The 60948-nt window shown below is 43.0% G+C and overlaps 4 protein-coding genes and 2 long non-coding RNA genes across 8 annotated transcripts in view; 4 read left to right on the forward strand and 2 right to left on the reverse strand.

Moving 5' to 3' along the window:
* LOC139920693 (voltage-dependent calcium channel gamma-2 subunit-like) overlaps positions 1-9350 on the reverse strand; it is a 68713-nt gene extending 59363 nt beyond the window's left edge. The window contains exons 1-3 of one of the 3 annotated variants that reach the window (XM_078291682.1): positions 9343-9350; positions 7092-7113; positions 5627-5822 (exon numbers count right to left, since the gene is read on the reverse strand). In XM_078291682.1, coding sequence (XP_078147808.1) covers positions 5627-5810 — 184 coding nt within the window. In that variant the 5' untranslated portion in view covers positions 5811-5822; positions 7092-7113; positions 9343-9350. Of the gene's footprint in view, positions 1-5626; positions 5847-6261; positions 6276-7091; positions 7114-9342 lie in introns of those variants that run through there. The other 2 variants (XM_078291677.1, XM_078291670.1) reach the window with 2 other exon arrangements.
* Positions 9351-22712: 13362 nt separating this feature from the next.
* Positions 22713-26719, forward strand: LOC139927512 (protein CutA homolog). Its single transcript, XM_071919677.2, has 7 exons — positions 22713-22774; positions 23212-23282; positions 23489-23637; positions 24467-24526; positions 25078-25123; positions 26039-26088; positions 26449-26719. Exons 2-7 carry the CDS (start codon positions 23220-23222, stop codon positions 26546-26548), a joined length of 468 nt encoding a protein of 155 aa, XP_071775778.1. The 5' UTR covers positions 22713-22774; positions 23212-23219; the 3' UTR covers positions 26549-26719.
* A 2450-nt stretch (positions 26720-29169) lies between these two features.
* sst3b (somatostatin receptor 3b) lies at positions 29170-31781 on the reverse strand. Its single transcript, XM_071919676.2, has 2 exons — positions 30996-31781; positions 29170-29904 (listed from the first exon to the last, which is right to left on the reverse strand). Exons 1-2 carry the CDS (start codon positions 31779-31781, stop codon positions 29170-29172), a joined length of 1521 nt encoding a protein of 506 aa, XP_071775777.2.
* A 5376-nt stretch (positions 31782-37157) lies between these two features.
* LOC144538517 (uncharacterized) lies at positions 37158-37740 on the forward strand. The gene is made up of 2 exons (XR_013504309.1): positions 37158-37404; positions 37499-37740. It is a non-coding gene; the product is annotated as an uncharacterized LOC144538517 (long non-coding RNA).
* Positions 37741-42176: 4436 nt separating this feature from the next.
* On the forward strand, positions 42177-42759 carry LOC144538524 (uncharacterized). The gene is made up of 2 exons (XR_013504315.1): positions 42177-42423; positions 42518-42759. It is a non-coding gene; the product is annotated as an uncharacterized LOC144538524 (long non-coding RNA).
* Positions 42760-49785: 7026 nt separating this feature from the next.
* Positions 49786-60395, forward strand: LOC139927515 (trypsin 5G1-like). The gene is given in 6 exon segments (XM_078290059.1): positions 49786-49813; positions 53987-54164; positions 54776-54955; positions 55248-55386; positions 57694-57751; positions 60346-60395. Coding segments are annotated over 6 exon segments (633 nt in total).
* Positions 60396-60948: the final 553 nt, after the last annotated feature.

The raw sequence follows: 60948 nt of genomic DNA on the forward strand, positions 1-60948 counted from the left end.
GTGTTTTAAGGGTTTTAAATTACGTTTAGTTTGACCAGTAGGCTGTAGATAAGCTCACATGGGCATATCAGCATATAAATAACATGGGTGGACATGCAATTGATGAATTCTTACATTTTGCACCTGTATGGAGCTGGTCTAGTCTTAGTATTGTGGATGTTAGAACAGTGTGGGCATCTCCCACATTTATAATTACCAAAAACTTCTGAGAGCCAATTGGTGTCACTAATGGTGTCTCTGCACATAGAAGAGAAAACATAGTGCAGGTTTTCCCTCTCTTGTAGCAAAACCTGGGTTCAGATAAAGCTAAGCTGTGTGCTGTGGGCTTGTATCACATTTGAGGATCTTCCAGTGTTTCTTGATACCTCCTTGGGCACATTACTTTGCCCAAGGAGCTTTACCTCCTTGGACACATTACTGTATTCAGACACAAATGCAACCTAGTAGTTCTCCATTATCAAAGGGATTCAGTAGCAGCTGTCTGTCAATAAGGCTCACTCCATTAATGGCTCTACTAATAACATCCATCTCATATCCCCTTACAATGGGAAAGTGTGGCCATCTCTTCTCTCTTCACCTTAAAATTATCATTGCTGCAAATGCATTTCGGGATGTTTTTAATCATTTGTGTAGGATGGCAAGTGAGCATGCAAAATAGTGTCTCTATCTGTCTCTTTTTGAAATATTGAATTGTCTTTTTTCATGAATCTAAATCAACAGGTCCAGGAAGTTTACTGTCATCGTGTCATATCATCATGGTAAATTGCAATGTCGGCTATGTCTGTATGGCTGATATAGTCTTTGTATTGAAACAGTTCATCGTTAGAGCCCATCCAAATCCCATCCAAATGTCATCAATGAATCTGGAATTTTGAAAAATAAAATATTACTATTTACAATTTCTGCTGGAGAAAATGAAGTTCTCCCGATAGACCCATAAATAATTTAGCGTAGTTAGGGGCAAGTGGGGAGCCCATACTTTCTGAGATATTTCCAGCGCAGCTACAGTGGAGTTTGATAGTAGAACATTTTTCAGCGATTTAAAACCTCAACTGTAAACGTCAGGTTTTGGTGTCAGTCCCTCAGAATCAAAGAGAAAGAGCTACTTTCTACAGCCGCCATTTTGCACCGACGTTCAACAATCATACAGGGAGAAATCCATCGTAGAAGAGGAGAGAGACCTATTTCTCCCCAGACAGCAGCCTCAATAGACCAGAACGCAATGCAGCCACAAGACATGATGCATTTTGCATAAAGGGCGAGACTCTCACTCTCACTTCCTGGCATGTTCTCTGGGGGTTTTCGAAAGGCATTCTGGGAAATGTAGGAAATCACTAACTGAAGTAGAAGTAGACCAGGGAGGTTGAGGGAAAGTGGGTACACCAAAACATAAAATTACAACACATCACAAAATAATGATATATAACCGTGTAAGAGTATCAGTGGGTGCATTTTTCCTACTCCTTTCATACTCAGTATATAGTATAATAATGAATAATTTTTGTATATAATAATTAATGTATAATTATACAGTTGATGCAGCACTTCTGAAAACAGAAGTTACAAATAAGTTACATTATTTATGTAACACAAAACAGAAGTTACAAAGGTATTAACATTTGGACAATAAAAAATAAACATAATAGAAAAATAAGTGAGAAAAAAGACAACAAAATGCAAGATAAAACATGCAAGTCAAATTATGAAAAGGCCTTTTTGTACAATGGGTTTTAAGGGGTGATTTAAAAGATAACAGTGAATTAGCCAGTCTGCAGGTCGTTCCACAGCCTAGGGGACCTGATGGCAAAAGCCTGGACGCCTATATCTTTTTCCTTTAGCCTAGACCTGGCCCTGCCTGAGGATGTAAGGCTGCACTCCGGCTCATAAGAGGTTAAAAGGTCAGAGATGTAACTAGGGGTAAGGCCTTGACAAGCCTTGAAAGTTATCAATAAAATGGTGGAATTAAATCTAAAACTGAAAGGGAACCAATGTAACTGGGTTCCCGTCTTCTAGTCCTGGTCAAAAGCCTTGCTGCAGCAATTTGAACAGTTTGGAGCTGAGCCATGGCTTGTTGTTTAAGGCAGGTAAATAAGATGTCACAGTAGTCAAGAGAAGAAGACATAAAAGCCTGTATGCCTATCTCTATGTGACTGAGACACAGGACAGATCAAATTTGGCAATATTCTTTAGTTTGAGAAAGTGTATTATTGCAAAAATCACAGTTTTTATCAGTAAATTATATACCTGAACTTTGTTGGTCTCTCTTTACACGCGCATGAAAAAACTCATGAAGACCCAGAAATGATTGAATCTGCTACATTAGCTAATAACGTTAAGAAGATAAAGTTAGCTGAGCTCAGGATGTTCTCATTGCAAAGTAGCGGCACAGTGAAGCTGGACAGTTTAACATTATGAAGTCAATTAGTAAAAACATGAGGAAGGACGCCCGCAAGAAGAGAGCATGGCGTGATGTACTAGTTTTATAAGGATCTGAAGTGATGAATTATCCAACATGGATGCTAAATTAAGACATGATATCAGTGATGGAACAACACCAGGAACTGAGCAGGCTTCATGACTAAGCAGGTTAGAGTGGGCATAAAATTACATAAATAAATAAAGAAATAAACTAGAGAATCTGACAATGTTGTGTGAATTGTGGGTTTAATTTCCATTTCAAGATGAGCCGACAGTGAATTGGCACAAACCCCTACTGATAGAGATACAGAGTTAATGACAAATCCATCTGTAAGAAGAATTGTTTGTAAAAAGCCAAGTTTTGTTCTTTTCACCTGTTGGAAATTATAATGACTGGTCTAGGAGCTACGGGTTGAAAAAGCTTTATGTTGCATTACACACTTTGGTTCTTCTGTATAATGTTCAGCAAAGAATTGTCTGCAGTACTAATGCAGGTTAGATGCAGGATAAACGCTTGAATAGAGACTTCTGCAATGGCTGCCACTGTAATCAGTACTAATGTAGAATAGATAAAAAGATAAACGCATGAGGTGGGACTTCTGCAATGGCTGCCACTGTAGCTAAATGATCACCCGCAAAGTAAGGTTCAGTTTCTCCTAGAATGGACAGTCATGTGCTGTCGAGGCTCTGCGATGTTGTGGCAGTGGAAAGAGAGAAAGAAAGAGAGGAAGAAAGAGAGGAAGAGAGAGAGGAAGCAGGGTCTCTGAGGTCACGACAAGCGAGCGTCGCGTCACAGCGTCCCCGCTCTGTCACCGAGCCGCGACAGAGCGATGTCAGACATCAGCACACGCATGAGCGCACTCACAAACACACACACACACACACACACACACACACACACACACATACACACATACAAGCACACATTACATAAATAAGAGGTAGGTACACATTATCGTGAGCAAACCTGGCCAAACAAATGCATCAAACCACCAAGATGGACTGATAGAGCAACATGTGTCGTTACACTATCTACTCCTTTTATGCTTAACTGAGATATAGGAGGCTTTTGCACACACACACACACACATATACACACACATTACATAAATGTGTGGTAGGTGCACTTTATTTTAGGCAAACCTGGCTAAAAACGCATCAAACCACAGACACACAACACAAATCCACACACAATGTCTCATGACCACAACAGAAACATATCACCACACTAACACCGACCATTTCTTTTCTCTCTGAGTCTGAAACGGGGTTTTCGGGGGTGAACACCCAAAAACGCTCCTTGAAAGTTGTGATGTTGCAGGTTTTATATGATGGGAGGAACGAAGAGGGGTATTATTGGTTGGAATTTTTATCTACAGCTACTGGTGTGGCAACAGTTTTCTGAAGGAAGATTTTTTATTTTTTTTGTTAATTAGTGTTAAATATGTGTGAGTTATGATGTGGACAATTAGCTAACAAGGTGAAAAAAGTAATTTTTAATTTCATTGTGACTTGAAATATGTCGTCTAGGCAACTGGGTCAAAGTTAGATTCTCTTTCTGTGTCTTTCTCTCTCTCTCTCCCTTCCTCCCTCCCTCTCTCTCCCTTCCTCCCTCTCCCTCTCTCTCTCTCTCTCTCTCTCTCTCAGACATCCACATACATAACGACAGACAGACAGCAGCTATTCCTGAGGCAATTGCTGAAGGAAGATCAATAAAGTCAATGGGAGAAATCATACAAGTGTACTGAATCTGTGTCATCATCACATGGCTTCGTCCTGTGAATCAGGTGAATCTGGGACAAAGTGTTGTGAGATTCAGGATGAGGACGGCTCACACAGGTGTGTTACATGTATGTATCTGTGTCTTATGCCTATGCAGGGTGTAGGTGTACTCTATGTGTGTGTATGTGTGTGTGTGTGCACTTGTTTTGCTATCCTAACTAGCTGGAGTTTTAGGGTTAGGGTTAGTTACTTTTGGAGTGAGGATATTTTTGCAAAGTGAGGATATTTTGGCCGGTCCTCTCTTATTCAATTAATAGGGTTAGGACTTGGTTTTAGGGTTAAGGTTAGAATTAGGATTAGGTTTAGTTTAGGGTAAAGGTTAAGGTTAGTCAGGTAGTGGTGAGGGTTAAAGTTAGGATTAGGGTTCGAATTTAGTCAGTGGAAGGTCCGCAACGTATAGTAACACGAACGTGTGTGTGTTTGTGTGTTGGAGAACCAAATCTTAACATCTAGTTTGTATTTTCATCAGTCAGTCTTGGCAATAGCGATGTCATGTCTTTTACAAATGTGTTTGTCTTTTAGTCTCTCTGTCTCTGTCTCTGTACAATGGTAAGAATAACATTTAGGCTTATAGCTTATAGACTAGTGGCCATATGAGTCACCTACTGTCCAATACTGGGACGGTGTGTATCTCGTGGGTCTGGTGTGTTACTTTGCTGGGCGAGCCAAGCCGCTCTCTGCTGGGACAATTAAATGGCCAATCTGCACACCAGCCATGACCGGCCAAATGACCCCCCCCACCCCCCCCCCCCACCCCGCTCCCAAACAGGAAAGCAACCAAAAACACCATTTGGTTGATGCTTTATCCAAATCACCTCATAGGACTGCAAAGAGCTTCATTAGAAAAAGCTATGAAAAAAAATATCTCATTCATCGGTCAACATTTCAAAAATATGAGCTATAAAATCATGTTAAACACTTTGTAAACAAAGGTATTTATTTAGCTACCACTTTTAGTTTCTTGCTCGCGATCGGTTTGTAAGCGAAGGCTGCCGCAATTTTAAGATGGAAGATGAACCATTTTGGAATTAAACTCTTTGGATATTTTCTCTGCAGAGGAGCAAAGGACCAGTAATACTTGAAAAATCAGGATGTGATGTCACAGGATGCTGACAAGGACCAGGAAGTGTGTGTACGCATTCAGTAGGGAAGGGTGGAAAAGATAGATAGATAGATAGATAGATAGATAGACAGCAAAGGAGAGAAGAGAGAGGTGTGTGTGTGTAGGTGAGAGAGTGAATGTACGCATGTGTGCATATGGATGTACAAGTGTGGGCGTGTGTGTGTTTGTGTAGGCATGTGTGTGCAAAGGTATGTGTGTTTGTGTGTGTGTGTGTGTGTGTGTGTGTGTATGAATCGATCTGTGAGTGCATGTGTGTGTGTGTGTGTGTGTATATATGGTTCCTCCAGTTCCTCGCCGGCTTACCTTCCAGGCAGCAGGTCCTCCAGAGGCCCGAGTGCGTCATCACCTCCTCGTTCTTCTTGCTGGTCTCGTTCTCGTTGGTGCTCTTGATCTTGCAGACGCCGCGCGAGTACAGCCAGTAGTCTGTCCCCACGGCGATGGTCATGAGGCTGAAGGCGGCGAAGGCCCCCACCGTGGTCAGCAGCATCTGAACTCCGCGGTCAAACACGCCCATGTTGCCGCATTCCACGAAAGGGGGGCCCCCTTTCCTCTTGACGTACAGGAAGTAAATATTTGTGAGTTTGCGTCGCCACGCCAGCTCGGAAAACGGGGGGTGGACGGCGTCGGGCGGACGACGGTAGCGGGGGACCGCTGGGGGGGTGGGGGAGGCAGGGGAGCTCGGGGGAAATCGTATGGTTGGTTTTGGGGCGGGGCGGCGGAGCAGGTGAGAAATGAGATGAGGGTGGAGGCTCTGCGGGGCGTCGAGGAGCGGAGGGGCGGCTGTTCGGCCCGGCGGAGGGCTCGAACGGCGGGCTTGGGCGAGGATGACAGAACCCGCAACCACAAGGGCTTTGAGTTTCTAGTCCTCAAGCGGCAATAAGTTGCCCTGCTCTGGAAAAAAAAATGTTGACCTAAAAACACAGGCTTCTAGCAGATCCCACCAGAGACTTGGTCTGGGATCGAGGCCTACTTTGTTCAGTTGGAGCACTGAAGGCCTCTGAACGTCAAACTCTGAAAAAGACGGAGGTAATGAGAAGATGGCGGGTTTTGATTGGTTGCTCTAAAGTTGTCTTAGGCCTGAATTTGCCTTTCTGAGCTAACTAAAGCAATTCTGTGTATTACAATCCTCACAGCTTCGATGGAGATGGGTGTAGTGATCTGCATGTAGCGGCTGCTTTTCCCTCTATAGGCCTTCATGTACAGCCAACTCTGTCATTCTTATGCTCACACACTCAAACACACACACACACACACACACTCGCATGCAGGCTCGCTCACTCACAGACCCAAACTTTCGCTCACACACACACACCTGTACATGGACGAGCACACGCATGCATGCAGTGTGAATCCAGATTGAATGGGGATGGAGAAGCAGGGGATGTGGTGGTGGTGGGAGGAGGAGGAGGAGGAGGAGGAGAGGAGGGGGGGGGGGTTAAGACTAACACAGCTGGCGGCCTGATTTCTTTAAAATGGCCCAAAAAAAGGCAAAGCCAGAGACCTCCAAACGACGATGACACTCAAATCAGGTCGAGATCTGACTCCCTTGTTGAAACCCTATGGATCAGTTTCAATGAATTATGGAGTCTTATCTTATGCATTTCTGAATAATCAGGCTATCAAATATATTCTGTGGGAAGAGGGTGACGGGAGACAGACAAGACAGACAGACAGACAGGCAGGCAGGGCCCAGGATATGTCAAAAAATAAAGGGATTGGATATGCTGAAAGAAATGAAAGAACAGATTCAAATGAGCAGAATCAAACGCTCCCCCCAAATCAACGACGGACTGATAAATAAAGCCAAATAATCAGCCGGTACCATGACTGCCATGAAAACCAGCCATTCCTTTGGAGGAGAAGAGAAAAGAAACCAACCAGGGACGATCAACCCCCGTCTCCAAATAAAAGAATCAAGCCAAGGGGGGGGAGAAAAATATATATATGAAGTGGTGAAAATCAAACGACAGCCCGCTTAGTTTTCCTTTTTCCTAAAATTCTGATCCCCAGTTTCCATATGTGGTCCCTAGACCTTTTTCCGGCGACAGTGGAAATCTGCTATAGGGAGATACAGGCAGAGGTACCGACGGCACACCGCGGAGAGAGGGGCGCATCCAGGCGGAGAGGCCGAGCATCACCGGTCATGGAGCCGGCCGGAGGGATGAGGAGGATGCGGAGGGATGGATGGAGCTTCCCGGAGCGTCGGAGCCTGTTCCTCCCGTATCCAAGCGATCCTAGACGGTTATATCACGGCCACAGACCCGGAGCCAACGCGCGCGCACACACACACACAGCCTTTCTGTCATCAAATATATATATATATATATAAAAACATCCAAAATCATCAAAACCAATGATTTGTGTTTTTTGCAAGGCTGCCAGGCGGGGAAATGATGTGCGCAAAAAAAATATAAAATGATCAAGTCGGGTAACACATCAATCCTATTGGTTTCCTCGTTTTTCTTCGCAGAGCTGAGATAGAAGTGGAGAGAGGAGAGGAGAGGAGAGGAGGAGGGGGTGGATGATGGTTAGAAGCAGAGGATGAAAAAAATCGACACAACCACAGAGAGAGAGAGAGAGAGAAAGAGAGAGAGAGAGAGATGCTCCGTGCGCAGCAGCACTTTACGCAAAAACAAGCGCGCTGCAAAAAATGTCCATCTTAACAAGTCATTTAATCTAGTACTGCATCTCAAAATCGTAGTTTCCTTAAAACGGGTGGGGGGAAATGGGGTGAAATAATTCCACTTGTTTCGAATAAAAATCACGTTGTTTCCAGACTTTTCTTGTATCAAGAGTCATTTTCTTGACCTGCTCTATTCTGCTTCTGTTTCAACAAATGAAGCTATACTGCAAACAGGTGTAATTACCTGACACCTATTGACAGAATAGAATATGTCACTTGTTTTAAGGAAATAAATGACTAAATGACTTGTTAAGAGGGATATTTTTTGCAGCGCGGTTGCTTTAAATTGCTTTGCGGGGGCCAAGAAGGCTGAGGACGGAGCGCTGAATCTGGGGTTAGAGGAGCACATTGTGTGTCTTCTATTTTTTGCCTGGTCCGTCTCTGGCGGGCGGGTGATGATGCGTGATTGCACCCCTCCTCCCCCCCGCTCCCTAAAAGAAGAAAGCACATTTTCCCCACGTTTTGTTTTGGTCTACTGGTTGAAGAGGTCGTCTTTCAAGCCCCCTTGTCAGCGAGCGTCCGCCCTGCTGAAGTGTCCTTGAGCAACACGCTGAATAGCAACCCACCAGCTGCAGGGTGCTGCTGTGTCGCTCAGCCTGACCTCTGACCTTCCTGAGGGGGCAAGAGAAAAGACAATTTCCTGACCGGGATCAATAAAGTGTCACGTTATTATCACCATCTGATGGTGTATTTTAATTTCCTGGTCAGAGGAAGAAATGAGAGGGTTTGGATGGGTCCAACAGAAATAGACGGGTTAGGTTGTAAAGCCCAGCGATCCATGTTTGATTCTGTCTGTTTCCTGTCCCCATGTCTCACACACAAATAGGCAATATTTCCAATAATGAAAGAAAAAAAATTGGTTTCACTTATACTTCAGATTAGTTTTAGAGACAAGTTCCAAACAGTACAAAAATATACAAATAAAGTCATTTGGAAAAATACAGTATATTTTAAGTGGCCAAAATATAATTGCTTGCAGATACATATACAGTATAGGCTATATGTCATCAACAGTACATAGAAAGAAAATGTATTTTCATTGTCCAGAATCTACCAGAAATTAATGTCATCTATATGTGCAAATGCATTTTATGTATTTTGAAATATACAGTATCTCTAAACATATTCTGTTTTTGTTTTTTTTTCCAATATAGGTTCATAAACCTCAGTCAAAAAATGCACAAGCAGCATATCACACGAAGCTACTGACTAAAGCATGTAACTGGGAGGGTTTTGTGTTGCTGCTGTCACACACTTCTCACTTCTCTCCCTCTCGCTCCTTCATGCTGCTGAAATGGACGGATCCCTCACTGTGGCCTACTGGATCCTGATGCACGGCAAGTGTCTCCCTCTTGTGATAGGCTGCTTTGTGGGCATATTGACATTTTCATGGGGATTGCCAGGGACACACACACACACACACACACACACACACACACACACTTGGTGCAGCAGGGTGGCCTAGTGGTTACAGAAACCGTCTTTCACCTGGACATGTCAGCAAACATCCACCCTGCTGAAATGTCTTTGACCAAGACACTGAATCCCCTTCAGCTCTGCACTCTGATCTCCACTAAGGTATGACTTTAACACACACACATAGCCCTCCTGCTGTGATAATGGCCAGGAACAAACCTTTGACTGTGGGGCTTGCTGCCTGTTAAGATTTTGATGTAAATGTAAATCTACCCATCTTATCAGCCTAAATCGCAAAGTGTGGCTGCAGCAGAGAAGAGCGTCCCATCTCCACTAATTGAGACGCCATAGATTTGCACTTTTTGACCAAATGAAATTCTGATGTCAGGTATATGGACACTTCTCCACCCACCGGAAGTGACACATCAAAGCTCAAGAGCAAAATCCAATATGTCTCCTAAACAGCAGTGAGCAGCGCTCCATCCAGAGAAAGCTGGACTTTTCCTCTCTCATCTCTTTGGTTTCCTTTGGTATAAAGCATCACAGACCGGCCGCTTGGTCAACATGAGCGTGCCGTGTGCAGTTTACTGACATCACATTACATGATTTCTGGATTTAAACTTCAAATCTTTCCAACAGTTACCTCTCACTGCCATTTGGAGCCGCTGACGTGCAAAGTTGCCCAGTGTAGCTTTAATGGCACAAGCTGTTGCTGCCGCTGGAATGTCGGCCTAAAACTGCAGTTCAGGAAACTGTTTGAGTAGGAGTGAATGTGCAGACTGAGAAGCGCAGTGGAAGCCATTTTGTTATAAGACCGCTTCCATGCATCTATCCTGCAGACAATGTTTTCTTGAATGTTGCACAGTATTAATAGTATAAATTATGTTATTAAAGTTTACTGATATATATATGGCTTACATCTGATAGATCTAATAGATATCAGATGTCAGCCAGTCATATCCATATCATCTCTGATATGATGGATGTTTCTCCCTGACTACAGCTACATAAAGGCAGCCTGTAAAACCTGAAATTTTGTTTTAATGTTTTATTTAGTTTTTCAATGATGTTTTCTGTGAATTTATTGTTGTTTTACAGTTTAACAGTAAAGGTGGTAATCTATCCCAGAGTTTCTCTACCATCAAATAGGAGCGGTCAGAGAAGAGAGAAGCGCTTCTAACCCTAAAGAGGTAAGTTCATGTGTGTGGTTTCTTGTTAGAGATAGGTGATGTGGCAACTATAGCCTAACAATCCTACTGAACTAACCGTGAATTAGTTCAGCTGCAACTTTATAGTTCATGTGTGAACGAAGAGTTCCTTTCCAAAATACTAAATATCCATTTTGGGGGAAAAGTCATCATCTTAAGGTTATTATTCAATATCTCTAAAATAGTGTTATAATTTTGTCAACTAAGGACTTAAGTTTCTTAAGTAATTGCAGGTTGTTATAATTTTGAACTATCAATCATTTTGAAAGAGCAGATTTGACCTCATTTTGGAATAAAAGTCTTCAGGCGACAGACAGCCATAGTGTTTTACTTGTGTCTTTGCCTATAAGTCATGAATTGAATCCTTCAGCCGAATGTCATTTCAGAAGTTGAGGGTATTACAGTTACAATGACAATACTGCATCTGAGAAGTCCCAAAAATGGACCGAATGACAAATATGAGCGGTATCAAAATGGCAGATAACGAAAAAGATCTCCAAAGAAGAGATGAAGTAGCGATAGAGAGATAGCGTGGGAGGAAGAGAGAGAGGATGAAAGAGAGGGATAGAGACAGAGCCGTAGAGAGAGGTAGAGCGAGAGAGAGAACAGTCTGCCATGTTCGCCGCCCTCCCTCCTCCTCCTCCTCTGGGGTCTAGAGGACATGTTTAACATTCTACTCTGCTCCTCCTCCTCCTCTCCTCTCATCCAGCCACAGCCTGAAGTCCCTGCTGCACTCTGCTTACTGATGGCCAGAGAGGAGAAGAGAGGCAGAGAAATCCCTTCATCATGACCAGCATGCCGTTGTTGCCGCATCTTATGTATTCGCCCCGGCACGCTCGCAATTTCCTCGCTGTTGTGACATTTTCAGCACTGAAGTATTTCATAGGCTTTTACCCAACCTATCGCCCCGTGATCTAAGGCGGCGTGTCGAGGGACATATTCAATGCAACACCGAGTATCTGTCAAGAAATGGAGAGTTCTATCCCAAAACGCTATAGGGCCATTGCGGAAAAAAAATGTATCACTTGAAGCTCTTTATTCAATAGCTCTATAATTTTGAGGATCGACTCTGTAAGTGTTATCATTTTGCCAAACAAGGATTTAAGTTACTTACTATTCTTCAAAAAGTACCATGATTTATGTTAATGTTGTGTTTGCAAGCAATTTGTAAGAGATGCTGTCACTTTTTCATCTCATTTTGGCATGACTTTTCAAATGTTCTATTGTCAATTCAGAAATGCTATTGTGACGTAGCTGACTTGAAATACAATCTGCTTGAAGTGGATTGCATGTAGGCTTTACCAGGAGAATCCTGGGTCCTGAGACACTATATCAGGCGACACATGAAGATCATAAGAAAGCTGGGGGGAAAGCAGAAGCCTAGAGGTTAGAAAATTGGGCCTGAGACCCTTGAGGCTGTCGGTTCAAATCCGGCCAGCAGGTGAAAACACTCAGCAGCTACCGTCAAGATACCCAAGAGCAAGGCACTTAACCCCCAGCTGCTCCGCTGGAGCTGCTCAGCGGCCAGCAGCAGAAGACTGCGGCCGCTCCGGCAGAGTGTGAAACAGAATAAATGAAGTTAAAAGCGTCCTCACCCCACGTTTGCTGTGCTGCAGGAGTAGCGTCATACTGTATGAGTCCTCCATCATGTATCTATTAGGCATCATGTATCATTAGTACTTATTTAAGAAGCAAAAGTTTAGAACTTATATTCAAATTCAAGTCTGAATTTTATAGTGAGACATATATCATTTGTAATTTAGAAACTAGACAAAGATCCCAGTGTGTCGATTCAAAGGTTTACCTGAAGAACAACGTTAATGTACTCTGTGCCATTTGAGTGTTATTGAGGATGAATTTCATTTTGCTTTTTATTGTACAAGGTATAGTGACCTGAGGAATTCTTTGTTTTGCAAGAGAAAAATTCTGATTTATTCTGGTCTTGTGAAGGTTAATATGCTAAAATGGCTTTTCAAAGAAGAAGTTTTTATTTTGGCTAAATTTCCAGAGCGAGCGTGGAAAGGAAGACAAAGTGTTTTTGTACCCTCAAGTATGTGTAAATATTGTAATCATATGGATACAAAGCTTCAATCAATCAAGTACAGACAACTTTTTCTCAGATGTAAACAAAACTTGTGTCTCAAAAACATTCACCAAGAAGAATAAATGCACAGGAATTTCTCTTGGTACCATTGGTGCAGAGACAGATTGGTGGCTAACACAGTAACATACGCAGTACACACTGACACACACAGGGACAGCAGGACTTCACTCTCAGGGCGAGGGGAGAGTATAAGACATGATAGACAGTAGACATATCGCTCTACATACATTCAACATGAAATCACTATGTATCACTATATAGAGCAATGAAAACATGGAATACTTTACCACTGTTACTGACTAAATTAACACAGAAATCAATGTTTAAAAAGCAAATAAGGAAACACCTAAGAACATCATATTTGTAGGATGCTATGCATATGCAGATTTGTAGTGTTTGCCGGTAACTGTTGAGAGAGTCATCAGTGTAAGTTTTACTCATACATATTAATGTTTTTTTTTTGTTTTGTTTTGTTTTTTGTGTTTTTTTTTTGTTTGTGTTTTTTTTGTTGTTGTTTTTTTTAAATATATGTCTTATGTTTATGTTTGCCATTTGTGTTGACTGTAATGTTTAATGTATGTTTTTAAATGTGGACCCCAGGAAGACTAGCTGTGCTTTAGGGCAAAGCTAATGGGGATCCTAACAAATAAACAAACAAACTATGTGCATTCAGGCAGCAGGGCATGCAGCTGCACTGGAGGAATGGCGACACGAGCCATTTGGAAGTGGATGCTTTTAACCAAAACGCCATGCAGTGCCAAGGAGGGCGCCCCCGGTGGGAACTGAACCACTAACTCTGGAAATGTTGCTCAGTGTTGGGGGTAACATGTTACAAAGTAATGCGTTCCTGTAATCGCATTGCTTTTTAAAGTAAGGCATTACTGTTCCCGCTTCAGTAATCACATTACAGCTGCCGATCTACCAGATCGCTCGTTACTTGTGTTACATTCTTTAGCCTCTTTAACCTCTTTATTGGTGTAATAACTATGAAATATTCCTCTCATCTTATCCTGCCTTCAAGTGATGTCGTAAATATCAGAATTACGAGGAGAGCGCACATGAACGAGCCAGCAAAGGGGTAGATACGACTCGGAAAGGGGGATTTTTATGTTGTAGGTTCTATCTTTATTAAAAAACCTTAAAAGAAAGATTTTGTGTTTTGTCCAATGAACGCAAGTAAGCCTAGTGCAATCATTTTAGGGTGTAACGCAATAAGTAAAGCACTTCATTACAAGAAAAGTAATGAGTAATGTGTAATTTATTACTTTTTTCCAGTAACGGGCACTACAAAAAATGAATATTACCATGAGGTCGTATTTACTTTTTCAATCTCTTTGGCTAGAAGCCTCTTTGAAGGCGGGTGTAAAATGTCTTATACTGTATGTCAGCAGTGTTAATGGGCCAACAGACTGTTGCTGCCCTGTCACCATCAGTGTTTACCCATGTCTGTCCTACATGCAGAAAACACACACAAGTGCAAGCCAACACCAGGCTTTGTCAACACACTGTCCATCTCTATAAGTAAACTGCATCTGTGCTGATTGCATTCGCCTGTGTGTGTGTGTGTGTGTGTGTGTGTGTGTGTGCACGTCACAAGTGTGAGAATGTGTAGAAGATTGGTGCATGTCCTTGCGTGTGCGCTGCATTTTAATTTTAAAGTATAGAGATGAATGATGTGGATCAGTGCTATGTGGGATTATTTTAAATGGAATGTGGACACACACACACACACACTCACACACACACACACACACACACACACACACACGTGTACAGAAGAGCCCTATTTGTACATGTCTAATTTAGGCTAATGCAACTCCTCTCTCTTCTTCTCTCTCGCTCTTCTTTCACCCTCTCTCTCTCTTTTTGCTTTCTCTCTCTTGCTCTTTTTTCTCTTTCAACCTCTCACTCCCTCCCTGTCTCCTCTATCTCCCTCCCAACCTCTTTTTCTATCCTCCCCCTGCCCTCCCTCCATCCCTCTCTCTCTCTCTCTCTCTCTCTCTCTCTCCCTCTCTCTCTCTCCTCGTTGCCTCGGGGTGAGCCGGGGTGTCCTGTTCCTCTCTCTCTCTCTCTCGTTGCGAGCTTCCAGTCTGCATGAATGACTCTGCGTTACCTGCTGCAACCTGGCCTACTTCGAAAGTTCCTCCTCTGCTCTGCTCCAGCGCCACCAGCAAAGTCACAGTCAGACAGAAAGGAGGGGTGGGGTGGTGAATTAGCAATGGGAAGGGAGGAAGAGAACAGATAAGAGAAGAGCAAAGGAAGAAAAGTGCACAGTTTTGAAATTTTTTTTTTAAGAGCACTTCATGCTGCATTCACATCGTGGCAGTATGCCGTAGAGGACAAACCGGTTGTTCATTGTTTTCAATAGGAGAACAATGGCGAACTCTGCCAGCACTGATGGAGAGTGCTGCCCGCCGCGCCCGCCGACGCAGCTCGGTGCCAAAAGTTACGTTTTCCCAGATTTTGCCTTCTGCCATGGCGGTGACGACAAACCAATATTGAAATTCTTGCAAAATGGATGTAGCTAAATATGTTTGTGTTGAGTTTGGGAGGAAAAGATGTAATGCCAAATTTACGTTTGGCTTTCCCTGTTTTGCTTCCTTCTCATTTACAGTGGGAATCACATTTAAAGGTGCTATGTATAACATTTTAACATCAATACATCATTGCCACATTAATTTTGAGACATTACTATAATTATAAATTAGACCATCGCCAAGAGGATTGGCAGCCTCTACCAGCCTCTACACCGCATTTTACATTGTGTGCCAAAGCGTGGGATTTCGTGGGAAATCTGCTGGATTGCTTTATGGCACAAAACAAACGCCAGGGAGTTGGAGGAAGTAGCAACATACTCCTTGTGACTGGAAGCAACAGAGTTAATGGGAAATGTGGTCTGTCTTTATAAACACACAAAATACATGCACATATACATATAAACATATAGCACCTTAATTAATTTATGCAAAATATAACCTATTAGACTTAGAAATTAGATGAAACATTGAAATTGAACAGCCACTCAATGCTATTTAATGGATCAGTTTTTATTGTATTAATGTACATCAAGTGGTTGAAACTCTTCATCCATCCATCCATCTTCTAGCCACTTCTCTGGGTCTGGGTCTGGGTCTGGGTCTGGGTCTGGGTCTGGGTGGCAACAGGGCAGCAGAGCAGTCCAGATGTCCTATCCCGAAGCAACTTCCTCCAGCTCCTCCTGAGGGATCTGCAGCCACTCCCAGGCATGCTGGGAGATGTAGTCCTTCCAGCGTGTCCTGGGTCTCTCCCCAGTTGGTCGTGCCCAGAACACCTCCAAAGGGAGGTGCCATCCTTACCAGGAGTCCGAACCACCTCAGCTCTTTCGGTCACTTCCCAGAGCTTATGGCTGGAGGCAGGTCTCGGAGCGAAGACTGACCGATAAATCGAGAGCTTTGCTTTATGGCTCAGCTCCCTCCTCCCCACCATGGTCCAATACAACACCCGCATTACTGCAGCTGATGCTCCTAACCCACGGTCAATCTCATGATCCTTCTTACCCTCCTTCGAACCTCTTATTTATCAAAATCGCCATGGCAAAGGCAGTTTGCTGCTGCGGTTGACTGGCATCCTGCAATGCCGACCCGCATGGCTTTCTTTTAGGCCGCAGTGTGAAAGCAGCATCAATCACCGCATTACACCCAATGCAGTTAGGAATTTCTTTCTTCACACATCCCTCTGTTTTAAAGCTGTTTTAAAATTAACTCTAAATACTCAGCAGGGCTGGGTAGGCCAAGTAGAAGGCAAACTCTAGATTAGTGGCTTTAAACCTTTTTGGCTCCTGACCTGCAAAAATAAAGTAATGCCTAATTGGAATACAGTCTTGCAAGCAAAATAGTTACCATTGACACTGAATGGTGATTTTCATTTTCATGCTATTTTACTTGATTAATTGCTGGAAGAGGCCTAGAGGTTGCGAATATTCATTATTTCACAAGAAAAGGGCATTTTTCATAAATCTTAAAAACTGTGAAAACCTTGGTGCGTCAGAATTTATTTTGCTCATGTTTCCGTCTAGTTGGACCATCCTCACACTCTGTTTCAAACCGAAACATTAGTGAAATAAATTAAACTAGTGTTGTATTGCAAGATCAGTGTGCAGGATCTTGTTTTCATCTCAATAAATTCATATTTTTACCTCAGAAATCATTTCTCGCGAACCGTCTGATGGATCCCGACTCCCAGGCTGAGAACCACTGTACATAAGACGCAGTTATAATACTGAATAATTATACCCACATTTAACAAATGGCAGGGGTGGCTTGACTCCCAAGAAACGCCATCTATCTTCAAGGTCAAGACTTTGGGTCAAAGACAACTGTTCTAATCACCAGACAAAGTGCCTGTCTCCGTCCTTAAGCCAGCGGTACAATGTAAATAAGCAGATAAGTGCAGGAATCAGAAAGACAGCGAGAAAGAGAGGAAGAGACGGGCTAATTGCTGTAGATTTTCAGTCCTCCGGGGTATTGTCTCCCAGACCCTTACTGTTATAGAGGTGAACTCCTCTCTCCTCTCTCCTCTCGTCTCCCGGGTGAACAAGAGAAGTCCCGCGGCGGCCTCCTTTCCTCCTCCTCGCTCCAACTCCTCCCTCTTCAGAAGTCAGTGTTAATGGGGGCAGAGGAGAATAGAGAGAGAGAGAGAGAGAGAGAGAGGCAGAGAAAGAGAGGCGAGTGCTTTGTGCTTTAGCGCGTTCAACGTTTCTTTCTTTCTCTTCCTTTCTTTCTGGCACCTTGCTATCTCTGCTCCCTCTCTCCTTCCCTCTGTTTTTTTTTCCTCCAGCATCCTCACATCCACATTAATGACAGATGAGGCTTTGTCTTCATGCATCTGCCCCTCCTCACCTTGGCCTCTCCCTTTTTCTGTCTCCCTCCTTCCTAATTCCTCATTTCCTGTTCAGGCCTCCTACTAGGACAAACTCTCTTCCTTCCTCTCTCTCTCAGTGTGTGTGTGTGTGTGTGTGTCTCTCTCTCTCTCTCTCTTACCATGGTATTTGGGTTGGCTGGTATTCACATTGTGGCACATACTGAGCTGACACACTTCTCCAAGCACACAAACTTAAATGGGGCCTGCCTCATCCACTGTCCCCTGTTTGTCATATTAATAGAGGGACAATAATGGAGCGTTCACACTGCGAGCAACAAGATCAACCAGTCACCAGAACTCATTCATTTCCTTTAGAACCGAACGACCTGCAGGGAAACTCGGCCGACGTGTTGACGGTCGACGACAGTGAAAAGTTACGGCGTGACCCACTTTTCTGGGCCGACAAGCTCGTTGACCGATATGTTGAGAAAAGTTGGCCATGGCGGAACGTTTCACTGTCATTTCCCGTCAACAGCCAATCAGATTTGGTTTCCTTGTTTCCCTACTGATGTGATTTTGTTTCATCAACAATAAAAGCTTCTCAGTTCTCTACAACTTTTACTTGAAGGACAACAGGAACAAAGAAATGTCTCAGAAATGAGTTGTGTCCATCGTTGGGCTGATAGTAAGCTCTGAAGTAATTTTATTGATTTGTTTCTGTTTATTTTTGATGAATGCTGCCTAATAAATGCTTGCTAACTAGCTGCTGTGACTTGATTTGCTTTATAAGCACAATAAGATAAGATGAATGACCCTGTGGGGGAATCGGTTCATTACAGCAGCAAATGGCAATAGGATACAGCAAAGAAAAAATAAATAAATAAATATATATATATATATATATATAAGAATGTTTAAACTAACACAACCACCAATTTCAACAGTACAACATGTTGAATAGAAATATACAAATGAAATGCATGGAAAAAAGTAAAAAAAAATCAAAAACAAAAATCAAGGGCAGTATTATGAGGGTGTGCAAACAGCAGTAGAACATAGGAGACAATGAAAAAAGAATGAATCATTTGTAGGAAAATATACCAAAAATATGTAATATAAGCTGTATGAAATAGGTGTCCTTTGTTATCTGCACACATGGAAAAAAATTCAAGAAACCAGTTGCCACCATTCATTATCTATTACCAGAGAAATGTCAGCAGATGTCGATCGACGCCTCATTTCCTGCTTTGTTAGCGGAGGAAAACTGCAGCTGAACTTTTGGGTGACATCAGTGATTTCAGTGATTTTAAATCACATATCAGTAGCCAGTTACATACCAGTGTTGCTATACATCCCACTTACCACTGCAACACCATTGATGCTGCAGATAACTCGTCTAACTCCAGCTGGCCATCAGACAGTAACATAATGTAGTAGGAACACTTGTTTCAGTATCAAGGCAGTACTCCCTCTTAGCTCTCACACCCCCCCACAGCATTAGATTGACTCCTCCCTGGTCCAGCCCTCCAATTAGCTTGTCAGGGTATTCAAGGCAGCTGTGGCATCATGGCTGCTTTTCCTTTTCTCTGCCTGTTGGTTGCCATATCGGCCCCTCTTTGTGACTCTGAGGTAGGTGATGCAGTCATGAGGTTGTTTAAGGTTCTTTTATGTACCCAATGACTGAGTTTTATTTTGTTTGTAATAGTCTCCTGTCTACCCAGTCGTACCGGTGTCTGCTGGCTGAGATTTGTGACTTAAGGTGTGTTTTCCGACTGTTTGTGCACCAAGCACATGTGAAGTGGTACTGCAACTGATCAATCTTATCTGCTGTAGTTCCTGTCTGCCCTTGGGTGCCGTGGATGCTTACCACCCCGAGTCTGCTTAGCAAATGCACTTTCTGTCAAGGTACTGGTCACTGTAGTTAGGGGTAAGTACGATAAATACCTGAGGTTATTGTTATTATAGTGTTATAGACCTGTTACTAATGTGTCTTGTATTGTAGATCTCTATCAGCTGCTGTTTTGCCTCTGTAGATAGTTTTGTATTTACTGTGTATGTGTGTTGACTTGCTTGTTTTATCTTGTTGCCAGTTGTGTCTGGTACTTTTAGTGTGAGCCAACTGGTTTGTTTACTAATGACCTTTTTATATTTTGCTCGAGTGATTTAATATTTCTGTTATCTCCCTAGTGGAGCAGAGTGCTGGCTGGTTGGGGAGGCTAGACACCCTGGTGCGGTTCCCTTCACAAGCTTGTAATGGTAAAAGAGCACTGGGACACTGTTTTTCACCTGTTTGCTGTGATTGCCGCTTTGCAGTGAATACACGTGTGGTAGGTAAGTGGTTGCACCCCTGGACACGCCCTCAGTTAGTCTGCCTCTCCATTGCTGGCCTCAGTCCACTCTCCCCTTAGTTTCCTTAGTTTCCCCTTTTGTAAGTACTGGAAGTGTTTTAGTAAAAGAATTGCATTTGTTAAATATTGATTAAATTATTGTAATAAACACTGTTACTTCCTTTCACATAGGTTTGATTCATTTTTCGTTCTTGTTTAACCCATCCTCTCCACAGACCCTTCCAGTCATTAATTATTCAATAAATTTGCATTTCTTTTGGAATCACGTCTCTGTCTTCCTTCGGTTATCGAACTTGTGTAGCCTGTGTATGACTGAGGTATTAGTCCAGGTCCCACAATATACTTCCTGGGGTGAAATTCCCTAGGTGGCGTTGTCGGGTTAGTTGTATTCTGTTTGCTTATACCGCCACAATAACAACATGGCTGCAAGCGGCCTGAGTGCAGTCAGTGTGATTCAGGTAAGTGGAAGTGCTCTAGCTCTTTGGCACTTGGCTGAATTCATTACAACTGGTGACCAACATCTAAACACATCTGTTGTATTTTTGTTTGCGTGTCACGAGGGAAGACATGTCAACTGCTGTCAATGGATTGTAAAATGTGGAGAATAACTTTGTAATGCTGACAGCCATGGAGAGAGACTGGTAGCAAGTCAGCTGCATCCAGATGTGTTGTGTGTGTCTGTCCTCATGCTGTAGAATAATGTTCTTGCCACTCATACAGTGGTTGACGTCTTAGCTGAGGATTAGAAATGTCCTTTGGTCGTGGTCTGACTTTAACCTCTCCTCCTCTCTCTCTTTCCTTCCCTCGCTCTCTCTCGAAGTTAAAGGGCCAGTGGACCCCGATTAGAATGCAGAGGAGGAAGGCTCTGCTGCAAATTGAAAACATATTGATTCCCCTCATGCTCAGAGGGAGGGAGGAAGAAAGGGAGGGGGGGGGGGGGGGGAGAGAAAGGATGGAAACTGATGGAATAGAGAGAGTAAGGCAGTTGCCCAGTGCCAGTAGCAACTTGTGTGTATGTCTGGTCTCTCATATCCACACACATGCATTTTTTTCTTTTCTTCATACTAACATCCCAGGGGTTGAGGGCTCTGTGGTCACCATGGTAACGGGGTCAGGGCAGTGGCTGTACGTGTGTGTACATGTGCGCGCATACTGTCATGTCCAGCTGTGGTAGGGAGAGGCCACGGGACGCCAATGAGACAGGACAGCGCAAAACACGTACAGATGTGCTGACTGCACAGTTTCCATGGGAACAAGCCCCTCCTCTCCATCCCCATCCCTCCCTCCCTCCATCGCTCCTCATTGCTCTTGCAAAAGCTTGACAAGCTCGGCTCATACGTCTCGCTGCGTCTTAATGTGTGTCCATGCATTCCTGGTAGAGCTCTCACATCAGCCACAGCTCAATCTATCTTGTTCTGAGTGCATGTGTCACTTCCTCAGAGTGTGTGTGTGGATATTAGTATGTGTGGGATGCCTGTCTCATTCTTTAATCAAAGATGAGAGAGTGAGGGGGGGTGGTGGATGTTATCAAACAGAGTGGCTCTCTCTCTCTCTTCGTACACACAAATGCACAGTAACATGCACACACACACACACAATAAATCAGTTCCTGTCAACAGTGTACCAGCAATGTACGTGATTGTCTGTGAACACACACATGCTTAAATGCTTGCCCTGTGTGTGTATGTGTGTGTGTGTGTGTGTGACTGTTACAACTACTAGAGTTGATTATAAAGCATATCCTCATCTTGTCCCCTATTCACAAGCTGCCATCCTATGGTTGTCCGATGCCACTGCAAGTTCCACAAATTACTATATACATAGTGTCTGTGTGTGTGTCATACATGTGTCAAAATAGTATTTGCAAATCATTCTTAGTATTTGTTTCAGCCTGCTTTGAGTCCCATATCATCATTCAAAATCTGAGTTTATGCAGTAAATGACAAAAGGCTAAAAAAAAGATTTTCAACCATTTTGCCCACATCTGTTAAAACAGATTAAAATGTAAAACCAAGAGTAAATTATGAAAAAGGTAAATGATAATTTCTAAAGGTCGGAGCCTGATGATCCCCTTATCAATCATGACCGTGTTCAGCCATTACTGATCGAAATTCACTGTTGCATGGCATGTTGCTGCCCTCTGGTGGACAGGAAGAGAAAATAAAACTCATGTAAAGCGACAGAATCAAATCAACTGGACTGTTTTTTTTATTTATTTCTAAAATCACTGAATCACTTAACTTTATCAGCACATTTAATCTTCAAACACAAAAGTCATAAGCATAAAGCAAAATAACGGCAAAACAGGATCCCATCGAAACGTCAACTAAAGCCAAAGATAGTCTATGTTTGACAAGATGCATCACTCAATAGCGAGAAAAAAATGGATCAGTTCCTAAAACTTTGCAACAGACCAGCGTTGGGGTGGGAAATCTTGATTCTGTCTACAATTATTAAGTTAAAATTATTAAGAGTATTAATGAATAGTCAGCCAGCCGGACAGCTGGCTACTGCAGTCAGGAGCTAATTTAAAACCTTCATGAATATTCAGTAGTGACATGAGCCTAATGTGCTTTCTCCCTAATTCAAGACCTTAATACACTGTTTGGCTAAATCAAATAAAGCCTTGTCAAGAAAAAATATTGGACCGAATGTGATACTCCTAGAAAAAAAGAGCAGGTCTGGTCTGGCTTTGAAGTGCAGACGGATGCAGACAGTGTGAAGCCTCTTGCTTCGCCTGGGAGCTTTCTTTGAGCGCTCTCTGCTTATTTACGACAGTTCCACAAACATACATCTGCCCCGCTTTACGGCAGGGAGTTTGATTCACTAGCAGAGCCAAACAGCTGCCAAAAGGTACATAAAAAATACCCCGAAAAGCTTTTGCTTTATTCAGTTTGTATAAAAACTACTTTTTGTCTCATTGCGTCTCGCAGTATTGCCTTTTGATAGAGTCGCCAGTGTTTTTGCTAGTGACTAACCACAGCTAACGTTAGCCTTTACAGTAGCTAGCTCTCACACATAACGTTACTATACTATTAATAGTGAAACACACCTCGTCTGCTGGACAGTTTACTAGACACTCTGACTGCTTGAATGGCTGTTTTGTAGCTAGTTTGTGTCACATTTGCATACGACATAGCTATACGATTTCTGAAGTGTGTTGGCTGTCTTTTGGAGAAATTTAAAGTCAAAATTACTCCAGTTTAGAGTTTATATTATCAGCTTTGTCATATTATTGTAACATGGATCGTGTCGATGTGTTGGCTGGCTAACGTTGTTTGTTCCCCCAGCTCAGGTGATGCGCATTGGACTGCCCAGTGCAGAGACTTTGCAAGGCGGATCGCTGAGAGCTTTGATTGTGGTGAGTGTGTGTGTTTGCCTTGCATCTGATACACGTGATGCTCCCTGCAGCAGGCAGATCTGACACCACACTGATTTCATTTGGGATGGTTTGCTGATGTTGGTTTAACTATGCAGTGCTCCCGTGTGTTTTGGCACATCGTTGCCCTGTTTTTGGCTGGGACTAACCCTCTTGTGTTTCCACTCTGCTGCCTTTAATCCCCCCAGACGGTGCTTGTGAGTGTGTTGATGTTCCAGCTGCTGAGGACTGTTGGACTGAGGGCTTTTTCCATGGCATCTGAGACGTACACATCGGGCACACACTCTGCAGCCTTCGTCACCTGTCCCAATGACACGGTGGCTAAGGATTTGGCCAGGTGACACCATCAGTAACATCCCAGCCCTGTTTTAGAGGGTTCCGATGCACCGGGGTTGGGCTTACAACCAAATCACTTCTTGGAGTTGGAATCCAATTCCAACTCCAAGAAGTGAATGTCACCCAGCTGTAAGGAAACAGAACTGGAATTGAATTGGAATGACAGGAAACAGAGCTGAATTGAATTCAAATCAAATACCACTTTTAAGAGAGTTAACTCTTAACTCGCTAAACATTATAAATCAAACAGTTAAACAAATCAAATACACTCAATCATAATGTAGCCTATGTATTACAATTACATACATCTTATGATATTCAATATTGATTATATATAACACTACGTGTAATCTGAGATATGTGGTAAAAAAAACAAACAAACAAACATGGAATTTCATAGATTTTCATTGAAATTCCTGAAATTTCGATGGAATTTCCTGTTTCCTGTAGGGTTTTCTTCAAGGTCCATTTGAATTCCATTTCCAAATTTCCATTCCTTTTCTTAAACACTTTTCATTTTAGTGTTAGCTATTTTTTATCTTCATAATTTTATAGTTTTATATTTAATTATATTGCCTTATATCTTTCTTGCAGTATTTGCATTACCTTATTACTTTTCCTGTACTTTGTTCTGCCAGTTGCTTCTGTGACACCCAAATTCTCCCTAGGGGATCAATAAAGTGCAATCTTCTCTTATCTTATTTCCAGTTCCTCAGTTGAATTGGAATTGATGAGTTCATTCATGAATTGACCCCCAACCCAACACACATATACCTTCTTCATGTTTTCACTCACTTGTGTCTGATGAAGGGTGTTCTTCTATCACACAGGGGCATTGTGGAGAAGAAGCTGGCTGCCTGCGTCAACATTGTCCCCGCCATCACATCTGTGTAGGTTTGGAGCGTTGGTCAGACGCAGTGGCTTTTCACTCTCAGTCAAGCCAAGTTTACAGAGTGTTTTAACACACACAGGACTATCACAGTGCTTTAGAGTAAACAAAGGACACAAATACAGATTAAAAACAGGGATAGTAGAACAAGAGGTAGAACAAGTACATCACAACCTCCAAGAAACAGTGCCAGAGCTTGTGTGTGAGTGTGCATGTGTGCATATGTGAGTGCTTGTGCACGCCCGCATGCATTAGTGTATGTGGATATGATAAAGAGTTGGGTTGAAATTGGTTTGTTTCAGAAATCAGAGAGTTAAGTTTCAGAGAGAGCGGACATTAAACCATTACTGCACTGGCAATCGCTAGCTTTGTGTTAATGATGTACAAAACAGATGAGGATGAATTATGTGGGCTCTGTAGTAGCTACTGCGTACTAATCTGTAGGATCACTGCTAATCTATAGTGATTCAAACAGGCTTATTAGGAATGTGTGTCTTTTATCAGTAGATGACAAACTGTTGTCTTCCTCTCCTTCCTTCCTGTTCCTCTCAGATATGAATGGCAGGGGAAGATTGAGGAGGACAGTGAGGTTCTGCTGGTGAGTGTTCTTATCATTAATTATCATTATCATTAACTCTTTTCATCTTAGGCTGCATTATATCATATGATAGTAAATACAGCTGAATCTTGTTTCTATAACATAACGCTTTTTAATACTATTACAACTATTATTACTACAACTGCAGTACTACTACCACAACTACTACTATTACCACCACTACTGCTGTTACAACTACCACTACTACCAATATTAGTACAAAATTATTTCTACAACTACAATTGTTACTAACACTTATGCTGCTACAATTGTTACAGCAACTACTACTACTACTACTGCTACTACTACAACTACAAAAACTTGCAAAAAAAATCCACTGCTATTAATGTTTACTACAACCACTATTACAACTACTACTACTACCACTGCTAAAGCTTATTTCTACAACTGTCAATAACTATATTTGTAAAGTGTTTTTTTTAACAAAGTCACAAAATGAACATATTAGCAAGAGAAGCAAAGCAAACATTCAGCATTCAGAAATAGCTTTGCAACAGTAATGTTATCGTAACTGCTTTAAATTGTAGTTTGGGACACATAATTATTTGCCGGGCCCCTTTCTGGCAAGTTTTAACAAGCCTGGCTTCTAGGGCAAAACTGAATTTACTCAATGTAAATGTTTTAAAGAGCAAATCAGCACTGAATCACTATTTTTTTGGGCTGTAAACATGGTTGTATGGCTTAATAGATTTAATTGTGTATTTTTGCTCACTCCCCACTCTTTTCGCATCTTTCAAAATTGTGTACAATGTGGAGTTTTTTTCTTTTTTTTCTTTACACACTCTTTAAAGACCCCTGCTGTTACTCCTGTAATCTCATCAAGTATCTGATGAAGTCTGCGCAGTCGTACCAAAATGCATCTGTCAGGCTGACCAGTGTTTTTCTCCTGTTCAGATGATAAAGACCAGAAGTTCCAAGGTGCCCGCTCTTGCTGAATACGTGCGGTAAGTTATTTATTTATTTATTTTTTACAAAATAGGGAAAACACTTTGCTCAACTAGAGAGGCACACTGTATTAATTAGTGTTGTTTATATGTATTGTGTGTGTGTGTGTGTGTGTGTGTGTGTGTGTGGATTCACCTCCTCGCTCTCTCCACTCAGTTAATGTGTTCAGATGACTCATGCGTGTGTGTCCACATGAGTATTTGAATGTGTGTGTGTGTGTGTAATGAGAGAAAGAGAGTGGGAGGGAGAAAGAGAGAGTGCATGATGATGATAGAAAAGCATGGCTGGTGTGTGTGTGTGTGTTGATGTGTGTGTGTCTGTGCACTCAGATGACTCACAGCTGTTTGTTTCCACTCCAGCTCTAACCATCCTTATGAAGTGGCTGAGGTCATCAGCCTGCCCATCGACCAGGGCAACCCACCCTACCTCAAGTGGATCGGAGAAATCGTTCCCGAATGAGGAGGAAGAGGTGAATGGATGGATGGATGGATGGATGAGTGGATGTATGAATGAATGTGCAAAACGTGAAATTTCGCGTACATTTTCCCTTTTTTCAAACACACATTCATTGCTTCAAAAGCTCAAAAAAGCTCAATGTTGGACTAGTCTGTTGGGTATCATCCTCGGCCTGTAATGTTATTTTTTTCTCATGAGGCCTAGGCTCCAAAGTGCCCTTCTTGTGCTTGTTTGAGCGAATCATTTGCTGTTACAAAATTACTAAAACACTGACATTTTCAACAACATTTTTCTTTTTCTGTTTTGCACTGTTTTGGCATGAACCGTCTCTGTTTGAGGCTGATCAGTGATGGATTTTTCCTTCTAGTATTTAACCTCTAGGGGGCAGCATCCGTCAGTCAGAACCAGAATAAACCAAGTCTGCAAGGTTGGCGAATAAAATGTGCCACAGCTTTCTTTGAGTCGTTAGGACATGCCATTAAAGTGTGTGGGTTGAACAGACTTTTATTGGATATTTGATTTCTTGAGTGAAAGACTGAAGAATTTTGAATAAAAGTGGAGGATGTGTAAAACATTGTTCATTGCCGATAAGTCTTTCTTTCTGAACATTGCTTGCTGTCTCTCCATCATCAGGAAGGGGAGACAGTAGTCCAGTGATTGCATTCACCACCAAGTCTTGCTGAGGAATAAAATACTTGCATACTAGTATCATCTGTAAACATTTATTTAGCCAATTTTCCCCAAATTCCACTTGAATTTAAGGCTTTAGAAATTCACTAAAGCATTCACAGCACAGACAGTAGCCTACAATACAGCACCTTAATGCGTACAGATTACAAGCAAACGTTTCCAATTATGTGACTTCCCCACAAAGCTACAAATTGCATGAACCTGGACACTTGTCTGATCACAAAAAGGACAAAATCAGAGAACAAATCAGTAACATGGCAAGTTTGCCCCATTGTAATATAAACTGCAGATCTGAGATTTGTCTTGAATCTATGGGCCTTAACAAAGACAAATTCCATGAAATCTAGGGTTCACGATGCACTACATACCCCTACTATCACAGCTGTCATAACCGAGCCTGTTTCTTCACATCTAGTGCTGTAAGAAAGCATATTTGCTCAGCATAACTCTTCCCTGGATAAATAAGGTAGAAGAAAGTATTAATCCTCTTCCTTTTTGCTTTTGAGATCTGTTGTTTTTTTCCTGCTACAGATATACAATATTTTCTATCTTGTTCACTTCAAACAAATCAGTGCCCCATGTAAAATATGTACTGTATCTTTACACTGTACCAAAAATAAGAAACTCCTCTGTAATGATGAGCCACTTCATCTACACCCCCCCCCCCCCCCCCCCCCCTTCAAGACTGAAGTGGAATTAATAAGTAAAATATACACATGATAGTAGATTTCACCTGATCAGTCTTTTTCATGGAGTGAGCAGGTGTTCCCAGTGTTTTCTACACTGCGAGTACAATTTTGACGCTATTCCTCATTCAATATCAAATTTCAGACCAAATTAAAAATGTATCTCCAGAATGTGTAAATTGTTATATGTCTGCCATCATGCACCCGTGTTATTGTACCTCAAATGGCACAATAGTGAGTTTATTGCGGTCTCTAAAGCGTGTGATGCCTACCTTTTTAATGGCATCCACTTCTCATTTCCTATGAATATGGATGACTGTGGCAGTGGCGAAGGCTGAGTTTACTGAGACTATTTCTAATTCAGTATGACTCACCAAACGTTCCACCCTCAACCACCATGAAAGCAATAGAAATGTAAAACTCGCTGCTTCTCCACACCTACACCTTGGCAGAAGGTCACAGACGCCCCTGTTGTAACATGGGTTGTTATTCTCATATCTCAAGTTGTGAGCTATAGTGCAGGTTGATGTCTGTTGACCTTCAAGGGAGAAAAGAATGCGCTTATTAGCTTTGAAGAAATGCAATGTCTGAATGGCATCCATGTTCAGCTCTGCTGGAATTCCACATGTATGGATGCTGTTACACAAAAGCCAGTGCGCTGTATTACAAACCGTGAGATGTGTTTGTGAAAATAGTTCACTTTTGTTGGCTGTGTTCAATGGTCACTGCAATATAAGAAAAAAACAACATGTCTGACATTTCATTTCCCAACAGGTCACCGGTCCTATTATTTCCCCTTGTCCCTAGTGACATGTTTCATATTGTTCATGAGAATACTGAATTATACATTAAGCTTATCATTTCAAAATGAGGTATCCCCCTTTTGAAAAAAAGTGACACTCTTCTACCACATGATTGATGAAAATCAAAAATAAATAAATAAATAACTATAACTTATTTAACTTGACAACACTTTCACAGACTGGATCCTTGGAGCAGTACTCAGTATCGGCAGATACTCACTATTTAATAACCCGGATTGGTATTGGAGACAAATATTAGATCGGGACATTCGTACTTGAAAGATTTGCATATTGTAAGTGATAGTAACTCCACAGTTCCAACACTATGCCTGTGATCTGCAGAGTGGCAGTTGGTCCTAATAGTGACAGCTGATGGTTAAAATGTCTGTGAGAAATACCTTCTATGGCATGTACCATAAGTCCACTGAAAACATGTCAACGCCAGTTACAGATAGCTGATTTCAAGTACTGAGTTCTTGTCCACTGATGCCTCAGGTAGTGACCTGTTGCTCGCACTCTTTACTTTATTGGCCAAAGTGGACAGTGCCTCAGGCACAAAGCCTGGGCCTTTCCCAGTCAGTTCCCCATGTCTGGCACTCTGACCTGGGTGCGCTGGCTCAGGCTTATCCCCCTGAGAGAACAGCGTCCTGGTGCCCTCCGTCACTCCTTTGTTGTTCCCATTCTGCGAAATCCTGCAGATTTCTGTCATCCGTGTGGCATCATCTATTCCCTCCATCTCCTCCTCCTCCTCCTCTTCTTTCTCACCATGGCCTCCCTTATGTATATTAGTGACTCCCACACTTTTTTTTGGCTGAAGCACAATTCCACCCCACTCTTCTGTGGGGCGCTGCAACTCGGTGCCGGCCCTGTCGTTGTTCTCCACCCTGCGCGAAGAGCGACACAGGGCCTTCCGGAAGCCTCTCTTGAAGTTGTCGGACAGGAACCCATACAGTATGGGGTTGGCACAACTGTTTGCATACGACAGCACTACCACAAAAAAGTAGAGCCCCCTGAAGTCCCCGGGCAGGACCACCAGGAGGTTGACAATGTTAAGGGCATAGAACGGTAGCCAGCACAGGACAAACACCGCCACCACCACAACCACCATCCTGGTGATCTTACGCTCAGACTTCCTGCGCCGAGTAGATGTGGCCTGCGCCCGCTTCCCCACACTGCGCACCTTTGAAGGAAAAGGCAAAACAACAAACTTCAACCTTTCACGTTTCAACAAACACTTTTAAATATTAAAGGGATTATGGATAGTTGTAGAGCCATACTATGGGGACTTAAAACCACAGATTTCTGTCACACATGATCATACATTTGTCAACAGTATCAATACAAATAACATGCATTCTTTTTGGTGGACCCTTAAGCATAAAGCCTACCATAAGGAATGATGCTCAGTAAGTAACTCACAGTGCAATACCCACAAAGGATCCCTGGTCTTGCTTTACAGTACATGCCTGTAAACTTTCTGACTCTATGTTCAATACACATTGAGTACTGAACTGCAGTACTGTCTACACTGCATGTGTGGAAATAATAGTGGTGAGCGTGAAACCTATGATTAGAAAAGTGAATGTACATTCTCCAATTGGTCCAATTAATTTCTAGTGAATTAATTTACAGTAAGATAAAACTACTCCTCATTTTGCTGGGGACCCCTGGGACTTCTTCAAGGACCCCAGGGAGTCCTCAGAACCCACTTTGGAACCGTTGCCATAAACCAATGAAAGTATTTTTCTGTGGACTGAAAGTAATGGAATGGGTCTCACGCCTTCAGTGTGTCATAGAATATTAGTATCATAGTATCGGCATCAGAGAACGCTCCAATTATAAAGGGCCCTTTAGGGCACAAGGCTGCCAGCCTTGGTGGATCCGTCTTAAAGCAGAAACTCACAATTTGATCTTGCAGTTGGTAATGAAAGGGGCTATTTTACTCTATTCAAGTTGTTTGTACCACAACTTGACTTGCACACATTTCTTAGCCAATAAGACTAAAACTCTGCATTCTTAGCTCAAAAAGGGCCACTTGCCTATTTGCTGCATCTCTACAGACTATGTAACCCTAACCCTGAATATCTATAGACTACTTTTCACCATATTTTATCACCTGAAACTTTGTACACTTATTGACACATTACAGTCACTTGATAGTAAGTTGCGTATCAGCATTGGACTATTCAAACTAAGTGCGATTGTTCAATTAACTGAGGCACAAAAAAAATGCAATGCAATCTCCTTGAATCTGGAGCATCTGTTACATACCTTGATGACAATAAGCAGATAGCACAGGCAGATGACCAGCAGGGGGCAGAAGAATCCCACGGTGCACGTGTAGACGATGAAGGACGTCTTCCACACTTCGGCTGGCTCCGGCCACACGATGCTACAGTTCCCATCATCCTTCAGCACGTCAGCGAACACCACCACCGGCAGCACCACCACAAAGGAGACGGCCCAGACCGTGGCGTTGACGGCCTTGGCCACGCGGGGGCGCCGCCACCAGGAGGAGCGGATGGGATGCACCACAGCCAGGTAGCGGTCAACGGACATCACCATCAGGCAGAAGATGCTAGTAAACTGGTTGATGGCGTCCACCGTCATCACCACGCGGCACATGAGCGAGCCGAAGGGCCAGGAGAGCAGGGCGTTCTGTGCCGCCAGGAAGGGCAGGCCCAGCATGAAGAGCTCGTCGGCGATGGCCAGATTGAGGATGTACATGTTGGTGACCGACTCGTTCCTGGTGTAGTGGACGATGACGTGGATGACCAGGGTGTTGCCCACCAGGCCGATGACGCACACTGTCACATAGATAAGAGGGATGAGGATTCCAGCCAAACCGGGGAGGGATTCAGTTCCAGGCTCGGTCCAGTTCTGACAGGTGCTGTTGAGGAGGAAGGAGCCGTTGGTCGGGGTAAAGCTGAGAAGCGGTGCAGAGTGTGTGGGGAGGAGCAGGAAGGGGGAAAGGGGTGGAACAGGGTTGGTGCTCCAGGTAGCTGTAGGGGCCTCCTGGGGTATCAAAGAGGCTTGGGGTGCTTGGATGAACTCCATGGGGGCTTTAAGGAATATGAAGAGATAGAAGTCGGTAAGATCACATCAGTGACACGTCATCAGCCCTGCAAGGGAGAAAGGACAAGAAATGAAGAGGGAGAACCAACGATGGATCTTGACAAGTGTTAGGACACATGTTAAAACAATATTTAGGCTTAGGAGAATTGACTGATATATTTTTGAATAGAACTGACAGCTAGAATATAATTAGAAGAGTAAGAGCGGTCAAAGTGGCTGATGATGATGATGGTGATGGATGTAATAATGTGTGAACGATCTGGGAAACAGTCAAAGTTTGAAAAGTCTGGTCCAATCTGAGACCAGCAAAGCGTGTGGCTTTAAACTATTTATTAACTTAACAACTCTCCTTCCGTCACAACAACAACAAGAGTCTGTAGGAACAAAAACATAACGTATTTAGTTCTATTAGCACAAGACTTGTTTACGAAGCTATCCAGGCTTCTTAATAACCACAGTGTCGTACACAGGCACACTCTCTCATCCCTGGCAGTAATGGCTAATAATTGGCGTTCTGTTAGGAACGCAAGAGGCATTTCCTCCACAGCCTTGACTATCATTAATAAGGATGCGAGGATGATGGAGAGAAAAATGGAGGTGGAGGGTAGGAGAGAGGGAACAAGGAAAGAAAGACAGAAAGAAAGATTTACAGTGCTACAGTGCTAAAGGGCATTGACAGAAATAGTAAGAAATAAAGAGTCATATATCCACTAGATACATAGACAGAGCAAAGGGCAACAGCAAGTAAGATGCAGTAAGACACGATTACTCTCACTGTTTTCCATGAATCAATCTGTGTGTCTGGAGAGGCGTTTGGTTTCCCTCAGTTTTATCCTGAGCTAAAGGACGGCCAAGAAACATCACCGCCTCAGTTCCAGAGTCATCTTCTCTGTTCAAACAACACATGTTGACATACTGGTGCACATCAATCCTTCTCCTGTAGGCAAATAGTCAATATAATGTGTATTTTCTTTCTAGGCTCTACCAAATATAAAAAGCTGGAGGTCAGGGCTCCAATTTCCAAATGTAAAAGCCAGTAGATGGTATGGGTTGTCTAGCTGTGAAATATCCTTTGCCAGTTGCTAGTACTGCAAATGTGCACACACGCACGCACGCACACACACACATGCACATGCACGCACGCACGCACGCACACACACGCACGCACGCGCACAGCCACAAACAGGCACACACAATCCAGTGAATAGAAAAGTAAAATATTATACGATTTTCTAATACAAAATGTATAATTGAATCTGTTGCTGATATCAAAAATAATCTAGTTGGAGTTTGAAAAGTGATTATATGGGATGTAGCAGGTTGTGGGATTGGTGAGTGAGATTAATTGTCATGGACAACATATTGTGTTCAACAATATGGAGTGGCACAACATTCAGGTAAAAACAGTGTACAATAATGTGAAGCTGTAAAGTCTCCAACACCATGAAAACCAAACTTAAGGTAACAATTTTATATTAACTGTTGTCCTTCTCCAAGTTTCTGATTTACTAAGTCTACCATTTATCACAGTATGGGACCTGGGTGGACTGGAAATAATCACTCAATCTGGAATGCAATACAATCATGTTCAAATTTTTTTTTTGTCTCAGAACTAAAATAAAAAAGTACTATCTTCTTAAAAGTGAAAAGAAATTTGTAGAAAATTCTTTATTGCAAAAGGATACACAACCACGTGTCATTTGGGGCAAAATTGTGTCAGTGGAAAATATTTGTTCAACATGCTATATCATGCATTATGTATGATTTCTTATTTGCTCACAGTTGTGAGTTTTGAACAGTATTTCCCATTAAAGTGGCATTTGAATCCAGCGCCTGAACTCTCAGAAAAAAATATTTAACACACTCCGATTAGTTTATTTGTATATCCCTTAATTACAGTTACAGTCCTAAAGGGCTTCACAACACCCACATTTTGAAACAATAAATGAAAAAGATAAATGAAAACAACAGCCCCCAGCCTTAGACCCTCTGTGAGAACAAGGAAAAACTCCCACAAACAGCTCATTAGGAACAAATAATGGAAGAAACCTTGGGAGGGAACATACTGTACATAGGGAACAAAGGGAACGTAAACAAATTATACAGAATAAATAAAAGAAAATATAGAAAATAATAGAAAATACACAGCGAGCAGCTTCAGTGGATCAATAATGTAGGATCTGAAATTGTGATGCAAGCCTTAAGGAACGGGCTTATCACCAAAAGGTCACCGATCTGAATCCCCGGGCCGGCTGGGATCATCTAGGCGGGGGAAGTGAATGAGTAACACCTCCCTCTACAGCTGCCATCGAAGGACTGCAGTCTGGTCTGTGCAGTATGAGACCCAGTGGACATGCAGGCACCCAGGCTGCCTCTAACCTTTTCCCTGAGGACAGTCCAGAAAGCTCCATCAGATGGCGCCATTGCTACAACACAAAGTGAAGAGTTTGTGTTTCTGTGGCTTGAAGTCCATCTGAGAGTATAAAAGAAAGGCCAAGGCACTCGATGTCATTGGCACAAACCGCATTTCAATCAAGTGCTGTACTGTATTTCTACTTATATGGGTGGGACTACAGAAGATGTACCACAATGCAGTGGGGTACATGCACATGGTATCGTGTGTGCTTTGATCTATAAAGCACACAATCTAATCCACAGCCACACTGTAGAGATGAAATGGTGCACACTTATGAACTGAACATGGGGTTGATTTCAAAGGTTTTGTTGTTGAAGCTGTGTGCAGAATTTAACAGGCTTTATGAAATGTTTGTGTGTGTGTGTGTGTGTGTGTGTGTGTGTGTGTGTGTGTATGCACATGTATATATTGGATATATTGGATATATTACACTTTTTTTTAGATAAATTAGAGCACTGCAAATTTACATAATGTGAATGTTCTACCTCAGACAAAAACTTAAACACACACACACCTACACACATACACACATATAGGCAGGCGCATACACACACACCCACGCACACACCTCCCTATCTGCAGCTGTTTTTTAGGGTGTGTAGCACAATGCCCTCCCATCCTAATCTCTGACACCCACAATAAGAGCAACAATAAGAGCAGCCAATCTTGCTTCACAGAGGGTATCATCTCTTTTGTCTATCATTCTATTGCCATCTGTAAGAAAAACAGCACTACTTCCTGGGACATGTTGCTATGGTGATGGAGGGTCAAGGCAGGGCCCAATAGGCCCTGTACATTGCAAACAAGGGGGGTAGAGAAGAGAGATTGGACAAATGTTGATTGAATAGCCAGTGTCCCTTGCATTCAGATACAAAGACAGTAATGAACCAAGCATTGTATGCGTGTGTGCGTGTGTGTGTGCGTGTGTGTGTGTGTGTGTGTATTTTTGCCTGTGTATGTGTGTATGCAACGTCTGTGACTGTCCATCTGCAGAGAGGAGATAAGTTTAGACAGCAGCAACAGGAAGGCCATTTGCTCTTTGATGTCACCAGATTATCATTTCAGTAAAGGTGAACAAAAACACAAGATTTCTTTCTCTAATCAATTATCAAGTTAATTAAACTGCGTGCCAGGATGGCCAAGATGGTGCCAAGAACTAATCTCACACAAAATGTACACGGTGGTCTGAAATTCCTGTAGATAAAATAAAAAATTGTCACTAGACAACCTTAAAAAGATTATGTTCCTCCACCACAAATTGGATTATGTGGCAACAGAAAGTGGGAAACGACACGACAGATGGAGCTGAGCACCCACTGCCTCAGGAAAGTATGTCGCTACCCATAAAGACATGAAGAGACTTCGATTTTAACATTATACCTTAACATTACACTCCAAGTGTAACAGTAACCAAACTCTGGTGTCTGTATATGTTTTGTTTTTCTTGTCCTGGTTGTTGACCACTTGATTGTAACCCTGTGAGACTTCAGTTTTAGCTATCACAAAAAAAAAAAAAAATTCTGACATTTACAATTTAAAGTCTTTATGCATTCTCCATAAATGCAATCTCAATCAAATTCTTTGAAATGCTATGTCTATACTGAAATATGGGTCAAAACAACAAAAAGTAATAGGCCTAAGTGGCTTTGCATTCTACATACTAAAGGCAGTCTTGAAGTATTCAACCCCTGTGTTTTCACTTCTTTAAACTTAACTTGATTTACATAAATTTGTAGTCAGGCTTTAGTATTTCTAGCAATTCTCAGACACCCTTCATGTAAAAATAGTGGGATTTCCATTGCATCCACTTCATCAGCAACAAAGTATGCAAATGCAATGTGTGCCAATGACCGCCTGTACTGGAATGAACCCAGAACTGTCCAATAAGATGCATGCTTTTTGACCACTCCCCCGACTGCACTTATCTACTCTCCTGCACTTTCGAGGCGAGGCGAAGCTCATCTCAGACAAGCCTCGTAGGTGCGATGATTGCTCTGTATGGTTGTGTATCGGCCAAGGATAATGAGGCCATTTTACGGGACCAGGTGCACCCTAGGCTGCAAACACTGTTCCCTCATGATGTTCTCATAACATGATAACATCCCCATACACACTGCTAAACCAATACAAGAGTGGTTTAATGAACACCAGGATGAAGTCTTCCATTGCCTCCCCAATCACCAGATCTGAACATCATTGAACTTTTGTGGTTAGTTCTGGAGCGCAGAGTGCAAAGTAGATTTCCACCTCCTTCATTCCTCAAAGAACTGGAGGTTTTCCCTCTTTAAGCACAGCCCAATATCTCTCTGTACACAGTTCAGGACAGCAATCCAACCTAGGGCTGAAGCTGCTCTGAGGGCAAAGGGTGGCCTTACCACTTATTGCTTACTTCATATATCATTAGGTGTTTCTGTTATTCTGTCCATACCCTGTATATTCTTAGTGTTAGCTAGAGAAAGAGGCCAGCCTGTATGTCCCATGGGGGTACCCATATGGTTTGAGAGTACACAAATACACAGCGCCCCACTGTCAGAGGACAACACCTGAGTTCTCACACAGAAAAGCAGCTAAAAGGGTCAATGATCTCTGATACCCACTTACACACACAAACACACATACAGATACAACCATGGCACTCTCAATACACACACACACACACACACACACACACACACACACCCCTACAGTGCAGCCTTTGAATGAAGTAAATTAGCCAGACAGTACTGCTGAGTATGAAGGGCCTCTATGTGATTACATGGTTCTTATTGGGGTGAAGAGCCGTTTCCTCCCCACTGGAAACTCTATTGATCCCTGTGTAATTATCTCATAATTGTCCAAGCCACAGCACAGTACACACAGCCTGCTGATGTGATGAAGAGCCCACGGGGTCACCGTTAAAACAAATGTCTGTCTGGTAAATATTTAGCCAGTGGTGTCACGGCTCTTGCCGTGACTCTAGTTTTCCTTGTGTTTCTCGTTGTTCCCTGCCCCCTGTGTGTCTCCGCCTCCCTGGTCTGTCTTTCTGTGTTGTCTGTGCATGTCGTGTGTGGCGTGGGCGTGGCTCCCTCTCCTTCCCAGCTTCTGGGTTCCTGAGTTGCCGACACACCTGAACCTCATCACTCATCACCTCCTGTATATCAACCCCGGCGTTCCTACCAGTGGTCGCCAGATTGTTCCACCAACTCCGTGGTAGACACACTCTCGGTCGCTCTACACTTTCATGTTTGGACTAACCTTGTGTACCTAGTTCTGCTCATGTTGATCGTGTCTCTCCTGTGCCCAGGATTTCCTCCATGAGTCTCTCCACCTGCCCGCGCCACATCTGCCAGCCACCCAGCTTTCCTGCCTGTCTGCCAGCTCGCTATATACCAACCCGAGCTCCAGCCAGCCGTTTCGCTCGCCGGCTAACCCGCCAGCTCGTCAGCTCGCCGGCCAGCCCAGCCCCGATCATCTTCCCAACTCCGGCTGCCTGCCTTCATCTCTTCACCTCTAAATCCTACCTTCAATAAACCCCTTTACCTTTTACACCTTGTCCGTGTCTGCATTTGGGTCCAAGAAGACAAACCATTCCTAACAGAACAATCTGGCCAAGAATGGACCCAGCAGACACTGACACCCTCCGCCAGGCTATCGCTAACCAGGGCGCACTTGTGGGCCAACACGACCAGACCCTCCGGGACGTGATAGAGACCCTGCGGTCACTTACCTCCAGTGTGTCCCAGCTGACTGGACAAATGGACCAAGTCGCCGCGCAGTGTTTGGCTTCCCTGACTGGGACTACAGGTCTACCCGCTGCCAGTCCTTCATCTCCTCCGCTGCCCGCCATTCCGGCTCCGCTTCCTAGAGAACCTTTCGTCCCGACGCCTGAACGCTACACAGGAGATCTGGGAAACTGCCGTCGATTCCTCCTGCAATGTTCCCTTGTTTTTGAACAACAACCCTCCACGTATATCTCAGATAAGTCCCGTATAGCCTATGTCATTGGGCTTTTGAGTGGTCAAGCCTCTCTTTGGGCCACAGCTGTTTGGGAGAGTCAGTCTGAGATTTGTAGTTCATATGACAGATTTGTAACGGAGATGAAGAAGGTTTTCGATCACCCCGTTCGAGGCAAGGAAGCCTCAAAACGGCTCCTTTCTCTCTGTCAAAATTCTCTGTCAGTAGCAGAATATGCAGTAGAGTTCAGAATTCTAGCGGTAGAGAGTGGGTGGAATGAGGAGTCTTTACAGGGAGTTTTTTTCAACGGTCTTAGTGAGAGCCTTAAGGATGAGCTAGCGGCTAGGAATGAGACGACTAGTTTGGACTCCCTCATTTCCCTCTCGATTAGGCTTGACAACCGCCTTAGAGAGCGCCGCAGGGAGAAAGCTAGCCGTTCCTCCGTTTCCTCTCCTAGTTGCACCCCTAGAATCCCCTCCCGTAGCAGCTCTAACCAGTCCGTCTCCCTCGGGGCTACTGCCAGCCAGTCGGCTGTAGTCGCCGTGGACGAGCCCATGCAGGTGGGTCGAACCCGTCTTTCCCCAGCGGAGCGTCAGCGACGGATGAGGACCGGCGCCTGCATCTACTGTGGCCAGGAAGGGCACTTCCTGGCAGCTTGTCCGCTTCGGCCAAAAGAGGAGGCTCGTCAGTGACTGTGGGGGTACTGATGAGCCATACCACCATCTCTTCAACTCCCCGCACTCGTATGCAGTTCCATGCTTCCCTGCTCTGGAAGGAAGATTCCATCCCGGTGCTTGCTCTAGTTGATTCCGGCGCTGATGCGAATTTCATTGACGCCGATCTGGTATCCCAAGCTGGCATTTCCACCGAGGCCCTTTCTTCCACGCTGGATGCAAATGCACTGGATGGCAGGCTTCTGGCTCGGGTCACCCACCGTTCCGTACCCCTCAACCTCCTCATTTCAGGAAACCACAGGGAGTCCATTCAGCTCCATCTGATCTCTTCTCCTCTCGCTCCTGTGGTTCTGGGTCGGCCCTGGTTAGAGTTGCATAACCCGCATCTAGACTGGTCTATGGGGACGGTGGTTAGTTGGAGTGTCTTCTGTCATTCCCATTGCCTCCAATCTGCTCGGGCTCCTGGGGAGTCCGCTGTTTCCCCCTCTCCTGAGCCTCCTGATCTCTCCTCTGTGCCCGCAGAGTACCATGATTTGGGAGAGGTATTCAGTAAGCAGCGAGCCCTCACCTTACCTCCTCATCGGCCATATGATTGTGCCATCGACCTGCTACCTGGAGCTCCTCTGCCCTCTAGTCGTCTCTACAACCTGTCTCGTCCTGAGCGTGAGGCCATGGAGAAGTACATCCACGACTCCCTGGCCGCTGGACTTGTTCGTCCTTCCTCTTCTCCCGTTGGAGCGGGGTTTTTCTTCGTGGCCAAGAAGGATCTAACCCTGCGTCCTTGTATTGATTTCCGGGGTCTAAATGATATAACGGTAAAGAACAAGTATCCACTTCCTCTCATTGACTCTGCTTTTGTGCCCCTGCAACAGGCTACCGTTTTCTCCAAGCTGGATCTCCGGAACGCTTACCACCTTATTCGGATTCGTGAGGGAGACGAGTGGAAGACGGCGTTTAACACCCCCCTGGGACACTTCGAGTACCTGGTGATGCCATTTGGGTTAACCAACGCTCCCGCCGTCTTCCAGGCTCTCGTGAACGACGTCCTCCGTGACATGTTGAACCGCTTCATCTTCGTTTACCTGGATGACATTCTGATCTTTTCTCGGGACATGGAGGAACATACCCAGCATGTACGGTTAGTGCTCCGTCGCCTACTTGAGAACAAACTGTTTGTGAAAGCCGAGAAGTGTGAGTTTCATAAGTCTTCTGTGAGTTTCCTGGGTTATATCATTGAGCGGGGACAGGTGAAGACGGACCCGGCTAAGATCCAGGCAGTGTCGGAGTGGGCTAGACCTACTACCCGGAAACAACTCCAGCGATTCCTGGGGTTTGCTAACTTCTACCGGCGTTTCATCAAAGACTGCAGCAGGGTTGCAGCTCCCCTAACCCGGCTAACCTCTCCTGTTTCTAGCTTCTCTTGGACCCCTGAGGCTGATGCCGCATTCAACCACCTCAAGAGACTCTTTACCTCCGCCCCGGTTCTGGTTCACCCAGATCCCTCTAGGCAGTTTGTGGTTGAGGTGGATGCTTCTGACTTGGGAGTGGGGGCGGTGCTTTCCCAGCGTGCGGCCGACGACATGAAACTACATCCCTGTGCATTCTTCTCCCGACGTCTCTCTCCTGCTGAAAGCAACTATGATGTGGGTAATCGAGAGCTACTGGCTGTGGTCCTGGCTTTGGAGGAGTGGAGACACTGGCTGGAGGGGTCCGAACATCCCTTCATCGTCTGGACAGATCATAAAAATCTCTCCTATCTCCGCTCTGCCAAACGTCTGAACTCTCGCCAAGCTCGGTGGGCATTGTTCCTTGGTCGTTTCAGCTTCACCCTTACCTATCGCCCTGGTTCCCGGAACGTTAAGCCTGATGCCCTCTCTCGCCAGTCTGCACTCGAGAAATCAACCTCTGAGCCGGAGTCCATCCTTCCCTCCTCCTGTGTGGTTGCTGCTGTTACGTGGAAAGTGGAGGATGTAGTCCGAGAAGCGCAACGCACCCAGCCAGATCCAGGTAATGGCCCTCCTAACCGTCTGTTTGTGCCTGACTCCGCCAGGTCCCAGGTTCTCCAGTGGGGACATGCCTCGAAGCTCTCCTGCCACCCCGGTCTCCATCGCTCGCTTTCATTCATCAAGCGGCGATTTTGGTGGCCCTCTATGGAAAGGGATACCAGGGGTTTTGTGTCAGCCTGCTCTGTTTGTGCCCGCAGTAAATCTTCTCATCTTCCTCCGGCTGGATTACTGCGACCTCTACCCGTTCCCAGCCGTCCGTGGTCCCATATTGCGGTGGATTTCGTCACCGGCTTACCACCATCATCTGGTAACACTACCATACTTACCATTGTTGATCGGTTTTCGAAGTCTGTCCATTTTGTTCCCCTTCCCAAACTCCCATCTGCTACAGAGACAGCTGATCTGATGGTTAATCATGTGTTCCGGCTTCATGGAATTCCACTAGACATTGTCTCTGACAGAGGACCACAGTTCATCTCCCAAGTGTGGAAGAGTTTTTGCCAGGCGCTGGGTGCCACTCGCAGTCTTTCCTCCGGTTACCACCCCCAATCGAACGGCCAGACGGAGCGGGCGAATCAGGATTTGGAAGCAGCTCTTCGGTGTGTCACAGTGCGCAACCCGTGCAGCTGGAGTTCACTCCTACCCTGGGTTGAATATGCTCACAACTCCCTCACCAGCTCTGCCACAGGTATGACCCCTTTCCAAGTCTCTCTGGGTTTCCAACCTCCTCTTTTCCCCGCTCAGGAAGAGGAGGTGGCGGTGCTGTCCGTGCAGGCCCATCTCCAGCGGTGTCGTCGCATTTGGAAGGCGACTCGTGCCGCCCTCCTCCGCTCTGCTGCCCGTAACCAGCGCTTTGCCGATCGCCACCGGACTCCTGCGCCTGCATACCAGCCGGGACAAAAGGTATGGCTTTCCTCTCGGGATTTGCCTTTGCTGACTGAGTCCCGCAAGTTGGCGCCCCGTTATGTGGGTCCATTTGAAATTGAAGGGATCGTCAATCCATCTGCGGTGCGCCTGAAGTTGCCTGCCTCCATGAGGGTCCATCCCACGTTTCATGTCTCCCTTCTGAAGCCTGTCCCTTATCGCCTCCCACCGCTCCCCCTCCACCTCCCCGGATGATCGACGACCATCCAGTTTACACTGTGCATCGACTCCTGGATGTTCGCCGCCGTGGCCGGGGGTTCCAGTTTTTGGTGGACTGGGAGGGATATGGTCCTGAGGAGCGTTCTTGGGTTCCCAAGCGGGACATTCTGGATCCTTTTCTCATCCGTGATTTCTATCGGGAGCATCCGGATAAGCCTGGTCGGTCGCCAGGAGGCGACCGTTGAGGGGGGGGTAGTGTCACGGCTCTTGCCGTGACTCTAGTTTTCCTTGTGTTTCTCGTTGTTCCCTGCCCCCTGTGTGTCTCCGCCTCCCTGGTCTGTCTTTCTGTGTTGTCTGTGCATGTCGTGTGTGGCGTGGGCGTGGCTCCCTCTCCTTCCCAGCTTCTGGGTTCCTGAGTTGCCGACACACCTGAACCTCATCACTCATCACCTCCTGTATATCAACCCCGGCGTTCCTACCAGTGGTCGCCAGATTGTTCCACCAACTCCGTGGTAGACACACTCTCGGTCGCTCTACACTTTCATGTTTGGAGTAACCTTGTGTACCTAGTTCTGCTCATGTTGATCGTGTCTCTCCTGTGCCCAGGATTTCCTCCATGAGTCTCTCCACCTGCCCGCACCACATCTGCCAGCCACCCAGCTTTCCTGCCTGTCTGCCAGCTCGCTATATACCAACCCGAGCTCCAGCCAGCCGTTTCGCTCGCCGGCTAACCCGCCAGCTCGTCAGCTCGCCGGCCAGCCCAGCCCCGATCATCTTCCCAACTCCGGCTGCCTGCCTTCATCTCTTCACCTCTAAATCCTACCTTCAATAAACCCCTTTACCTTTTACACCTTGTCTGTGTCTGCATTTGGGTCCAAGAAGACAAACCATTCCTAACAAGTGGAATGAATTCATGCTGATTGCTCCAGTGGCCCATTACCTTCAAAAAGCAGAGTGCGGGGAGGAGGAGGAGGAGGGAAGGGTAAGACATGTAATCTTTTTATTGGGACATTTTTTTACCTCAATGGTCTAGTTTTTAAAGTGATGTTGAACTTTGGTAGTACCTTTGGGTTGTGTACCTTCCTGGCCATGATATAACCCAAAATTCGCAGATTCTCAACCGAAATCCAGCTGGAGGAAACTTATGCCGATGGAACGAAGAAAATAATATTTTTACCAATAATTTTAAATACGTGAAAAAAAAAAGTGAGAGACTTGTTTTTTTTAATTCCTCTGACCGAATTTTTGTGTTACACTTGTTCAAACGGAAAGGTTTAAAAAAAAAAATAAAGAAAGTGATTCACTTAAAAACAGTTCAGCAGTATGACTAGTTTTTTTTCCTCCATACAATAGCAGTGAATGGAGAGAGGAAAAAAATGCAATTCTCCAATCGATTTTGGGGTTATGTCATGGCCAGGAAGCTGCACAACCCAAGGCACAAAGTTCAACGTCACTTTAAAGGCATTTTAGTCCTACTGAACTATGAAATACATGAAAATGAAATACATTTGCACCACTAAGATTTGTTTTATTTTACATCATAACATGCCATCACATAAACAGAGTAGGCCTAACAACCTGAGACATTTCTGCTGCTTCAGGCTGTCTGCTTGGCTGTTTTCTTTCCATTCATTCAACTTCATCTTTCTCACCCAGAATGCACAGGAAAGAAAGACCCAGTCATAGGCTCTTACAAGATCACCTATGTAGCAATCACACATGGCTGTAGGACAAGTCAACAACAAAATGTGAAAAGGGTGAAATGCAAAGAAGGGTACTCCTAATTATTTTAATTTCACGGGTATTTTTGTCCCCGCTAAAGTCTGACTCTGGAGGAGGGTTATTAAAAATCGCTAGTGATCTCTCAACCTGCACTTCAGATATTTTGCATTTTACACCTGTATGCACACACACACATTCACCCACATGCAAATGACCAGGGACATGCAAATGCACACAGACACACAGACACAGACACATGCACACACACACTCTTATCCAGTGATCTTCCTAGTAGTAGCACGGGCACGGGCTCATAAGTGAATGACATTACATATACTGACACAACAATAGGTTGCTATTAACATACAGTAAATTGTGTTGAAAATAATGTGTGTTTGTCGCAAACTAGATGCACTTTTAAGGAGTTCACTGGACTGTTTACATTTACATCTCAGGTTGTTATCCAGAGCGACTTAGAATGAGCAACAGTAGAAATAAGCTTCAATACTACAGGCAAGCAACAGTAAAGAGTGTGAGGGTCAGAACCACAGCACCCTGATAACAGATGTAACAAATATTCCTGTGACCCTACACAATGCATGAGAGAAAAGAGAGGAAGATCGTTTTTTTTTTTACACTTAAAGTCAAGAGCATATTAGAGTGAGTACAAGTGGAGGAAGATATGGGAGGGGGAGGGGGGTTAAGTAATAAAGGCTATTAACAAAAGACACCATCAACTCCTTGTTCATCCATCAGCCTATAATTCCCCAAGGTAGTCCTGGTTTCTCCTTCCTCTACCGCTGATTAATTAGCGGATTTGCAGGGTGGGATCCAGTCTGCATCGCTGCCACCTCTCAGCATCCATCCCTTTCATTACAAAGGCCTACAACAACTAACAAATTAGCCTGGGTCCGATCAATACACAGGCACGCACGTACACACACACACACACACACACACACGCACAAACACGCTCAAAATGCGTTGCATTTGGAATGTCGTTTGCCTTTTCCAAAACACATATATGCATAGACACACTATGCAAAGGCGTGCACACACAGATACACACACACACACACGCACACACACACACACACTCCTGGGAAATTCAAATGAGCCATTTTGCCCTGAGTGAGGGATTAGAGGTGAAGCAGATAAACGTTTGACTGAAGGCTTTGCAGTGCCCACAGAGAGCGTAGATTTTACACAATTAAAACATCAGTGTTGTTAAGGAGAAGAAAAAAACAGGTGTGTGTGTTTGTAATTATGTGGCTCTGAGGTGGCATGCCACAGTCCAAACACAATACCAACAATTATCAGCAGCAATTAACCCATCTCCCTGCACAGCATGCGGCACACAAGAGGACATCAACTTGTAGTCCAAACAAATTCATATAATTACAGGCCAAATTGGCCAGATGAACAGAACAAAATAAAAAGCATTAAGAGCTACATTGGACTGAATGGTGCGCAATTAAATAAAAAGCCCTTGTGTCCCTGGAGTGAAACAGAGAGAGAGAGGGAGAGAGAGAGAGAGAGAGGGAGGGAGGGAGAGAGGGAGAGGGAGGGGCCATGAGAGCTTCATTTATTTTTATACTGTCTCACAATATCCATTAGTTTGAGCAGAAAGACTTCACAGAACAGATGCGTACTAACACTGATGAACAGAGAGGGAAAGACGCTGAGTAGGCGCTGTGTTGTCTTCGCAGGTGGGAAATGGAGGGGAAATTACACCACTCATCATTACCAGCCGGTACATGAGAGCCATTGTAAACAAGCAGCAAACAAATACCAGACTGGAGTTCTCTCTCTTTTCATCTTTTTGCCGTCTTTCCTCTGCTCTGGACTCCTCTTTCCCCTCATCGTCTCCTCCTTTCCTTTCCTCTGCGTTCTCACCTTCCATCCTGTTTTCCTCTCCTCTTCTCCTCTACTCTCCTCTCCTCACCTTTCCTCTCGCCTCCTCCTTTCCGTTCCTCTGCGCTGTCTCATCTTCCATCCTCTATTTTCCTCTCCTCTTTCCTTTCCTCTCCTCTCTTCACTGGTAGAGCGGGTGATCATTTCTTGTACTCTAACCAGATTGCAGTCGGATCACTGGGTGAATCGATGCTGTTTATCTCATCGGCACTTTGACACTGTGTATACCTGCATGTGCATGTATCTCTCTCTCTGTGTGTGTGTGTGTGTGTGTGTGTGTGTGTGTTTCTGTGTGTGCATGAGAGAATGAGAGAAAGGGAGAGAGAGAGAGAGAGAGAGAGAGAGAGAGAGAGAGAGAGAGAGAGAGAGAGAGATTCTTCTCAACACTGTGGATGAGTGTACTGACCACTACTTAACATCCCATCCATAGAATGTATGTAAATACATATGGCCATGTAAGGCCATATGTATTTATTTAACCAATGAGTCTGACATATATTTAAAAACACATGTACACACATTTATGAATAATATATCCTGGTAAACTACTTCAAAATGTAGTTAAATTTGAGTTTTTAATGTATTCTGGGATGAACACATAGGCTATATTTTAAAATATCAGTAAATATAGGCTCATGAATAATGTCCTGGGATAAACTCACAATTCAAAATATGTTCATGGATAATATATCCCGGGATAACGTACATTTCATGTCAAATGCATGTCTCTTCCATGTACGTAAATACATGAAAATGCATGTGGAACCCATATGAAAGTGCAAACTTTTAAATATTGACATACATTTCCTAGATTACATGACCATATATGGTACACGTAGGAGAATACACGTGTAGTTAAAATGTATGCACGCAATTTCGTCGATTTCAATACGCTATCCGTTATCACACTGTGATAAGAAGAAGGCAAATATGGAAAATTAGAATTTAGGGTGCAAGAACCGTCTATCAACTTTTACTGTCACAGTTTGCATAGTGAGCAGTTTGCATAGTGAGTGAGACCTGTGCCAAACCCGTCCGCTGCATTGTGAAGCCAACGATAAGAAGAGACATTTTACTATGCAGCTGATAAGAAACGTAAGACCATTTAACACAGACAGGCTCTTGTTTTAACTTGTTTTAACCTTTTATCGTTTAAGGCAATGCTCCACGCACACTGTAAGACAGGGAAAGCGCATAAACCAGAGAATACTGCAACCAAAGAGAAAAAAAACAAACAGACACAAACTTACCGCTCTCCAGATATAGTCTTTGGTCTTTCTTTTTCATCGTCAGCAACCTCGTTTTAAAATGAGATTTAAAATAAATGTGATGCTCGATGTGAATTGTCACGTTACAGCTCTCCGTCTGGGAGCTCAGGGAGAACTGTCAACAGCTTCCACCCCCAGCCCCTCCACACACACAGACACACGCGCGCGCACACACTTACACACACACACACACACACACACACACACACTTATGATGTTATCATTAGGATAGCAGTTTCCCCCCCTCAGTTTAATTAATTCTCTAAATGTCTTGCTATAGGCTTTTATTTATAGCCGCTGCACATACCTACTGTGTTTCGTAAATAAGAACCCATAACTCTTCACAGTACTTTGCTATTTGCCATCGGATTGACTGATATAGGTATATTGATTTTATTTCAGTGCCATGGACTCTAGGAAAGGTTTCTCTTTTTGAGCAATATGATTATCATTTTCATACAGACACATTACCTGGGAGCTGCCCGCAGTTCCCAATACAACCAGTTTTCTACTGTTGGCCACTAAGCAGCTCCACTGGTAAAACAGAGGTGTCTTGCTCAAGGGCACCTCGTTTTTTCCACATCCAGATTTCCCCAGTTGGTTCCGGGGTTCGAACCAGCAACCAGTCACAAGCTCTCTCTATATCCCAATTTTTATTAGATGCAAGGCACAAAAAGTACTATTCAAAAACTCACTCCATACTCATTCATTGATTCAGTCATTCATTCACTCACAGTTAGCCTCTCTGCCCCCTAGTGGCTGTTAGGAGGCATGGCAATGTCTACTGTTTTTACAGACACACGTTTCCATTAAAAAAAAAGGGGAGGTCAACCCAGGCTGGACCAACATCCATGTAGAAAATGTGGCCTTCATCACTGATATGATGAAATAATGTTATTACAAGCACGTAATGGAGCCTTAAAATACTGCTTCTCATTTTTTAAGCACTACACATTCAGTTTAGTAGTTGCATTAAAATAAATCCATACTACTGAGTGAGCTTTGTAGGCTATTTGTGGCCAAATGGAGTTTGATAATTATAGAAAGGATTTATGTGACAATTTGTGTGTTCTGTTTTTTAATGTAACCATCAACATTCAGCAGTGCAAAGAGGCTTCAGCAGGTACCAGGCTGAAGGTGGATGAAATAAATGAAGCCTCAAAACCTGAACTCTGGTGTTGACTCTTGTCATTTTGTCTTGTAACTCTGCTTGCTAAAACAACATCAACAACAACATCTGTATTGGCTTGTGTATATGCACAGGCTTCTGTTTGTTTATCAGTTGATATTGGTTAATACTGGGGAGGCAGGATGGGTGGGTATAGAAACTTTGTTTTGTTTTCAAAAGGCTATATTGTGGTTTCTTTCAGTCTGTTGATTACATCAATGAATACTACAAAACTTTAAAGTTTATTGAGATGCCACTGAAATAACTTGTTATAGCCTATAGGTTATGAACCAAATTTATCTAGCAGGTGACATCAAATGCCAAAATGCAAGCGATTTTTTTTTTTTTTTTCTATTTGGCCTCGAAATTGATCTACAACCATACTAAACATTTTAAAAAAAAATCAATATTAGCACCAAAGAGCTCAAGCAAAAAAATGCAGCAAACCTGAATCCCTTATTTGGGCAGAAAATGTAGGCTAGACTATGTGTTCGTGGTCTAGGAGAGAAAGTTGTAGGCGTCCAATACTGCCGCGAGAGGCTTTACCATGGAGTCTATGGAACACCCGGTGTAGCGTCGAACGGGTTGAAGTTACCACACGGGGAAAAAAAGCTGGGTGTGTGGTTATGTGTGTGTGTGCAATGGCAAAATAGTAACATAGGGAAACCAGACCCAAAAAGTAGTAGCTAACAAATAAACAATGGGCTACAATGGAATCACAGACAAGGACACTGTTGAAAAATGTAAATGCGTTGCAGTTCTTTAAATGAAGGGACTGAATATGCAATACATGCCTTTGATAATGCTAAGTCTTCCTCTTGCTATTCCATTTTAGTTTTGTTGATGGGTTCTGCCACCAGCTGGCCAATTAGTTGTTGTTGACTTGAAACAGAGGAAAGGGAGGAAACTGCAATTAATGCCTAGAAAACATTTAGTCTTACACACCCTCACATTTAACAAAAATCTGTCTCAAGTCATGAGTTTTTAGTCCTACAGCTGCTCACATCTTAAGATTCTGTTAAGACTGAGAATCATGCAGCATCACACATTAAAAGACTCCAGCAGGATTTTTCAGACATTTGGTAGTAGTTCCTTGCTTGCATCACGCAGGTTTCCAGAGCATGTGAAGGATTACACAGTTCAAAGTTACAACATCCCCCTCCTTCACCATCCACACACACACACACACACACACACACACACATACAACAAACCATACTACACAACCCACAGAGAGAGATAAAGGGAGAGATAAACTCTCGTTCTCTCCACAGCTCCACCAGTTTCTCCTCCAGTTCGACGGTCCAACTGAACTTGTGCTTCCCCGCCATCGCCATGTTTACCACTCAGTCTGTCTGTCGGCAGCGCACCTATTGGCTGTTGAGTGTAGCATTATAAATCGTGTCGCTGACCATCACACACCTTTTGAGCCAAGACTAAAGACCTAAGACAATATTAAACATAAAATAGAAACAGGTGCGCTTCTTCCAAAAAGGCTACTTTGTAGCTGGGTGCTGGACTTCAATGACAAGAGTTCGAGTTGAAAGAAAGCAGCACACCAATATAATAATAAAAATAATATAACAAATGACTGCTAACGCGTTTCGGTATTACACCTTCATCAGAGCACAACGATACTCTGATGAAGGTGTAATACCGAAACGCGTTAGCAGTCATGGCCAAAAAATAAATTGGTTTTGCTACTTTAAATTTGTCTAAAACTGTGAAATCGCTTCAAATATCGTCTAGTGTAAGGTCAGCATAAGAGGACTTAGCGGATCTGGAGCTTTGCCATATGCAATATGACCTATGTGGTCTATAAACTGGAATGTGAGTGCAACTGTTTCTATATCGGACAAACGAAAAGGAGACTTAAGGATAGACTGGCAGAGCATAAAAATGCCATACGTACTAATAATCTCAGTTATCCAATTGCTGTCCATTACAGGGAAGCTGGCACCCCAGCCCCAACTCCTTTAAAGCCATGGCTGTTCAGAGGTCTCCTCCAGAGGGAAACGTATTGGATCTCAACCCTCAAGACCACCAAATTCCCAGCGGCCAACCAGGATGACTTGGACTTCTCTCCTTGTCTCTACCCCCCCCCCCCCCCCCCCACCTGGTGGATCCTTCTGACACTATCCCCCAGGCCTTCATATTCCCAGTAGTCCATCTATTGTTTTCCCCCCATTGCCGCTCTCCTCACCTTCTGTAGGTGGATCTACTTTTTGAATGAAACCCTTCAAATTTACCCACTAACATCATCCCCAAAAGACAAATCAGCTCCCATCAGTTATTTTATATTTTTGTTTGTTTGTTTGCTTTTTTTTTTTTTTCTTTTTGGCTGCCAGATTTCGTCACTATTTATTTATATTGTGTTATTTGGAATATACCTTTAAAAATGACCAAATAATGTGAAGAAAAAAAACTATTAGCTTATCCCTCTATGACAGTTTAATCTCTCCATGCATTGTCAATGACAACCAACTGTGTAACTTTTATGAAGTTGACAGATATTTTTATTTAGCTGTACGTGCCACACCTCGCAACACTGAAATAAATAAATGAGTGGATAAATAAGTAAATAATATAGACTTAATTGATTGGCTATCTTTTAATGAAATAATTTATTTTCGATGCATTTATTTATTTATGCTGACATTTCACATTTTAATTAATTATTCTGACATAAATATATGTATTTATGAGGACATTTCACATTTTTATTTACATAGGCCTATTTATTTAAGTCCAAATAAATCCTCCATATCTCACTCCCATCAGAGGGAAACTGCAATAACATTTAATTTTGTTACAATGACATAACAGATGTAACTTTATTCCTCTATAGTTTTTATTCTTATGTGAAGTGCATAACATGTTTTAATCTGGAGTTTAATGTTAATTAAATTTCACAGAAAAAAAAAAAAGACTAAAAGTTTTATAATAACCAAACATTTTGTCTGGAAACAAAGAAAAATATCAACATGGGGAACAAAGTGAGCAATGAAATATATAGCATATACTTTGCTTTTTACCAAGTAGGCTATTGTCTGAAAGTTAGGAAGTGTCGAAGGCTGAATGGACTGCTTGTCATGGGGAGTAGAAGTTCATTTGAATGGAGCCGAGTGATTTGAAAGAAATTTAAGCAAATAGTGATCATAGATATTGAAATTGTTAGATAGGACATCGGACTTGAGGTTTTGCACTGTTCTGAATGAATGGGACTTTGTGGAGTAAGCTCTTATCAGACATGGTAGTTCAACAGCATCAGCATCAGCTGGGCGGAGCTGCAGCATAATGAATTCAGAGTGTGCTACTTTTTATACTATTAGTATCTTCAAATGAATACTTTAATTCCAAAACAATACATATAGAAAAAACTTGTATTAATTAAAGGGCTTAGAACAGCTAATAATCTCAAATTATATTCATAATTCAATAGCGATATTGTTAAGGAAAATTACACCTTTCAAATGGTGGATGTCTCATTTTTGAATGAAGCTCTTCAAATTTACCCACTAATTTACCCACTAATATTTTACGTTCTGTTTTCTTTTTGTTTGCTTTTTTTTATTAGGCTGTCAGATTTTGTCACTATTTATTTATATGGTGTTACTTTGAATGTACCTTTCACAATCACCAAGTAATGTACAGTCAAAAGCAAAATGGCAAAATTTGCACATTATTAGGATTGAGGATTATTAGGAAAACTGGTGCACACTGCCCGCTTTTGAAAATGGCTTTTTTTCAACCTCCAGGGTTAAACTGACTCATTCATTGTGGTAAACTCTGCTCAAGTACTGAGTGAGATTAACTCAATATCTGAGACAAATTAGAGTTATTATTTATTCATACAAAACATGGAAACAACTGCTTCAACTTAGCAGTCCAAAAGCCCTGTCAAGATATTCTTTGGTCCCACAACTCTTTGAATGAAACTGCATCTATATAGTCAACCATGTATTCCACACTATACTGAAGAGTCCCCAATAATTCATCCTTCATCTAATATCCCATGATACACAATGGCATGCAGGGAGTCCCAACATGCTTTTGACTGTATATTGTCCTTCAAAATTAGAAAGTTGAATTGAAACAGATGCTTCCGTTGTTAAAATGAGCAGTTTGGACTTGGAAGATGATGTTTAAGGAGTTCTGGTGATGTTGATGGGACACGAACCTGAGGCAGTTTGGCAAAGAGGTTTGTGTGACCAAATAGTAACTTTACTGTATATTGATTTAATCACTTTTAGAAATTAGTCACAATATGTACGATCGCACCAAAAAGACCAACTTCAGCTCACCTTTTGCTGAACTTTTTGACTTCAAAGTTACACAGCGTCTGTGATAATAAAGTACCGTTTATACTGAACAAAAATATAAACGCAACACTTTGTGTAGGAATGTCCAAACCGGCAAAAGCGACAATCGGGAGGAAATCTTTTCAGATACGGACAGCCTGACAAGGTTTTTCCTGTTTTCGAGTAGACGAGTAGAGTTTCGGCACACTGCCTCCAACAGAGAGGGAAATGTACATTGAAAAAATTAACTTAATTGGCCTCCATCAATGTCCTTTTTCATTACTCCTTTCATTACTGATTAATGATCCCACACAGAGCCTGAAGTGAAATACTTTGACATTTACCACTATTTAATTTAATCACCAGGTAAGATAATAAATTGACCTTGAATAATTTCACTTCATATTTAAAAATCTGAAATACAGCTATGCTTTTCAGACTATAAGTTTGAGTGACATTGGTTATTAAAGTGGATTGTTACTAAGTGAACTATCTTATGTTAGCCAACAAGACCCACACATGAACACAACTCATCTGTTTTAGAGGAACTGGCTCAGTAATGTTAGTTTAGTAGCAGCCTAATGTCAGGACAGCATGGCAGCGTTTAAACACATTTTAACATACAGGTTATCTTACAAGAATATAACTAGATAATTACTGGTAACTTACTTACCAGTGACAAAATACTGGCCACATTATAAGTGTACTTAGTCTCGGGGTCCCAAAGTTTTCCCCCTCTTCTTCTTCTTCCATGTACCACTGTCAGCGCCTCTTTCCATTGCCTGGATCCACAACGGCTCCCTTGTTTTGCTCGGGAGCAAAAAAAACTGTAATTCACGGTTTTTAAGTTTGTTGTCTGTGCAGCCCACCACACAACAGCTTTTAGGCATGTTTAATTTGGGGAATAATGACAATGATGTGCATTCAGTCAGACAAGGTGAATGTAGAGTGGTGCAGCGGTTTCCCTCACGATGGGCGTGGCCTATTTTATGCACTGTCTCTATATAATGTTGATAAATATGATAATGTTTATAAATATGATGGCAGCTTTTATTGGCATGAAATTCATATTTCTTTCATCTCTTTGTGAAAAGGACAACAGCACAGTTTTTTCCATGACAGTAGTTACCTCAAACCGCTTCTTAATATCTTCTCCCACTATTGAGATATTAGCAATTTTTGCTGACTCATCAGATACACTGTTTATGTGCCCTGTCTGTCATTCCCTCTCTTTTTCTCTCTTGCTTGTGTGTGTGTGTGTGTGTGTGTGTGTGTGTGTGTGTGTGTGTGTGTGTGAGTGTTGCCCTATTTTCACTGTTCCAGTGTTGTGGTATTGACATTAGGTTTAGGGTCAGGGTTAGGAAAAGTATTTAACAGATTTTAGTTGCATCCAACAGTTTTATAGCGCTGTGCTGTTGTTAAGGAGAGTTAGGCTGTTGTGTCTATTTATAAATATCTATCTATGTTTGTTTATTATTTAATGATTCATCTAAACTCTAAATCTGATCCATGTTAGCCACCTCAGACATCTCAGCTGTCTACATCAGCCATATTGGCTGTTTTTCTGCTCTCCTCATGGATATTCACATTTTGTTTCTCTCCTACTGAGAGCAAACCTCTTGTTCTGTATCAAGTGTGAAGCACCACAGTCTTCATTTCATTTCAGTTGGTGGATGACTCTCTCTCTTTCTTTGTCTCTCAGATGTCACAGGGGGTGATGTGCAGAAGAGGCTCAGCGGAGGTCAACTGTGTGGACAAACTGAGCGGCTGTATCATGTCCGACTGAGAGCAACAGCTCCTGGATCTACAGGCTACTGTGGAGGCTCTCTGATCAGTCCCCAGTGGATTCTGACTGCAGCTCACTGCTGGAAGTCAGGAGGGTGAGACAGAGACTATTTTACTTAAAAAATTAGCTGCAATATATTGCTCACACCTTAAATTCAGTATTTGATGTTGCAATCTTCAATGTATCCATGTAAAAAGTATGATGTCATAAACAAAACAAACTCATTAACCAAATCTCCACCCCATTTTGCAGTGAGTCCTTTACCTGTCACTTTAAGTCTGTGCTTTGGGGAGAAATCAGCCCATCAGTATCAGAAAGGATGCTGACTGACAGAACATTTCCTTCAGGATATGTTACAGCAGTGTTGAACCAGTCAACCTGAGGGTCACGACCCATAAGTGGGTCGCTGGACCGATCCAGCTGGTTCAATGACTGGGGCAAGTGTCAGTAAAGAAAGTCCTGCCAGGCTTACAGTAATAGCTGCAAACATCTAAACACTATGGACATCTAATAGACATATTTTTAGTATTGAAAAGAAAAAAAAAAAACTTTTATTTTTCTGTTATAAATTGAATTCTGGTGTGTTCCACTGGGAGAAAGTTGTGCATGTTCCAAATATTGATCAGACTGTTCTACACTAGAGGAATAACATACTGGATGTATTAAATTGTCTGATGTTCCTCTTTCACCCCTTCCCATTTGTAGGACTATGTATGCAAATGTCAGTGTGCATCCAGGTCCAGGAGAAGAAGTTCCAATCAAAAGTCATGAGGTCTATAGTGACACTAACGGCAGACATGACATCATGCTACTGTAGCTATCTCAGACACCCACTACGATTCACCCAATTGCTCTTCCTAACTGTGCTCCTGGCTCTTCTCCAATGTGAGTTGCAATCTTTTTCCCAAAAACATCTTTGTATGTGTTTTTGTAGTTTAGTTTTAAGAGATACCAATATTCAGTACTGATTTGCTGTGTCTGGTTCAGTTTCATTGGAGTCAACATTATTATTTTGTTTTAAAATCCCAATCTGAGTTTGCAGGATGGCAGGTTGCCCCACTACTGGTGTCATTTACATTTATTAGATTTAACAGGTGAAAGCAAGCTTGAAGAGGTGGGTTTTGAGGGCCTGTTTGAAAGATGGTAGGGTCTTAGCCTGTCGGATGTGGATGGGGAGGGCGTTCCAGAGGGAGGGTGCAGCAACTGAAAAGGCCCTGTCGCCCCAGGTCCGGAGCTTGGTCCTGGTGGTCTCTAGAGTGGTTGCGTCCGGACCTGAGGCATCGGGTAGGGGTGTGGCGGGGGATGAGGTCGGAGAGGTATGGAGGGGCCAGGTTGTGTATGGCTTTGTAGGTGGTGAGTAGTATTTTAAAGTCAATCCTATGTTTAACCGGGAGCCAGTGGAGGTTGTGAAGGACAGGGGTGATGTGATCTCGGCTGCGGGTGGAGGTGAGCATGCGGGCAGCGGAGTTCTGGACGTATTGAAGTTTATTAAGGGTTTTGTTAGGTAAGCCGTAGAGGATGCTATTGCAGTAATCGAGTCTGGAAGTTATGAGGGCATGGATGAGTGTTTCGGCAGCGGCAAAGGACAGGGAGGGCCGGAGGCGGGCAATGTTCCTGAGGTGGAAGAAGGCAGTTTTTGTGACCTGGTTGACATGAGGTAGAAATGAGAGGGTGGGGTCAAGGATGATTCCGAGGTTGCGGACCTGGGTGGAGGGGGTGACGATGGAGCCATCGATGTTTAGTGCGAAGGTCCGGCGTTGCCCGCAGAGGGAGCTGCCGTGGCTGACGTGCACCTCTCCAAAAATGTAACTACGCGTCGGGTGACGCACGACCGCGAGAACGGTGATTGGCCCGCTTCGTATTCCTCCGACCTGTATCCGGTTAATGTCCGCCGATAGTGAAGACAGTGGAGCAGATAGAAGAGAGACGAGCTGAGGAGGGCTGCAAATATATTGATTTGTAGAACACTTCATCCCCAAATTATAAAGACAACCAGATGTCACTGAATTCATGGTGAGAAATATCCCAGAACACGAGTTTCAGAGAATGTAAACACTACTACTTCTTCTGTTGTTACTTCCATGTTAACAAAGCACGCTACAGCCGTCTAGTGTTTCGGTGGAGTAGCCTACTGCACGATCACCAACGTGAAACCCTAAATGCTTTCACCGCCGTACCCCCGTGCCCCCCGGTGTCGTTGACGGAGAAGTCTAATTCACACTTTAGCCTCTCTGCCCCTAGTGGCTGTTAGGAGACATGGCAATTTCTGCAGACGACACACTGAACCAGGATCATTCACTCGCCTCCTCTCTGCAACACTGCTGAACTGTGCAGGCTGCTTTGCATCGACGACACTGTGTGTCCTCGTTAATCTACTCACATTACAGGCCTTAACGCTCCATTCCTATTTTCTGCTCAGAACTGATCCTTTTGTCTTGACTGTTCATATTCATGTTTGGATGTGAGTGACCCATATCCGACATCAGTGTGAACAGACCTCTGCCCTGAAAGGACCCACATGCGCACATGAACAACAACAAAAAACGTCATATTCATCAGTCCATCATGGAAATTAATGAAATAGTGGCGCAAGCGTTCATCTCAAGGGGTGTTGAGGATGAGGGCGCACAAAAGGGTCAAAGGCATGGCTGTAGCTGTATTAGCAGCTCCTGTTGCTGGTGTTGCTGTCCATTTTTTTTTAAGTGAGCTGTTGCCGACACTGAGTGATGATGACAGTGATCTGTGCCTGCGCAGTGGAGTGTGACGTAAAAAAACCCACATGAATTCCAATCTGACAGTTCTCACTGCGGTCGCATGGCCACAGATCAGATATGCATCAGATCTAGGATCACATATGAAAGTGGCCCAAATCTGATTTGAAAAGATCAGATTTGTGTTTTTTGGTGTTCACACTGCTCTGAAAGAATCAGATTTGTGTCACATGTGAGTAAAATAAATCAGATTTGGGGCTCTTCCACCTGTAATGTGAACATAGCGATTATCTTCAAATCATTCTTCAGTCATATCAAAATGTTTTTTTTGTTTTTTTTTCCAAATGCAACTTAGTTTCATATTTTTTGAGAAACAAATGACAATTTCTTGAAAGATAGCAGATCATTACATTTTCTTTAAGATAATGCCACTTGACTCAAGAACATTCTTAAAACAAGTTGAGACGCATTCAGACAAGGAAAATTATCTAATACCACTGGAAGAGTTTCATTCATTTGATTTTCAAGAGATTTAATGTCCTTTTAAGAAGGATTTTTTTTGTTTTGTTTTTGCAACATAGAATCTCACTTTCCTTTTCCACTCTCCTCTAGTACCTACTCCTGTGTACTGTGAAAATATAGGAGCTATCAACTGTAAAACATATTCAACTCATCAGCCGCTTCCCAATGAAATACCAAGGGACCAACGACACTGTTTCTGTGGAGAGTCAGAACTACATCACCTATGTCCAGTGAGTAATCATCTGCATGACCTCTAACCTTATGTCTTCTGTTCAGTCATTACACATTTTGACAAATGGAAGACAGTCAATAAATGGCCAGAAGTAATACTTGATTTGTATGACATTTTTTTTTTTCTCTGTTTCTTTTCTCTCTCTTTCTGTCACTCAGGGTGACTCTGGTGGAGGAGTGGAGTATGACAACAAGATCTATGGTGTCATTGCTAACCGTGAAAGGACCAATTTATGTAATCAACAAGGTGGGTTCATGGATGTCTGTGCATACATGCCATGGATCAATCGTACTATTAATGGCATACCCTAGGCTGAAACTCTTTCATAATAAACAATCTATGAGATCTCAGCTCTACAAGAAATTGATGTGATTTCTGTGTCTTTTGTTCCCAGAAAATGTTACAAACTGGAAAACGTGTTTGGCACAATAGTTATGTAAAATTGTGATTCTCATTTTCTTATATTAGGATACAAATGTGAAAATCACTACACTAACACAAGATAATAGCCTGGTCTATAATATAACTTACATTGTGCCACCTAACAGGAAACACAATGTATTTAAGATAAAAGGTAGTGAGATAAGTAGCTTGGCTGTAGAGTGAGTCAGTGGTTAGAAAAACTGGTTTGTAACTGAAACATCACAGGTTTGATCTCTGCAGCAGTCAGTGTGTCCTGTTGAACTGTTACATTTACATTTACATTTACACTAGAACCGCCAAGGGGTCATTTTTACCCCCCTTGCGTTTTCAAATGCATGTAACTCTGTTAAAATAAAACCCCTACATCTCTCAGTTCATGACTTTTCCTAAAATGGGTTTATTAATCATCTAGTGAATTATGGGGGGTGTGGGATAAAAAGAAAAAAAAAAAGATAATTTATACCTAGAACCTCTTCATCTGAGGAGTACCAGCCTCCACCCCGTTAAAAAAGGCTTCTGGTGACAGGTAGGCTCCTACAACTCAACTTGAAAATACGTGACTCTAGCTATAGCATAAAACAAACATTACAATCTATATCATAGTATAATTACTCTCAATAGAGCGATCACACACCTTGCCCATATCGCCACCGCGGGACGCCTCTGCTGTCGGAGTTTCTGGAGTGTGTGCTGTTGTGAGTAGTGTGTGTGTGTGTGTGTGTGTGTGTGTGTGTGTGTGTGAGAGCGAGAGAGAGACAGAGAGAGAGCGCTCCGTTTTTTTATTCCCAGTAGCATAACTAAAACAACACGTTATTATCCAAAATTCGTTTTTAACTTTTACTTAATGTTCTTCTCCTACAATAATTAAATTGTTTAAATGTGTTAATTATTTTGTTGTTTGTTTGTTGTAGCCTACAGTGTATTGATGAATTTTAAAATGTATTTTAAAATGCGCCTTTTTTCGATCTGTAATGAAATAAAGCAATTGTAAAATTAATAAACCCCATAAACTGAATTTTAAATAGTTATTTTGTCAAGTCTTACTTATTATTTAAAAAAATAGATGAAAATGAACAACTTAACTGCTTCAAGAAATGACATCTTTGCGATTGCTGACGCTGTTGCGGCAGGGGGTAAAAATGACCCCCTGGCGGTTCTAGGGGGTATTGGAATGTTGGCGGTTCTAGTGTTTAACACAATGAACCTAACATAATGAATTACTATTTGTGATTAATAGTACAATAATCTTGTTAATCTAATACATTTTTCAAGTTACCTAGCATTAATGTAATAGCTTTTTTTATTACATTAATCAGCCTGATTAATTTTATTAAGTTTTATTAGTATTAAATTATTGGTTTTTATTCAAGGAGAACATTTGTGCTCAAACAACTAGAATAGACACGCTTCCTTAAAAACGAAGACAAACCATGGAAACGAGGTGTGACAAAACTTGTTGGTTTAGTTCTACATAGAAAAATGACATGCCGGTAAAAAATCAGAAAAAAATCACCTTCAACCCGATACCTTTAATTCAAATATCAATGCAAAAGCTGAAATTCAGCATTAATTTATGCTAATGCCTACTGTATGTGTCACTTAGCAACAACTTTGTTTAGCTACTGTTCAAGAGCAGGTATTGATAGACAGAAGAATAACATTTAATTTTTGTTCAATTAAAATGTAATTATTCATTAAAAAATAAAATACATAGCATTTGCATTTTTTTTGTAACAATGGCGCCTTAATGCCACTTTGAAATAACAATAAGCCGGTCAAAGCAGAGATTTAGGCTTCACATCTTACCTGTTCTATAATCAGTATAAACCACAGCCTCTCATGGCTTATTGCTCAACTCTTCTCACTTAAACTCCATTCCCATACTCACTCTCAACACTGACCAACCAACACAAACACAACAATATTACTGCACCATTTAATCCAAAACACTCCTCATAGTTTGCACACTCAACTTCTCTCTCAGCAACAACAAGCTAATGGAGTCTGACCCCGCTGGCTTCAGATAGCTCGCTCAGAGGTTCAGACTGCATAGAGCCAACAGTCAGACACTGATGGCAGGACAGACCCTGCAGAAACCTGTGATTCAGTGTGATTCACTTCTTCCCTGCGTTTGCATGAAGCGGCAGCAGGGTGGCGTTGTGAGAAGAGAGGCCACCAGTCAACTGCAGTTCAGTCATTCAGCAAACATCGGCCCAGCTGAAGTGTCCTGAGCAACACACTGACTCCCTGCCAGCTGCAGTAGCTGAGCCTGTGCTCTGAACTTTCCTTCAGCTTCACTAAAGTACCACATTGTTATTAATCACCTGTTGTGCTTTAACTTGCAGCTGAAACTAATGTGATCTAACCTTTTCTCTGTGCTGGTTCAGGGTTCAGGTCTGAGGGAGAGAAGGTGCAAATTACATTTGAAGGCATTTAGATGACGTTCTTATGCAGAGTTCATTACTAGGAGTGAGTGAGTAGGGGTTTATGTCTTGCTCAAGGACACATGGCTGTTGTGGGAATCAAACCTGTAACCTTCCTGTCAGTGATCAGTCATTGTATTCACTAGGACACTTTGCTAACCAGATAGCTGCTGTAGAGAGAGAGAGAGAGAGGAGAGAAAGAGAGAGAGAGAGCAGAGAGAGAGAGAGAGAGAGAGAGAGCGAGAGAGAGAGAGAGAGATAGAGAGAGAGAGAGAGAGAGAGAGAGAGAGAGAGGTGGTTTGTGGTCATATCTCTCTCACATCAGAGAGAAATTGCAATAACATTTCATTTTGTTACAAAGACATAACAGATATAACTTGATTCCTCTATTAGTCGTTTTTCTTATGTGAAGTGCATAACATGCATTAAACACTGTGGAAAGAAGTCTGGAGTTTAGCGTTAATTCAATTTCACATTAAAAAAAAAAAGTTCAGAGAACATTTTACCTGGAAACAGAGAACAATATCAACATGGTGATCAAGCAAAGTGAACACTGAAATGTTTATA

This window comes from Centroberyx gerrardi, chromosome 3 (assembly GCF_048128805.1).
Source record: "Centroberyx gerrardi isolate f3 chromosome 3, fCenGer3.hap1.cur.20231027, whole genome shotgun sequence".
NCBI lineage: Eukaryota > Metazoa > Chordata > Actinopteri > Beryciformes > Berycidae > Centroberyx > Centroberyx gerrardi.

Coding starts and splice junctions, on each gene's coding strand:
- LOC139927512 (XM_071919677.2), top strand. CDS start 23,220: ATGCGCATTGGACTGCCCAGTGCAGAGACTTTGCAAGGCGGATCGCTG. Junction 23,283..23,488: donor CGCTGAGAGCTTTGATTGTG/GTGAGTGTGTGT, acceptor TAATCCCCCCAG/ACGGTGCTTGTGAGTGTGTT. Junction 26,089..26,448: donor GCTCTTGCTGAATACGTGCG/GTAAGTTATTTA, acceptor TTTCCACTCCAG/CTCTAACCATCCTTATGAAG.
- sst3b (XM_071919676.2), bottom strand. CDS start 31,781: ATGGAGTTCATCCAAGCACCCCAAGCCTCTTTGATACCCCAGGAGGCC. Junction 29,905..30,995: donor ATCTGCTTATTGTCATCAAG/GTATGTAACAGA, acceptor TTTCCTTCAAAG/GTGCGCAGTGTGGGGAAGCG.